We start from the raw sequence: 72,089 nt of genomic DNA on the forward strand, positions 1-72,089 counted from the left end.
TTTGATGTTGTTTGCATTGCTGAAGAAATATTTAAAGTGTCTTAATCAGTCCACTACAATAGATCTACAGTAAAACACAAAACCAAATAAGAAGAAGCTGAGTTAACCACTACTAAGTGGACTCCAACGTGATTCCAGTTCTTTTAGAAAAAATGTTGTGAGTGTGGGTGTCTATGTGTGTACACAGACACACTTGGGAAACAAGTGATGTACAAAAAAAAGTTACAAATATTACACAAAACAGAAATACAGGTTATATCTAAATAGTTGGCATACTAAGCCAACAGAATGGATTTCAGGCAAAAAGAATGAAAGAAGGCAGGAGAATAGCATCTTCCTTCTAAAACAGCTTGTTGTATATTAAATCAAAATATTCTAATTTGGGTTTTGGTACTAGAGAAGTTTGACAATGGACTCATGCAAAAAAAAAAAAAGTAGCTATCCACCATTCATTTATCTCTCATATATTTCTGTATGATGCCTCTTTTAGCGTCTCCTTTTAATAGGCTATTTTAATACTACTTTAATTTTGTTTGTTTGTCTTTCAATGGTTCTGCCAAGACAATACCCTGAGAGATATAAAGTAATTCAAGAATCTTAGAATAAAGATAAATAAAAACAGTTTCTATCAACTCCTGGTAGGGTATTTCATGGTCCAGTGGCCCTAAGTCATGGCAAATCTAAATTTAGCACAATTTCAGTGCCTCTGTAGCCCAACTCACTACCCCTAGATTGGAGCAGTATATAGATGTAAGTCCTTGGCAGCAAAAGTAAATAAATATGTAGATTAACTCTGTGTGTGTTTATGCATGAGAGTATGTACATTTTGTATGCATGCACACATATATAATACTACTAAATACTATAAACCACTACCTTAATTTAGAGATACTTTAAAATGGATTGAAATTATTAATATATAATTTCAATAAAACACATAGAGCAGAGGTTCTCACAATGTCTTGATTGTCCTGTGCCCTGAATGTCTCAAGAATTTTTTTCACAGCACCCCTAGGCCAAAACTATGTACTACCTCAAGCTAGTAGTTCACACGGGGCAAAATTTAAAATTCGCTGTGACATCCAAGTGAGTTTGCTGTGGCACCCTGGGGTGCCACAGCGCACACTTTGGGAACTGCAGATTTAAAGTTATTTTAAATTCAACCTTTAATATTGTTTTGGTGCCTTTTGAAGCTTTCCTTTTGCAATAGATAAAGCAGTTTTTTCTTCAGAGAAAAGCACAGTAAGGAGAGGAGAGATTCTGAATGTCTTCAAGCTTTGCAGTATGGATTCAGAAATATAACCAGTTGTGGGGTCCTTGGCACTCTCTCAGCTTGGTTGTTTTCTTGCAGACATTTCTTGCAAACTAGTAATATTTTCAATGCTAGTCAAGTTGTGTACTCTGGAAACCAGATGGCGAACCAAATGACCTTTGATGATATAAAGTCTGAGTTAAAGTACAGGTAGTACTTTTTATCTGAACCCTGCTCAAACTGAGAATACATATACACAAACACACACACGAATACATACTTATATATGCGCACTTCATAACATCAATACTTTTCTGGTTAGTTTAGACTGAGAAATAGCTGCTGTACAAGGGTTAAAATGGATTTGAACCGGGGTGAAATCTATTTACCTTCCTTACCGGTTTGGAAGTGCATGCACCCTGTGTGCGTGGTCGCTTCGCTCGTGCACACGCACGCATCACATGTGCACGCAGACCCTCTGTGCAATGCGCAAAACCTTCTGCGCATGTGCAGAGGGTAAAAAACATATTACTTCCAGATTAAAACCAGGTGAGTGGGCGGAGCCTCGCACCGCCATCGCTACCGGTTCTCCGAACCACCTGCCACAATCGCTACCGGATCGCCTCGTCCCGTCCAAACCGGGAGCATTTCACCCCCGATTTGAATTACATCCACTGCATCTTAATTTATAGGCAACGAGACTACAACTTGGTCTAGTTTTCCCAAATCTAGCACTCCCAGATGTGTTGGCATGGCAACTTCCAGAAGACCTATCACATCAGAAGTCTGAATACACCTAGAGGTACCCATTTCAGAGAGACCCGTGTAAGCCACATTCACACACAACCCAATACTCGGGAGAAATCCAGGATATTCATCCCATCAATAGAGCCTACCACAATTGCGGTTTGTGCTTGCAAAGACGTTGTGCACAACTTTGCTCAGATCTTGTATGAGGGTATAGCTGACTTCAGCAGTAGTCAAAAACACTGTTTTGTCATTAGTACTTTGGACTATCTGATGACAGCCAAGAAAATATTGCTGACAGAGACAACTGAGAAAGACAGTCAGGGATATCTTTAGAACTCTTAAAGGACGAAGAGTAGGAAGAGAGAAAGGCTGGAAGGCAGTGACACTCAAGTGAGACCAAAAGACAGAGACAATCAGAATCATGATTAATATCCTTGGTTAGTGCAGATTTCATAGCAGCTGAAAGCTCTGCAGGCCGAACTATATCTACTAATGTTAATAAAAACTAATGGTGTATGAAAAAACCACGGGCAAAAGTCTCCAAGGAAGAGAAAGAGAGGTGCATTAACAGCAGAAAGGAGTAAGGGGGAGGGATCACTAATTAGTTTAAGCTAATTTTCTTTAAGAGAAAAAAAAAAGATTTATTGAAAATTACATTGTTCCTGAAATGTAAATGCAGTTCTTCACAGAAATCCTGCTGGTCTCGTGAAAGAGATTGCTAGCAATGTCCCCTATCACTCCTGAAGTTGCAAACTCTGGACAAGGGTTTACACACACACTGCTATTCGGCAAGGTTAAGATCAAGCTTGTAACTAGGCAGTGCAATACCTTTACCAAGGAAGTTTCAGGATGCAAATACATTAAGCTTCCTTAGAAACCATTACACATTATGCATAATTTCAATATGGCAATGCTTGCTATCCTAAGGCCATGGAGTGGGGGGGGGGTGGACAGAAAACAGGCAAAGGGAAGGGTTCAGGGTTGCACTAATTTACTGCCAGAATGAAATGCATTAAAATATAAACAGGATGCGTATGTTTGAGTCTTCACAAATTAATTTACAATTCCTACCCTTCTGCTATAAAGGTATCTTCAACACTTTCACAAGGTCTGTAAATCTGCGGTTAGACACTAACCTGTGGAAAATTACCAAGCAAGTGTGTTTCATGCACTGTTTACTTCTCTTTAACAACTCAAATAACTTACATAGGTACATGTGGACTTTTCAAACAAATGCATAAGGACAGAGAGATAGGGATGAGATTCCAACTTTTGGAGCATCTTAAGACATTTGTCTAAGTAGATAGGCCAATGTAGAGTTTCTGATTATACAGCCTCCACACCATTTTGCACACTGTATAAAAGGCATAAGAAGGAAATTACTATCACTTTTTTACTTGGTGATATTAATATCCCTTGTTTTCTAACTGCTCGGAAGACATCTGTCTTTTGGATGGTGTGTAAATTAAACAGCCACTTGTGTTCTATAGAAGGCCCACCAGTCATTTAAGGAGGAACAAAATGAATGTACTATAAAACAAGCTCTAATAGTTTATGAGTAGATGGCTGGGCACAGGTGTCAACAGAACATTAGAGATTGGTAATATTTTTTTAATCAAATTCTACTCAGCTGTGGTGAAGAACAAGAATATCACCAGTGTGGTACCCTCAGGTGCCAATAAGGGTTTTTCTTTCTAACAAAATATCTTATCTTCTTTAGCTCCCAAGAAGTTGTCAGCAAACACATTCAGGGGACAGTGTTATTTGTTGGTAAATCATAACCATCAAAACTGCAGGTATTGGCTAGACCCGTGATGCCAAATCTATGGCGTGTGCCCGAAGTGGCATGCGGAACCATGTCGCCTGGCACGCGCGGTGTCACGCACTCCTCTTCCAGGTTTCTGGCACGTATGCATGTGCGATGATCAGCTGGCCTTTTTGCATACGGCAGTGCCAGAAAGGAGAAGATCTTCTAGCTGGTCTTCCGTTTTCCTGCGTGAGCATGTACGCTGGCCAGCTGATCGTCGTCTGTGCATGCGTGCCAGAAACCCAGAAAAGTAGCTGGCTGAAACCGGAAGTTTGTTAGCTGAAACCGGAAGTTCATTTTTGGCCATGCGCATGCGCCCTGGGCAGTTCCTCTTCTGGACTGCAGCCCAGTCGTGCGCGCATGCACTCCCTTTTCGGCACTCGATGCTGAAAAGATTCGCCATCACTGGGCTAGACTGTTCTCAAGGAATCTAGGAATTTGCAATAACTATCAACAAGGCTACAGACATCTAGATCCCTATAGGCAGAAAGTAAAATAGGAAAAAATAAATAAATAAATATTTATTCAATAAATAATCTTGTGCATAGTCTTGAGAAAGGAAATGGTGTAGAACTGGACCCCACTCTCAGATAAATTTAATTTCAATTTGACTTCAGGTCTCATGTCTTCACCCTGATGATGACCTATGCATGAAGAGAGAAGGGCTCTTGGTCTTTCTAATTTCCTTAGGTATTCAGCCATTTTCAACAGAATTAAAGATAGTTCCTGTCATGATGGTATTCTGGGTTGGGAATTGTAGGTACAATACTTCAATAGTTTTATCCCTACTTGAAGTTCCAAATGTTCGTCCCATGGACTGTATTAAGCTCTACTTCCACTTTTCATTTGAATCTTATAGAACTGAAATCTGATGGGATACTTGCAAATGCTATGAGAGAGAGAGGAGGGGAAATTGGTCTGGCATCAGCTTTTCTATTCTTCCAACAGCAGCCAAAAATATTATTTGCTTTCGGTTTGTCAACAGGTAGTTACCAAGTTTTTAATTTGCTTTGCTAAAGTTTTACGTGGCATTTTTTAAACCATATCACTCTCCTGCTATTGTTTTTTACTTCTGCTTTATCATTCTTATTAAATCATTTGGGGAGGGCTAACTATTTCTTAATATATTTTGAAAACACTCTTTTTAAGAAAGCAAGACATTTTCGATTCCCTGTATAATTCTATCCTTCATTCAGTAGATATTTTTATGGACGTGATGGCTCAGCACCCATAAAAATATGGGTGAGCTTGTCAAATGGAAAGCTGACAACCTGGGTTCAAGACCCAAGTGCCGCATGATGGGATGAGCTCTCGTTACTTGCCCCAGCTCTGGCTCACCTAGCAGTTTGAAAGCATGGTGGTGGCGCAGCACTGGTTAGAATGTAGTATTGCAGGCTAACTCTGCCCACTGCCAGCAGTCCGATGCTGACTGGCTCAAGGTTTTATCTTGCCTTTCATCTTTCGGAAGTTGGTAAAATGAGGACCCAGATTGTTGAGGATAATATGCTGACTTTATAAACTGCTTAGAGAGTGCTGCAAAGCACCGTGAAGCACTGTAGAAGTCTAAGTGCTATTGCTATACGCAAGAAGATAAAGAGGTACCACCATTCCGTGCATCTCAATGTATAGTCATGCTGACCACATGATCATGGAAATGTCTTCAGAAAATGCTGGCTCGCTCAGCTAAGAAACTATGATGAGCACCATCCCCTGGACTAAGACATGACTGGATAGGGATCTTTACCTTTACTGTTTTATGGACAAAAGGGAAAAGTTTCCTGCAATCCTCCTTGCCTTCTCAGTCAACATCCAATTTTAGTATTCTCTTCACAGATACTCTGTCCAATGAAGCAATTTCAGTTAAGTTAAATTACTTTACAAAAACTCTTCTTACCAATCTAGCATCAGTCTTCCCAAGTAGACCAGGCAAGAAACAGAACCAGATGAGCTAATTCTACTTTATTGTAAGGCTTCCTTAATAGAATCTTGCAAATCTGACGGTACAAATCTCCTGCAGTCTCTTATACAGTCTGGGAATGTAGGGAGGATCCTTTCTGAGTTTCGTTCTCTGCCTATTAGGCAGCTGCAGGCTATGCCCTCTCTTATCTGATCTTACCCTAAGCAACAACTCTTCACATACACCCAGCACACACAAATACATACACACACACCCAGACCGCCCAAGGTCATTCTCCCATCCCATTTCACACCGATTGCCAGATAACCAAGCTGAAATCATATAAAATCAGGATATATTAAGCTGGCCAACTTATTACAGAAATTAATTATAGCTGTTCCATGCAATGGTAAGACGTACACTATTATAAAATGCAAAGACATATAACCATACGATGTTATTACATATTAGAAAAGCAAAATTTCCTGTTCATCTAAGGAAAAGCTCCTGCATGGGGCTTTCCAAGTCTTATAAAGTTGAACCAACTAACTTTGCAAGTTGCTGTTGCCCCAGAAAAAAATTGCATTAGTAATTTTGCAATATGGAGTTGTTGGCAGGATTTGGAGACACTGTCTCATCTAGCCTTCTGCCCCAGAAACCAAGATGCCACAACATCATAGTGCTTCTCCCAGTAGTTCCTGGCTACTTTGAGGAGACATTGTGCCTTTCCCTCAAAAAACAAATCAATGAATTGAAGGTTGAAGATGGAAGGCATGCTATCATGTTGATGGTGAACATCTGGAGATGCACACATCATTGCAGAAACTGTGAGGTGAATTCGGGAAGAGTGGTAGGACAAACTCCATCTATGGAAATGTTCAAATAATGTCCTTTACTCATTTGCTACTCTGTTAATTTTTCCATGACCATAGTTGCTAAAATGACTCTATCATGATTTGTTAAGGAAATGATTTGATATTATAGTTAGGGCTGAGACCAGCACAGTGGAACCAGTGATTCCCAAATTAGAGAGAACTATTATGTAAACACTCTCAGCTGCCTCATAAGGCTGTCAAGGGACCAGCCAGGTTTTTGTTAACTCAAAAGGAAGGAAAGAAAATGTCTAGCGTTTAAATTCTGCATCAGAGACAGCTAGAAAAGTTCTGTTTCTTTGTACGACTATCAAATGTTTAAGGCTTCACTCTTGCCTGCAATAGTCTACCCAAGTCATGTCTCGATAGAGGAGATTTCAATAGACAAACTAGGCCAGGGTAATGAAATGTCTGCAAGAAAACAACCAAGCTCAGAGAGCACTGAGGACCCCAAAAGTCATGTCTGAAAGTATTCTGTCAGGTCAAGCCAAATGTGAGTGTCTGGAGAACTGCTATTTACTGAGCCACACAATTTCTATTATCATTACTACTACCACTACTAGCACCAGCACTACTATTACTGCTCTCACCATACTAAACAGATCTCGGAAATAAGACTCCTAGCTTTTGTGTATGTAAAATGTTTGTTTTAACACATTCCTGTGACTAACTTTTTATTTTCTGAGAGTCCTCTCTCTATTTAGGCTGGCAGATCTGAGCTATAAAAATCCAAGCGGTCATTAGATATAAATATATATATATAGATGTCTATATCTTTTTGCTGTCATCTAATGGTGTCCCAGATTTTTGCAGCAGAGAATTTATGGTCCCATTTAGCTAGCAGAATGACACATTAGGGAAGGCTATGAAAACATGCCTTAGAGAAATATTAAAACTTTGGTATAAAAAATTGGTATGAAGGAGAATAGAGTACCATATTTGGGTTCTATTTGCAGTGGGAGAAGGAGTTGGCCCCTTCCAAGTTCAAATGCATTTATTTATTTATTTATTTTCATTCATTCATTCAATACCTATGGCTGTTCATTTCAGCAAGTGATTCTGGGCAACGAACAATCTTAAAATAAATTAAAACAGATTTCCATCATAATAATCACTATACAAGAATTAAAATGCACACAGAGGTCAAGGAGGATGTTACAGTCCTTGGTTGTCAACCCACCAGAAAATGGGACTTCACACTGTTGGAGCTACAAGCACATAACCAGGATTTAGGGCCTTATGAAAGGCCAGCAGTCTTCAAGCCATCCTATCGTCTGGAGGAAGGATGTTCCACAGGGCAAGTGCAATGGCAGAAAAGGCAAGCTTCCTGGGCCCCACTGTCACACCCTGGCCAATAGAACATGGTGCATGCCCATCCTGCCAGATGTGATTGGAGAGGCAGAAGCAACTGGGAAAAGATAGTTCCTTGGATAACGGGTCCCAAAATCTTTAAAGGTGGCAGCCAGCACCTTACATCCAATCTTAGAAGCATGCTGGCAACTAATGTAGTTCATGGAATCATGGTGTTAAATGTGCCAAGTAAACAGCACCATTTACTACTTGTCCAGCTGCGTTCTGCACCAGTTGAAGCTTCCGAATGCTCTTCAAGGGCAGTCCTATGTAGGGCACATTGTAGTAACTCAAATTTATGTCATATATCTGAAAAAGCAAAAAATGAAACCAGCAAAACCAATAAACCAATAAAGGAATCTCTGTTCAATTGCAGTTGTATCACACCAGGATCAGGTTTCATTACTCCACGGAGTCAAATTTCTCATCCTTGCAAGAATCCGGAAACAGATAAAGATGAGTAAAAAGTCCAATGAGGCAAGAGTAAAACCCAAGCATGCCAAGTATAAGCGAAGGAGTAGCATGGAGTTGCCGACACTGCTGTGGAAATGGAAAAACAATAGAAAAGATTCTTTGCTGACTTCTGATTTCTTCACGAAACTGTCATTCGTGTTTCCATTAGCCTTCTGCCCATATCTTCAAATTGTACAGCAATTACAGACTGCAGTGCCAAAGAGCAACAATCTGCTTCCAATAAACCGGTGCTACTTGAACATGGCCTTGTCTGCTCGAGTTGTCTGTAAAGACCAATGGTATAAAATACTTCTGGCATTTGCAGCTCAAATCCCAAGAGCTTGGCCTCCGAGAACTGGAAAAGCTGCCAGTCCAAATTGGGAGAGGCATAACTGAGTGAGGCGCAGTTCATGAAGTCAATTGGTCTTGACTGGAGACAAATCAAAAAATCCCCAAGCTCTCTGCTTTGAACTGCTTTCACGTGTAGAAAAACAAATGGGACTTGAAACTTACATTTACTGCATGTTTTCCAGACAAATCTATTATTAAAACCCACCCAAGTCAACCATGCAAAGAAATATATTACAGAGGCAATATAAACTGAAATGTGTGTCAAGAAGTCTTTTTAATGGCAACCCCCGCCCCCTCAAGTATTCTCCATGTGAGGACAATTCAAACAACTCTGTTGATAGATTTACTTTACAGTAGTTTACACAGTGTTTACAGTTTACAGTAGTTTACACAGTGGTTAAAGTGCAATATTGCAGGCAAATGCTGCCCAAAGTCTGGAGTTCGATCCTGACAGAGGCTCGAGGTTGTCTCAGCCTTTCCTTCTTCCGAGATCAGTAAAATGAGAGCCAATATTGTCAGGGGCAATATGCAAATAATGTTTCTATATTGTAAACTGCTCAAAGAGCATAGTAAAGTACTATAGGCCAGTATATAAGCCTAAATGCTATTGCTATTGTGATTTACTAGGATTCCAAATTCCAACAGCCAGAATCATTCTGAACACACAAAATTGTTTCAAGAACCCAGCTCACAGGCCTTACACATAGAATTATATTGCTGCATAGTTCAGACTTCCTTTCTTTTACCAGTACAATGAGAAGTGAATCATGGTGGTGATTATTAAACTTTAACTGTGAAGCTTGGAAATCTGGAAAATCCATAGTTAATCAAACCTGAAACCTTGGGATCTTAAGACTACATCCTGGCCTATTTGTTGCCCAACCTGGTTCCATCATTCACTTTAAACATTTACAGGTAGTCCTTAACTTACAACAGTTCATTTAGTGACTGTTTGAACTTACAACAGGCACTGAAAAAAGTGACGTATGACAGTTTTTCACAGTTAAACCTTTGCAGCATCCCCAGGATATGATCAAAATTCAGATGCTTGGCAACTGGTTCATATTTATGACAGTTGCTGTGATCATGTGATCACCTTTTGCGACCTTCTGATAAGCAAAATCAACGGGGAAGCCAGATTCACTTACTAACTTATCAACTGCAGTGATTCACTTAACAACTGCGGCAAGAAGGTCGTAAAATGGGACAAAACTTACTTAACAAATGTCTCACTTAAGCAACAGAAATTTTGGGCTCAATTTTTTTTTTTATTTATTTATATGCCGCCCTTCTCCGAAGACTCAGGGTGGCTTACAATGCGTTAAGCAATAGCCTTCATACTTTTGTATATTTATACAAAGTCAGCTTATTGCCCCCACAATCTGGGTCCTCATTTTACCTACCTTAGAAAGGATGGAAGGCTGAGTCAACCTTGAGCCTGGTGAGATTTGAACTTGCAGTAATTGCAGGCAGCTGATGTTAATAACAGTGCTTTAGTCTGCTGTGCTACCAGGGCTCCTCTATTTCCTATGTTTGCAATGCACCATATATTTTCAACTCCTTTTCTCTTACATCAAGGGGCTCCAGTTGTGCAATTGTGGCTGCACTGAAAATAAATAAATTTGGACAGATTTACTCTTGTGCTAAGGCACATTTTTGTGACAGATCAAATTCCAATCCAGTGTGTGATACCTGGTGAAAAAAAGAAATCTTTACAACACAAAACAGATCAACTTTAACCAACTGTAAAAGAATGCTTCAAACAGGTTTTTCTTTTGAACCAATCTACAGTAAGGAAGGATTTCAACCAGCAAGCACACTGTGTCAGAAAAATAAATAAAATAAAATAAACACCGCTGCTAATAAATCAATAGTGCTGTGTTAAGCATCAGTGTCAATGCATTTTTCATTCTTATTTTTAAATGGGTAAACCCCAGCCAAAACTAAAAGCAGTGGCAGCAGAAAAAAGCAGTGAAAGCAAAATCTTGGTATGTGTAGCGTGCGTGGAACACATGCATCAAAAAGACACCTTTGTGCTAGCAACAAAAATGAAATGCTCAATTATTTGTACTGGACAAAGAAATTGTGCATAAACCAATCCATATTGTGCAGGGTGCTGTGGAAAACACAGGATTGCAAAACAGAACTTTCACACTAATCAATGACAGCAGTGCTGCGTACAGTATTTGCAGAATTACAAAGAAAAACAAACGATGCAGTTTAAAACTAAACCGCATAAAAATATTTTCCACCGCCTCTCATAAAATTTTACTTTTAGAGTAGTAACATTAGATTAGAATAAAGCTCTTCTTTGAACTGTCTATATCCCTGCATGTCATTTAACTAACCATTGGAAAGGGGACAATACAGGTAGTCCTCGACTTACAACAGTTCATTTGTGACCATTCAAAGTAACGACGTCACTGGAAAAAGTGACTTATGACCGTTTTTCACACTTACGACCGTGGCAGCATCCCCATGCTCGCATGATCAAAATTCTGATGCTTGGCAATTGTCTCATATTTATGATAGTTGCAGTGTCCCAAACAACTGCAGTAATTCACTTAACAACTGTGGCAAAAAAGGTCATAAAATGGGGCAAAACTCACTTAACAAATGTCTCACTTGGCAATGGAAATCTGGGGCTCAATTGTGGTCGTAAATTGAGGACTACCTGCATAACTGTTCATTACAGATGCAGATGAGTTTCCCTAAATGTAAATATTTGACCTCTGCAGCAGGATATAAGTGGAATTGTCCTTCATTACCAATTTTCAGAAGTTAATTCATGCTTCAAATTGCAGCTCAGCAATTCTATATTTCAGTTGAAATTGTCTGCCTCCTTAACTCATTTCAGTCTGCCTTATCTCTCAAGAGATAAAAGTTTATTCTCTTTTTAGAGAATAGCCTTGACCTTGAAGTCTTTAAGGTTCCCAGGCACTTCAGAGATCATGCAGTACCAATACATTTCAATGTGGTGCCAAGTCTCTTTAGTAGCCTATCTGGGCATCAAATCTCTAGTAGGAGGCAGCGTGCCCAAACCTAACAATACCAGTGGACTGAAAACAAAAATCAATCAATCTACAATTTTGTTTGCATTAGCATAAACACAATTCAATTCTTGAATGGCACAGTCTCATCTACACAAATCAGAATGAGTGCTGGAGAACCTATTCCTGATTAACTATTAAAACGGCATGCCATGCATTGATCTTCGCTCTTTAAAGTGCTGGCTATTTTTTTTTAAAGAAGCAATCCCCTAATAAAAACATATCATCAATTCTATTATTAAAAATTGAAAGAATTGAACAAGCACTTTTAAAGTATTAAACACGCTGAACGTTTTAGTATTGACTGATAATAGCCTAATATCCTTTCTTCTAACTTTAGAGTTAGAAAAGTCTTTTGACTACACTGAATGAATAAGCAATTTTTTTTTCAACTCCATTGCCTTTGAGTAGAACTACATTACCGTCTCTTCTTGTGAATATCATGGCAAACTGAGAAATTCTCAGAGGAGAGAGGTAAAAAAACCCAGAATCTTTTTAAATATGATTTAGTGACTCATAAATGTGACATCTGGATTAGATTTGTTAAGGTCCTCTTCAACCACATTAAGGCAGGATAGATTTGAAGTTAGCTTTCCCCTTGCTGCTAACCCACAAATATGTTGAGACACTTAACTTGAAATTTGGGAGTTTAATCTCAAGGCATCTGGAAGGTGCTAAATCTGAGAACAATTAGGACTTTTTCTAACACAGAAATCACCATTGCCATAAATCAATGATATAGTTTCAGCAATTATGATCATTCAGCAAATAATAATCATTTGAAAAGTAACAAATTTCAAGAAACTATTTGCAATCCATTTCGTATTCCCAATTATGCCATTGAGGTTGAATTTTTCAGTGACAGAATGCCATCTTACTATTAGATAAACTGGAATAGTTGTTATAAATCAGATATGTAAACAAATACAAACTGGATTATCAACAAAATCTGTTTCCAATCAATCAAATAAAGAAGTGTTGATATGCTGTGATATATTTCGTTCTCTTAAACTGCTACTACGTGCAACAAATTTAAATTTCCATCTCCAGAGGTGAACACTAACAAATCCATCAGTCCAAAAGAGTGGCTAAATCTAAATAATGTTTTTTTCAAAAATCTCTAATTCTGTCTGCGTAATTTGAATTGGAACAATCTGAGGAATGGTCATCACCTTCTTTTTCACAATCAATATTACCTCTTACATTACGTGTTGTGGCTAAACATTTTTCCTTCACTTTGAATTTATGGAACATTTCCTCTCTTTTTGTTATATTTCTATTTCAGTTCCATTCTCTTAATGTTATTTATTATACCGTGTGTGTGTGTGTGTTAATTCAAGAGAAGTTACATGGAATTTTGGATCTTAACCATTTTCAAGGTTATTATTTTAAATATGAAAGCTACCTATTAGCAATAACCCTCTGAGCTGCATGCATTCAGATTTAATTTCAGGTTTAATTTTCAACAACAACAAAATCTCTGAGAGAAAAGGTACAAGTAGTCATTGTTTAGCAAGCACAATTGGGACCAACAATTCAAGTCATTAAGCAAAGCAGTTGCTAAGTGAAACCATGACTGTGCCTACGAACTTACTTCAGTTTTGTTTTTTGCTTTAAAAACTTATGAAGGTTGTAAATGTGAGGATTGGTTGAAGAGTTACTTTATCATCACTGTCATAACTGTGAACAGTCACTAATTGACACAATCGCTAAACAAGGACTGACCATACTTGAGAATGACGGTTGAAATAGTGAAATGATGGATCATGCAAATGCAAAGGAAAGCAAAATCACAGGAGCGATTAGAAAGATTGTCAACAGATGCTTTTACGATATATACATGTATACATGGAAAGAAGAGATAGAAAACACACGGACATCAGAGGGCATGGTTGTATTTCCACGGTGTATGCAGCACTTGCAAACCTCATCAGAAGCTGCCATTAGTAATCTGCAGATTTTGAATTAGAGGTGTCCATAGAGCATAGACAAAAATGTCAAGATGGTAGTTACAGTATTTACATAGGAGGGGGGAGAAGTAAAATTATATATGTTCTCAACTTTGAGTTACTCATAAAGTAATAAAGGCAATGTCAACTGTCCCATTAGCATATGCAGCAAAATCATGATTTTACCAAGAGTATAACCTTACTGATAGATCCATACAGGCACAGAAGAAGCGAAGCTAGCTCTGAGGTTTTTGCACAAAAAACAGCGTAGTTAATTACCCCTATTTCCCCATGTGGCCCACCCACTGTCCATTGTCCACCAATCTAACATGTTCCTTTTATTTTGGGAAAACAGTCTGTGCCTATGGAAGGTTCCCATCACACGGCCTTGAAGTGTCAGGATTTTCTTTGGCAGCAAATGGCTCACATAAATTCGTCACCTCCCTCCCAGCTCCCAATACATTCCAAGCCTTCCCCTCTTCCCTTCCTCTTTTCTGTTGTCAAATTGTGAATAGAGATGCCTTATGAGTCAGCCTTGATAGGCAGGATAAAAATCTACAAAATAAATACATGTTTTTCTGAGACATTTTTCCCCAATTATCATATTTTAACCTAATTGAACAAATGTATTGTCCAAGAATGGTCACAATATAACAATGATTTTATGTTATAGTTTTGTTCAGAAAACTGCAGAACACAAAATGTTCCAATCATCTAAAAGCAGAAGGGCAGGTAAGTATCTGTATCTTTCACTGAGAGTCTGTCTTCAGTTCTCTACTTCACACACAATTATGAAACAGCACATACATATAGCAAGATATGTTCTAATTTGTAGTCAATTAAAATTGTATTAGTCAACTAAAGAAAACAGAATCATGTTATGATGCATTTCAAATTTCTTTATCAACAAGAAGAGATGCATGCATAATTAAAAAGGATTTGTGATAATTTCACATTTTAATTACTTTGCAAAAAGGTGATGTGCAGACCCTAAGGAACCCTTAAAATAAAGGTTTTATAGTTTTACATTTTTTACAGCTTTGCCTGGATTATATATTGTTAGCTTGAGAACATATTAACCATATGGATTGGAAATGTACATGTCAAGATATTTGACATGGAACATACTATCCAAGAGTAGATGACTGCAAAATTTATAACTAGAGCTCTTACACTTTAAGTCCAAAGATATTTCTAGGTCACAATCCTTACCTATTTTATATGTTGCATAGACACAGGGTTTTTAAACAGAATTCGGTGGAATCCTAAATTCTGTGAGAACTTTATGGGGTTCCGTAGGGGAAAAATGTTCCGTAAGGGCAAAATGTAAAAAAATCACTCAACACAGCCAATTTTTTTATCACTACAGGTCGACCTCTCTCTTCATGGCTTGGAAAAAGTCTGAAAATCCCTGATATCTGAAAACCCCATGGATTTTAATTTCTGCCTTCTTAACAGAGCATTTCCCAGGCACAAACCAATAATCAAAAGTCTATGCACAATACAAATTCATCTCACCATGAATATGGTGCAATTTTATATTATGAGTTTTATCTTTTTATAGCACATGCACTTTGTCAAACAGTTCCATACCAAATGTCATCGAAGTGTGAGTTCTTCCTCTTGTAGAGTAACTTAGAGTCTTTGTGGCACAGGGCCAAGTTATCTGCAGTATGACTACTCTTTGAGGATAAATGCTGCCCTGGTGTCACCAGGTCACTCCAGATACCTTTCCTAGCAGGATCTAGACAACATGCTTTCTCGGCAGCAGCCCCCTCATCTTTTCCCCTGAGCTCTGGCAGGCTGCTACCCTGTAGGCTTCTGGAAAGTCTCAAAGACAAGGTTTTTCTCATAAGCAATGGGTAGAGTGAGGATAGAGCCCATAGGCAACTAACTTTGCAGATGACATCATAATACCAAACGGTTTATCATATATTGCCATGATGGCGAACCTATGGCACGGGTGCCAGAGGTGGCACGCAGCGCCCTCTCTGATGGCACGTGAGCCGTCACCCCTGTTCAGTTCTGCCATGCATGCACACATGCCTCCCGCCGGCCAACTGGTCTTTGGGTCTCTGCCATGCATGCCTTGGGGGGGCAGGATGTGCATGCATGGGGGTGGGGGTGCATGCATGGGAGTGTGGGGGCATGCGGGAGGAACGTGTGCATGCACAGGGGGGCGCATGCACGGGGGCCACACACACATTGCATTTTGGGGATTCGGGAGCACACACGCGCACTTTGGGCACTCGGTCCAGAAAAGGTTAGCCATCCCTGATATATTGATATATCTCAACTAAGGGCAAGTAAAATAACTTTGGATGCTCTTATCTGGTCTCTCAGCTGACACTAATAATTAGGGCTCATCTACAGGAGTTTAAGAACAACTACAACTCTGCAATAATAAAATGCTGGTAGAGAATAAGACCTGAGCCAATTTATTATTGCTTTAGTTGTGAAGTGTTCTCTTTTGCAACACTTTGAAAGGCTGACTTGGTAGGCAATCCGGTTTCTCCACTGATAGAAACTCTTTGTCATGCCCTACCTCCCAGCTTCAGAAGTTCAAAATTATATAACATTCTCTTTTCCATCTCCCCATACAATTTCATATTAGAATTTGTCTCCAGAGTGACTGGAACTCACACAGCCTGGCACCTTGGAGTACAAGAAAAGAAAAATGCAAAGAAAGAACGATGGATTAAAAAGCCAATTTAATCCCTTTCTTTTTCTGAGCTATTGGGCATCCAGGAGTAGTCTGCTAACCATCAAAACCTGGATCAACCCTGGCTGCATTCTCCTATTTTGTCAACCCAGCAACAATGAACAGTGATTGTGAAAAGTATCTGGTTGCAAAAGGCCAGCTTCACAATGAATTTTAAGTGAAAACAGGAGGAATGGTGGTTTTGCAACAAGTAGGTTCTCCCGATAGCAACTGTTTAGATTTTTCTTGTACCCAACCAGATAAAATTTAGACATGAATTGAAAGCATGAATGGGATAGTGCTAAAAATTTGTTTTCATTCCAATCTATTGTGAAGTGGGGGCAAAGGATCTCTTATTGTTTAAGATCTTGCAATTGTTCAAAGATGACTCACTGGCTGACATTTTTTCCACACTCCTATTGGTCAGCTGGAGAGAATATTAAATGGTTCAAAATGTTTGCTGGCTGTTTTCAATACTAGTTGGTTGTACAATTTCACTGCCATGGAAATTTGCCCAATTCTGGCAAATCTCCCCCTAATACTTTCTTAAAGCATTTTATTCTGTGTCTTATATGATCCCACACCCCATTAAAATATAACAAAATGAGATACTATATTCTCAGCTTTGGGAAATGTTGTTAACGAATGTAATACATGTGCTTTAAATTTTAAGTTTTAAAATGTTACCCTTATTAAAATGGCACCTTACCATAAAATATCTGTGGTGTGCTAAACAGAAACTTCTGGAGCCCACTGTAAGGGCTGAATAAAGGTTTTAGGTTACCCAATCCACTTTCAATGTGACCCAACCCTGTTTTGAAGTAACATTATTGGTTTTCATGAAATAGTTTTTTAAAAAAAGAGCAGAAATGAGAAAACATGAACCACATGCATGAACATGGTTCCAAAAAGTTGCCCCAGAATGATGGCACATCACGTGCACTTCTCCAGACAGCAGAAATTTCCACTGGTGGTGAAATGCACTTATCTTTACTACCGGTTCAGGAATGTGAGTGTGCTTGCGTGCACCTCTTCTGTGCATGTGCAGAGGGCCAAAAATGAGACATAATGACGTCCAGGTGGGCGGAACCTCCACCTGCCGGCGCTACCAGTTTGCGCAAGCCAGATAGATCCGGCCAGATTTCATCCCTGATTTCCACACTACCCAACGCACAAGCACACGGTGTGATTACAACAAGCAAATTAGCACAGAACACAAATAAAGGTGAAAAAGCTCCTCCATCTTTTTCATCTCTCCCACTCCTCTTTCTTTAATTTAATGTAGTCCATTCTTTTGTCCAGAAGGTTCTCAAGCAATTTTATCATTGGGTAAGAAGAACATAATACAAATACGTCACAAATGGTTAGCAAGGATAGCACTTAACAGATGCATACAAAGAATTTGGGTAATTTATTAAAAAGTCTGTTAATTCAAAAATAAACTTTTACCCATGTGGCTTCTCTGGTGAACATCAGCCGAGAAAGGGTTTCCATGATTATACCGGATAATCATTCTTTTTGCCATAACCCTTTTGAGAAGATAATCTCAAGCACATGCTTTGCATCAAGAAAAATATTAGTAAAATACTGGAGTGCTAATCACTGACAACTATGCATACACAAAACCTAGCATTCTCAAAACTGAGCATTACATAGACTGCTGGGAAATTTCATCAATCTAGCTATTCCGGGGTAACCAGCAGTTTTCAGGAAATTTTACAAACAGAAAGAGTTTATAGTATCAGATGAAAAAACAGGATTTAACATCTGTTTGAAGTTACAAAGGCACTGAAGAAAGTCACTTATGACCGTTATTCAGATTTACGAGCATTGCAGCATCCCCCTGGTCATGTGATCAAAATTCAGACATTTGGCAACTGACTCATATTTATGACGGTTGCAGTGTCCCGGGGTCATGTGATCCGCTTTTGTGACCTTCTGACAAGCGAAGTCAATGGGGAAGCGAGTTTCACTTAACAACTATGTTACTAACTTAGCAATTGTGGAAAGAAAGGTCATAAAATGAGACAAAACTCACTTAACAAATGCTTCACTTAGCAACAGAAAGTTGGGCTGCATTGTGGTTGTAAGCCGAGGACTACCTGTAGACGGAACAGCATGATTGAGGGTGACAAAAAAAAATCTGTTTTGTAGATACTGACAACAATAGTAAACTAGACATTTTCAGATCAGGTGTTCTGAACAAGATCTAAGAAATTACCAGAACTAATGCCAAAGAATCTTAGATAACCATCAGGGAGGATTTGCTGACAAGTACATTCCTTTGCTTTCATTTTATACTGAATTTTTAAAAAGACCCCAGTGTAAAGAAAAACAAAAAACCCTCTACACATGTTAAGTGATAAAACTGAATGGAAATTGAGTTTAATAAGAATTCATTTATTCCAGAAAGCACTGAAATAAATTAATATTTTTCATTTCGTTCATTTCCTTATTTTTGCTGCAAAAAAGGCCTGAAACTTAGTTAACGAAAACCGTGGGAGAGAATTATGCAGAATTCTCTTTTATTATATCTTCTTTCACTCTTGCAGCAATAACAATAATGATCCTTTTGACCCAGAATGTACCGCACTTTTTAAACAAAAATTTAATAACAATATTTAAAAGTTGCACTATGTAGCCTAATTCATATAGGTCAATTGGAAAGCACTGAAATCCTTGTAAAGAAGTGTTAAACCACTTATAACATATAGCTACAGTACCAGTCATATAAAGTCGGTGGATAAGAATTATTAGGCTACAAAAAAAAAATTAACTAGCACACTTGTCACTCTTCCTTTTAGTCTTTTATGGCATGTCTGTGCTCTAAAGATGTTCATAGATGAGAAGTTTAGCTCCCAGATCATCTCTATATTCGTCTCATGTCATACTTTTATATTCTTTGGCAGCTGAGACAATGCTCTGTTGAAAAATTAATTTTCACTTGTAAATGTTGAAAATTTGCAAGTCTTAAGGCAAGCTTTCCTCAATGAAGCTTTGAAGGGATTTCCTGTCTCACTCCACCTGGTTCTTCAGCTTTGGCCGTTCTAATATATCACGGGTGGAAACTCGATTGCGTCACATGACGTATCGTGACTTTTTTTGTGGAGCCAGGGTGTGTGTGGCCTGCGCATGATGCATCTGGCCCGCGGGCCTCCCATTTGACAGACCTGCAATATATCTTCTACGAAGAATGCTGGCTTGATCTCTTTACATCAACATCTTGGTTGTCAGGTGAAGCAAAAGAATGAGAACGACAGGATTCTGTGGCTTTTCCCCCAACTTTTCATAGGGTACCTGCTGCTCATCCTCCCTTCTTGTCCATTTTGTTTCTGCTAGGGTTGAGAATGTTGTTGTTGAAGAAACAGTGGTCGCTTCTTGTTCTCAGCATTTTTAAGTCAGCGAATGTGAAGATGGTCAAGAGCAATTTTAAATCTGTTTTGGAGATATTTGGCAATAAAAATAGCATGTAAGAAATATAAAAGCAATTCTTCCCAATTTTAGGAGACAGCATGAAACCAATTGAAATAATGGCCAACATGTTGTAATCTACCATACTTTATATTCAGCCTTTAGTAAGATAAAAAGACTGAAGCTTTCTGATCCAAAACAAGGTTTATCTTCTTATTTCAAGTATTAGTGGAAATAAATGTATTTTAGACATCTAAGATACATATAGGCATTAAAAAAGCATATACTCCTTGCTTAAGAACTGAATCACAATTAGCGTAGCAGAGTAAGAGGGGAAAGGATATAAGTACACAGATTTTTTCCCTGTAGAAGTGCAATGAAATTCTCAAAACTGAGTGATGTTTCTTAAGTCAGATACCCATACCCCGATTGCCTCAGATTGTTTGTCTATGTGGGTTTATCCATATATTGGGGGATACACACATTATATTGCAAGTCATTCTTCTCTCCCTTACCCTCTGGGGTACAATTTGGTTTAATCTACTTTAAACCACTTTGATTCAAGAATCTAATTGTGGCTGATAATGCCTGGATCAGCTTCGTTTTGAAGTTCAGCCATAAGCTAGTGTGCAAGCAAAATAGGTTTTCCTACTGTTACAGTAAGCAATTATATAAACGCTGGGAAAAGATTAGCCTTCAAGTATACTCTCAACTGAGATGACCTAACCTAAATTACAAGAATCCTTTCTTTTTTAGCATAATTGCTTTATCTAGCTCTATCACATTAAAATATGTTCTTTATTCTTTGATAATAAACTATTATTACTACACTATGCATTAAGAACTACAGGTGAAACTCGAAAAATTAGAATATTGTGCAAAAGTTCATTTATTTCAGTAATGCAACTTAAAAGGTGAAACTAATATATGAAATAGACTCATTACATGCAAAGCAAGATAGTTCAAGCCTTGATTTGTCATAATTTTGATGATTATGGCTTACAGCTCATGAAAACCCCAAATTTACAATCTCAGAAAATTAGAATATTACATGAAATCAATAAAACAAAGATTGTACATAGAACAATATCGGACCTCTGAAAAGTATAAGCATGCGTATGTACTCAGTACTTGGTTTGGGCCCCTTTTGCATCAATTACTGCCTCAATGCGACATGGCATGGATACTATCAGCCTGTGGCACTGCTGAGGTGTTATGGAAGACCAGGATGCTTCAATAGCGGCCTTCAGCTCTTCTGCATTGTTCGATCTCATATCTCTCATCTTTCTCTTGGCAATGCCCCATAGATTCTCTATGGGTTCAGGTCAAGCGAGTTTGTTGGCCAATCAAGCACAGTAATCCCATGGTCATTGAACCAGATTTTGGTACTTTTGGCAATGTGGGCAGGTGCCAAGTCCTGCTGGAAAATGAAGTCAGCATCCCCATAAAGCTCGTCTGCGGAAGGAAGCATGAAGTGCTCCAAAATCTCCTGGTAGACGGCTGCGTTGACCCTGAACTTAATGAAGCACAGTGGACCAACACCAGCAGATGACATGGCTCCCCAAATCAACACAGACTGTGGAAACTTCACACTGGACTTCAAGCATCTTGCAGTGTGTGCCTCTCCATTCTTCCTCCAGACTCTGAGTCCTTGGTTTCCAAATGAGATGCAAAAGTTGCTCTCATCAGAAAAGGGGACTTTGGACCACTGAGCAACAGACCAGTTCTTTTTTTCTTTAGCCCAGGTAAGACGCTTCTGACATTGTTTGTTGTTCAGGAGTAGCTTGACAAAGAATACGACATTTGAAGCCCATGTCCAGGATCTGTCTGTGTGTGGTGGCTCTTGATGCACTGACTCCAGCCTCTGTCCACTCCTTGTGAAAGTTCCCAACACTTTTGAATGGCCTTTTCCTGACAATCCTCTCCAGGCTGCGGTCATCCCTGATGCTTGTGCACCTTTTTCTTCCACACTTTTCCCTTCCACATAACTTTCTATTAATGTGCTTTGATACAGCACTTTGGGAACATCCAACTTCTTTTGCAATTACCTTTTGAGCCTTTCCCTCCTTATGGAGGGTGTCAATGATGGTTTTCTGCACAACTGTCAGGTCAGCAGTCTTTCCCATGATTGTGATTCCTACTGAACCAGACTGAGAGACCATTTAAAGGCTCAGGAACCCTTTGCAGGTGTTATGGCTTAATTAGCTGGTTAGAGTGGGACACTTTGAGCCTAGTATATTGAACCTTTTCACAATATTCTAATTTTCTGAGATTGTGAATTTGGGGTTTCATGAGCTGTAAGCCATAATCATCAAAAGTATGACAAATCAAGGCTTGAACTATCTCACTTTGCATGTAATGAGTCTATCTCATATATTAGTTTCACCTTTAAGTTGCATTACTGAAATAAATGAACTTTTGCATGATATTCTAATTTTTCGAGTTTCACCTGTATATCAAAATAAGAACATATGGACTCTAAAACATATTTCTAAAAAGCAGAGAATTGGGATCCTTAAAAAAAACAGCATGTCATATGGTTAGGCAGTTACACCAAAGAATTTAATAACCTAAGCAGAATACTATTCAGAAAATAATTTCCACCAAATTGAAGGGAAAAATATCACTCTTAGGTTTAATAGAGTACTACACAACCCTGTAACACACTGGGTCATCCTTTGAGACAAAAGTAGTGCAGTCTGATGTGACCAGAATGAGTATTAAATTTTAGATTGATCACATCTTGTTTTACTCAAATGCTGGAACGGTGCCATGATCAACTAAGAATAGCATATATCATGAATAGAAAAGTAATTGTAATAGCAAATGAACTTCAATAAGAAGTCAATATTAAGTTACCTAAACTAATAAAACAGAATGACCATGGATGGGCAAAAGAGCGGTGGGAGGTGGAACAACTTTCTGCAGGCTTCCCCACTGACTTTGCTTGTGGGAAGCAAGCCAGAAGTGTTGTAAATCACAACCATGTAACTAGGGAATACTGTAACAGCGACAACTTTGCAAATAAAAGTGGTCTGAATATCATGGAAATTTCAATTCCATAGAAGTAATGGGTCCCAGATTTTTTACACATTCTTTAAAGTTAGTGGATGTTAGGTACTTGAGTCAAAAACTGTTGCAGTATAATGCATCATTTGGGCTATCTTGAGACTAAAAACAAATAAATACAATGAGTTTTAGTCAGGGTGGATTTGATTTAAATCGAGTTGATTTAAATCACAATTTAAATCATGATTTAAATCACTAGTAAAAAGGCTTGATTTAAATCAACTCAATTTAAATCATAATTTTTAAAGAGCAACTGTCATCCCTGCTACTCCTTTGACTCACTGTTGACTCACTGATAGTCCCAGTGTTGCAGAATATACAGCCTCATGCTACATAACTAAGCTCCATTTCATGCTGAATAAACTAAATTATTTATGTATCTTAAATAGAAAACTATCTTACGATAGATTTTTACCCCAAAAGTTTTTTATTAAAATACATTCGATAAAAATAAAAAAAATCCAATTTAAATCAAAAAAATCCAATTTAAATCAAAAAAATCTGATTTTTTTTAATTTTTTTAAAAAAATCATTGATTTTTATCCACCCTGGTTTTAGTAGATTATAGACCGATAATGTTGATTCTTTGCCAAAGTCATTCAAAATCCCTGAAAGTAACAAAGTACTAAAATCTCAGCTTCAGAAGTTTGCTTTGGAAAACTAATACAGTAGTGTATGACATGTATGTGAATATGGTATATGAACACAATGCCTATTATATGGAAATGTATAACCATCAATAGCTGATTTCAGAAAAATAGTGCAACTTGATCTTCCTGTTACTTTTCCAAATCACTGTTTTATTTGAACAAAACCTCAAATTCCAAAATATCACCACTACAATTCATAAACTGTGTTTCAAGAAAGTTATACAACAGTAGTATGTTTTTACAAATTGTAATTCGATTAGGATAAATACATACAAATCTTTACATTAAACATATTCACACGGAACTATGTTTTTGAGACATAATCTTACCCTTGTTTGTCCAGAAGTAAGTAACTGAATTCAATTGGTTGGGTTCACACATGTTGAGAAACAGAATATTTTAATCACAGTTCATATGACTAAACCAAAAACAACCCATAGTCAGACTTACGGACATGCAATGTAATTGGGGCGGGGAGGTGTTGGATAATTCCCGATTTGTTTTCTTGCTTTTTTAGCTGTTCTAGCATCTGCCTCTGTGAAATATTTAAAAGTCTAGATGTGATACAAAAACAAATGAAGAATGAACTAAGTCTCACAAATAAAGCATTCAGACATAATCCTAAACCGCATTTGCAATCAATTAATCAGAAAATTATGTTGGATATAAATTCTTGTTTAAACATCTAAACCAAGCCATACATTTCTTAATGACTCTTACTGCATATGATAATAAGCCAAAATAAAGGAGCTACTGTTGTGTTGTGGTACAGCAATTTTCTCCCTGGAAACTGTACATATTTATTCAAGATTGAATAAGCCAAAAAAAAAGGTGAAATGTAGGTGGAATATAAGCATGATTAACTTTCTTTAGTCTGGAATATGTGTTTTATTATACTCTTCCTAAATGGCATGTATATTATTTTACATATTCTGAACAGTGTTCACAGTGTTTCAACTTGTAGAGTGAAAACCAGTTGAACCAGATCAATGAAATTTTTTCTTTAATCTGAAGAAACCAAATCTTGATAAACAGATTACTTTCTAATACTATTTTAATTCTGATGGGGAGAGATAAAACAACCCTAGTAACACTCGAGGGAGATCTTTGTTTGGGTTGCACTGTAAATTCTAACTTCATGCAGAAAGGCAGCTACATGTTTTAATAATATGCAAATATATTTATATTTAATCACCTAATTTATCACTGATTAACCAATCAGACAAAGTCAGATTAGTCATTAATTAAGATTTGTAGCAGCCTCGTCCCAAATGGTGCAAACTCTGGGAAACAAATAGCCAACAGATTCAACATCTGAAAATGATATAAACACCGCCTACAGATAATCCATATACAGGCAGTCCTCAATTTACAACAGTTCACTTAGTGACCATTTGAAGTTACAACAGTACTGAAAAAAATGACTTATGACCATTTTTCATAAGTTGAAAAATGACAGTTGCAGCATCCCCGTGGTCACGTGATCAAAATTCAGATGCTTGGCAACTGAGTCATATTTATGATGGCTGCGGTGTCCCAGGGTCATGTGATCACCTTATGCAACCTTCTGACAAGGAAAGTCGATGGGGAAGCCGTTCACTTAACAACTGTATTACTAACTTAACAACGGCAATGATTCACTTAAATGTGGCAAGAAAGGTCATAAAATTGGCCAAAACTCACTTAACAAATGTTTCACTTAGCTACAGAAATTTTGGGCTCAATTATGGTCATAAATCGAGGACTACCTGTACTGTTTGTCTGTCCTAGAGTCAAATCAGTATAGGTAGTCCTCTATTTACGACAACTTTTAAAATCCAATATTTTTTCTCAGAGTAAGAAGTTGGTCTTTAAAGATACAGATGGATATTAAGAAAGGCCTAATGTTTATTTTCTGTTTTCTCATCTGCATCTTTAAAAACCTATTTCTTACTCTGAAAAAGTATATTGGATTTTAAAAGTCCTGGTGTCTTATATGGACTATCCATTTTTTTAAAAAAATTTGATTTATATGCCGCCCTTCTCCAGAGATTCAGGGCGGCTTACAATGCATTAAGCAATAGCCTTCATACTTTTGTATATTTATACAAAGTCAGCTTATTGCCCCCACAAACTGGGTCCTCAATTTACCTACCTTAGAAAGGATGGAAGGCTGAGTCAACCTTGATCCTGGTGAGATTCGAACTTACAGTAATTGCAGACAGCTGGTGTTAATCACAATGCTATCAGTCTGGTGAGCCACCAAGACCAGATTTAGATCTTTTGGTGACAAGATGGAAATGGTTTACCATTATCTTTCCCAAGATGGGTATGTATATGTGTGTGTTTATGTAGACTATAGCACAACTCCTCTGGGGCGACCTATTATTCAAGAACTAACCAAACTTGATCCTACTTGGTTTTCTAAATCAGCCAAAGCCAGCAGCTGTTGCTACCTGTTGAGGTAAACTTTAAACAACTGTGACCCAAATGACTATGATTAATCTTGTAGAGAAACTGAAGTTGTAGTACCTATACCTACATGATCCCCAAAAAGCAAAAGATCATGATCCTATTCCAGAAATAAAGAAAGTGGGCTCTCATTGGTCTAAAAATCTATTACTGAAAAAAAAATGTATATCATTTGGTAAACTACAGATGGAACAAGTATTGTTTTTTCCTTAAAGAAAACCAAATGTTTGGTGGGGGGGAGCATCTCAGAGTATTACAATTCATTAACATGAATTTGAATTATATTCCTATAGACCACAGAACTACTTTTGCTTAAATGAATGCCTCAGGAACACTTTTTCATTTTTACTTATCTCTAGCTTTAAGCTTTCAGGTAAGATTTCCTTTGGATCAAACTAGATTACTGGTGACTTCATAAAAATGTCTATGCAGGGTTTTTCTGCAATTGTTTATAAGTAGTTTGCCAGTTCCCCTTAGCATCTTAAATTTACATAAGGTTGTGTAACACTGTTGAAAGAAATATGGCTTCTTGTTTATTCTAGCCGGTTTGTTTAGTTCAAACTTTTATTCAAAATGAGTTTTCCAAGGTTTTGTAAAATTTTTCTTGAACTTGAAAATTGATTATCTCCTTATAATTACACCAATAATATGCATTATGGAACTGATACAAATGACGTGGAAGAAAGGCAACACTAGGAAAAAGCAAATCAGGCAATTGAAAGTAAACTGTTTTAAATAAGTTAAAGTAAAATAGTATACTATATACAATACTCATAAATAAATGCCTGAGCGCAAAACATGGTTCTGCCTTAAAAGAGTCAGAAAAAAAAGAGAAAATAGACATTTGTACTACCCGGATTTACTCAAAGTTAAATAAATACATAAAATAGTATAAGTCTTAACCACAGGAAGAATTGGTTGGCAGCGCTTACAGGAAGTAGGTGCGGTACATGTGGTGCATGTTAAGCCATCCAGAAGCGGAAGCTCAGCAAAGCAGGTTTCCTTGACCAAAAGAATAAACTCTCCAACAGTGCTCAGCTGCAGCATTAGCTAAAGAACCATGCCAGATTGATACACAAGAATCTTTGACTGTATAAGGAAGGAGAGAGGCACTAGCCTACATATCCATTTACTTAAGCAATAAGATGCCCGTAAACCAGGAGTGGGGAACGGAACGGAACGGAACGGAACGGAACGAAACAGAACAGAACAGAACAGAACACTTTATTGGCCAAGTGTGATTGGATACACAAGGAATTTGTCTCCAGTGCATAAGCTCTCAGTGTACATACAAACAACAAGGTAATATAATCAGTAAACATTCAAACAAGATAATATAATAATAAGATACCAATAGGATATGATAGTAGAAAAGATAAGGAGAATAATAATAATATTGCCATACACTACATGGGTAAATATCCTTAGACATAAGATGGTACTAGTAGTACTGTGTGCTGACATAAGAAAGTACTAGTAGTACCCTGGGAACAAGGTGCTTTCAGAATTAGGATATAGCCAGTGTATCCAGAAGTAACATCTAGAAAATTATAAGAAATAAAATATCAGTATAAACCAATTTCTGCTGAACAGACTAATGATAATTTAGCTTTGGATAGTACAATGGGGTACACACAAAATTCCTATTTTGTTCTTTATAAGCAATTCAGTGCAGGAAGAAAGAACTAATGCTGCACGTTGCATATGCTAATATATTACATTGCAAACATTATAATGCATGCCCATTGTACATACAGATAAAAACATGTAAATATATACATTTAAAGCAGATTTGCTGCTTTAATTAGGTACTCATTAGCATCAAGCCCAACAAACTAAAAACATTTCAAACTATGAGCTATAAAACATTTACAGGTTTTAACTAGTTCTTTGAATTAATTTTCATTAAACATTTCTCAGCTTTTCAAAGTAAATTAATTGATGGGCGAATGGATTTGGGCGAGTTGTCAATAGGAGCATTAATGCAAATGTGCTGCTTCTCCCAAGTTAGATGAAATCAACTCAATGTTTAGTTCATAGGGATGGGATATAAAAGCAGTGGGGCATTTTGGATACTGACTTAATTATACTGTATGTGACATGTTTATGATGCTGTTTGCATGTGTTCAAACCATGTCAACCACTATTAGAATAACTGCCATTAATAATTGCCATATATTTGAAAGGTGAAGAAGATGGGACTCTATACAGACCAAAAGGGCAGAATTTGTATCAGGTGTGCTTACACAGCATGTGAATGACTTCAAGGAAGGCACAACAAAGTATGCAAAGACATAGTTTTTCACAACGAAAGATGGCTCCACAAACATCAGAAAAGTCCCATAAGAACAAAATGGGGCAACAGTTATCTATAAAACAGTACCAGGAGATGTGAGAAAGACTTCCAAGATGGTACAAGCCATGCACTGATTGGTATGCATATAAATAAAGGTATGGCAAATGTAGCCAATCACACAGAACAATATACAATGCATAAAGGGTCTTCCAAACATAACTTGGCCATCCAGCCTTTAAGATAGTAGTTATGCATATATACATGAATGAGAGGTGCTTTTAGTTCCAAGAGTGAACAATTAAGGTTGTAATTGCATTTGTTTGGCCAGTTGCCTTTTGAACAGCATCTTTGGGACAACCATGATCTGGACGATTGAGAATCTCCATAGACACAAGGCATGGGGATGATCTCCAACTTGAATGTCTTTTAAAAAGGTGTGAATAAATTCACTTGGACAAGTCTATCAATGACCATTAATACTGAAGAATCAATGTTACCTCCATGCCTCCAAATACCAGTTGCAAAGCAACCATGGGGAAAGAGTAATAAGCTTCCATCTCCTGCCTGTGAACACTCCAGAGGCAATTTGTTGGTCGCTGTATAATTCGGTTAAAGATTAAGAGGTATGGGAAATCTGCATCTTTCCAGATACTACTGAACTATTACTTCCCACTTCCATTGCTCTGCTTGGCCTACCCATGTTTTGTGAACCCAGATACTATAGACCAGGTTTTACAATTAGTGCAAGAAATCACAAATTGCAGTCTAGCCAATACAGAAAGAAAAAATAAAATTGTTTTTTCTATAGATTTACTGATTTTAAAGCTCAGTTGTGCTCCAACCAAAATACCCCACAAATTCAGAATCTAACACTAGCCCACACCCTAAAAAGTGGCCATCATACCAAATATTTTTCTGTCTTCCCAGATTACATTAGAATCATGCCAACCATATGAAAAAAATAACTATTTAATTTAAAAGAGCTTGAACTCTACAAGCATGCCTCTCATAACTAGCCATTGCCAATACTTTCCTCCACAAAGCCTGCTTCCATTTTTTCCTCTTTCCAAAGAAGTTTTCCATTCTCCTAGTCAGTATTCATCACTATCTATGTACCTAGTCTTCAATGGATTGTTTTATCTACACCCACACACTCCTGCTGGTACCTCTGTCTCGTTCATTAATTGTGCCTTTTCTTGTATATATAGTAAACAAGGACATGCTTCCCCAAATATTGAAAATAAAAAAAAGTTATTTACATTTCACTTGCAGTAAAAAGAAGTTACTGTAAAAACTGTGAGCAAAAATAAATGAAAACATTTCCCACTGAGTTGTCTCTAACATGTTTCAATTTCATTCCCTTAGAATTTTTATCTTAAAATGTACATTCCTGACAGAATTTAAACCTCCCAAAATGAATCAACAGCCATAGATAGATTTCTTTCTAGAAATGGAGTATAGGTAGTCCTTGACTTACAACCACAATTGAGCCCAAAATTTCCACTGCTGAGGAAGACAGTTGTTAAGTGAGTTTTGTTCCATGTTACAACCTTTCTTGACACAGCTGTTAAGCGATTGACTGAAGCTGTTAAGTTGGTAACATGGCTGTTAAGTGAATCTGGCTTTCCCATTGACTTTGCTTGTCAAAAGATCACAAAAACTGATTGATCACGTGACACCAGGATGCAATACTTGCCCGTTGTCAAGCATCTGAATTTTGATCACGTGACTACAGGGTTGCTGCAACAGTCATAAGTGAAAAACTGTCGTATCACTTTTTTCAGTGCTGTTGTAACTTGGAACAGTCACTAAACAAATGGCTGTAAGTCGAGCACTACCTGTAGAATCAGCAGCAGCCAATCTGTTATCTTGCTCAGTCTTTCTGCCCTCTTAGCTCTGCAGGTTTTGAAGGAACAAAAATCCCCCTATCCTCAGCTTCATGCAATATATATATATACAAAACCTGCACAGCTAAGAGGGCAGAAAGACTGAGCATATATATATATATATATATATTGCATGAAGCTGAGGATAGGGGGATTTTTGTTCCTTCAAAACCTGCATATATATATTGTAAAAACCTGCTTGGCTGTTTGGAAAAAAAAAAAAAAAAAACCTGAACAGTTGCTGTAAAGTGGTAGCTACAAAAATACCAAGTCATCATTCGTTCGTCTGTAGCGCTGAAAAAAAATGTTCTCTTACATGAAAGGATAGCATGCTAATAATTTTGCAACTAGGAGGATTTATTTTTTTTCTGAAGGCTGCAATCAGCTCAGAAAACCAGCAGAGTGAAAGAGATGGTCAGTAGCAAAAAATAAATAAAAAATCGGTACACCAATCAGCTGTCCAAGATTTCACCACACGGCTTTGCTCCCTATAGAAGAGAAGAAACAAACAAACAGGCCCTTATACTATCTTCAGTCTAGGATACTAAGCAACTGCAATCAGTCAAAGTGGCCAAGATCAATCCATCAGGTATTTTAAGGTGGACTTCACAGAATGATGAACATTTACTCTGTCATATTCCACAAATTCAGGGCAATTATTATGAGCTGTTGTGCCACCTTTCCCCTTTAAGGACCTGTAAACAGCTCGAAACTTGGCTGGAGCCCAGAAGGCGGGCTGAGGCAACAATTCCTGCCAATCAGAAAACATATTTCCCAAATAGCCCTGCAAAGCTTCAGTATTAAATGTCTGTTTTCCAATTTAGCTTACACTATAGCTGAGCTAGAAAGAAAACAGCTCAGACACACTATGCCATAAGAACCCAGGGGACTGAAGCTTTTTTCCCTCCGGGGATGCAAAGACCTCAGGCTGCTTTAAATCAAATTTTAGCCCCAATGACTCTTTACCCAGCAAAAACAGCATTCATCTCCAGTGTAATTTTGCAGCCTAATACAAACCTACGTAAAATAATTGAGTGCAGACACTGTTCCAAAGATATGATTGAAATTGACTTGCTTTAAAATCTGCACAACTAGCAGGTTTGGAGTCTTCAAACTGGCCAAGCGTGCCACAAAAATGTCATATAGCAATTGCTTTTTTTTTTTTAATCGTTACTGTAATTTTATCCCTTTCTTCACAGACCTCAGGGGGCAGCAGCAACTGCTCCCTTGACCCATACAGGAATGGTTTGCAACAATGCTTATCAAAGACTAAGGGCTCATATGTTGCAGAAGCTGTTCCCAAACCTCCTCTTTGTTTCTCTGATTTCTTACTACTCCTAAGAATTAAAATTGTCACTCTTTCTCTTCTCACTTCTCTGCTTGCTGGCTGCTGCATCAGGCCACTGGGACGGCATCTCTACTTTAGAAGTATGACAGTCAGACAGCTCCTCGAAAATTCCTAAACAGATATTGGCCGTTGTGAAATTCTGCCCCGTTTCTACATGTTCATTCCTCCACACTTATTAGCGCTCCACAAAATGCCATCCTGACTTCAGTCCTGGAGACGGTTGGCACTCCAAGAAAATTATTGCACCATGTACCCAGCTCAACATCAAAGGATATTATTTGAAAGAAAGCAGTTCTGCAGTAAAGCCATAGCATCTAATCCTTGGACATCATTCATCCCTTAAAATCACGTTTACATAATTCAGAGGCTTTTATCAGGAAATTGTGAGCATTCTGCTTTATAGTGTAACTCTTGGGCATAAAACTCTCAGAGTAAACAAAATCCCCATCCACCCAATAATATTCATAGAAAATTAATATCAATGCAGCACTTCCAAAGCTGGAACAAAACAGATCTCAGAATGGAAGGGCTTTTTTGCAGTCTGAAGAGATGCATCTGTACTAAACTAACAAACGAACGAACGAAAAGCTCCAAGCTCACATCTAGCTTTTCAGTAATTGAAATAGCCTAAGGTAGACTTTTACACAGAAACTAAATTAATTTAACTCCATGGCAATGGCTAAATGAAGTGTGGTAGGTTTTAGAGCACAAACAGCCATAGGTGAGACAAAACTGGTCAAAATTGGACCCTGGATGTCTTCTAAGTTGTTATATGTCTCAATACTTTGCAAGCACATCACTGTATTTCAACAGCTAGAGTATCATGCTCCTCTTAACTGGAGAAGGGCTGAGAAATTGCTGGAAGGATACTAGCATGTCATCACAGAAATACCAAAGCACAAAGCTCAGTGCATTTTGCGCTGGTGATTTTAATTATTTAAAATTACAATCTTCTAAAGTACAGTGAAGTACAAGACAGACAAAGATGCTGGCAAACCCTTAATCATTACATAAAGCAACAAATGCTAAACAGGCAAAGTCCTAACAGAATAAAAATAAGTTGGTGAATGAAAGTTAGATATAACAGCTTTCATGTTCTACAGGGCAAAGTTCTAGAATGCTTTTGCAAACACTGAAAGGACCTTTTCTCTTGTTGTAGACTACTTATTTTTATTTATAAGATGCCTCAATCTGTAGGATTCTGGTTAGTGGACCACAATTACATCATACTATGAACTGAAAAAAGTCAATAGAAATAATAAACCACCCATGATAGCCACACAAATAATGAGCTGATATAACTTACTTCTAAAAACTGAGGAGAGTTGGTTGAAACTTACAGGACCAATGTTAATAAATGTCTCAATTGTTTTCTGACAAATAGCAACTCTGTCTTGTAAGGATTTAATTCATACAGCCTCTATGCACCGATTCAGAACTTCCACAACATTTCTGGTCTCGTCTAGGTGGCTATGTATAACCTCATCCGAACAGACCAATGATCTCCTCCAGCAGTTTCATGCAGATGTTCAATAACAGAGGAAAAAGTACCAAGCTCTGGGGAATACCACACTGGGCTCCAAAGAGCTCAATCATCCCCCTCCAACCACCGACTAGATCAACTGCTTTGGTAGGAACAAAACCATTATTTAATAGTGATCCCAATTTCCAACCATTTTAAGCCATCCAGACAAATACTAAGGAAAATTATCCCAAATGCTGCTAAGAGGTCTAAACAAATCAAGAGGAACATATTCTCTACAACTATGTCACTACCAGAACCGAAGCTGTTTCCATCTGACTGGGCCTGAATTCTAACTGAAACAGAAGCAACATATAACCATTAAAATAAAGAACACACAGAACTAAACAAATTACTGGCTACTTTTATTCCATAAGAACTTGTCAGGCTCTAGACATACTTTCATTCACTCCATGAGGCATTATGAAAATATGGTAGAGGGACAAGTTAAAAAAATACTGATGGCTTTTTCACTGGTTCCACCACTAATTGCACTCCCTAATGCGGAGTTGGTTTGGGGATGGTGAGAGGCATGTTTTGACTGGCAGGTTTGCCAATCTGTCAAAATGAAATCCGTGGTAGCAGATAGAAGTTTTCTACCTCTTCTCTGGGTGAATGAGAGATTCTCCAGGAATCGAGTACTGCAGTCCCCCCCTCCCCAAATTTCACTCACTTGCTTGTCACTGATGACATTTGCTTGGTCTTTCCTATTCACTCATCTCTTTCTCTTTCACTTATATTTCCTTCACTCACTCACTCACTCACTCACTCACCCATTCTTGATCTATTGCCTGATCCATTGGTCTCTTAGCCCATCACCTGACCATTGATGTCACTTGCTGTATTCCCAGTCCATTATCTATTACACACTCCTACTCTATTTTTCAACACTCCTGTCCTATTTTTCTCACCTTGTCTCTCTTGCATACTTGCTCGATCACTTTTGCTTGGCTGCCTTTCACTTGCCCTTCTTTGTCTCACTCACCCACTTCAACAGATTGTACTTGAAGGAATATTGTCAACAGAAACATAATTTGTCTCTAGCAAGTTTAAAACCATCTGAAGAGTTGTATTTGAACCTTCTGCTTGCCCAGTGGCCAACAACACTTCTATCCAGAAGCAGGATATGAATGGAAAAGCTAGCTATTTTGTCCTTCAGCATGCTTTTTCAAATAATGATCATGTTATTGATTTATCTATTTATTTATACCCTGCCTTTATTATTTTTACAAATATTAAGGCATTATGTGCTAATAATAATTTAATTTAATTTAATATTTAAATTTATATACCGCCCTTCTCCCGAAGGACTCAGGGCAGTGAACAGCCATAGATAAAAAACATAGAATACAAAATTTAAAAACAATTTAAAACTATATTAAGCAATTTGGCCCGACAGTTAAAATCCCCCATTTAAAATTCAAATTAAAATTACATCATTGGAGAGTTAGGCCAGCCCAACTTGATGAAATAAAAAAGTTTTAAGGGCCCGACGGAAAGTACATAGATCCAGAATCGTCCGTATCTCCGGGGGGAGCTCGTTCCAGAGGGCAGGTGCTCCCACAGAGAAAGCTCTCCCCCTGGGGGCCGCCAGTCGACATTGTTTGGCCGACGGCACCCGGAGGAGCCCCTCTCTGTGGGAGCATACTGGCCGATGGGAGGCTCTTGGTGGCAGAAGGCAGTCTCGTAAGTATCCAGATCCTAAGCCATGGAGCACTCTAAAGGTGGTCACCAACATCATGAATCGCACCCGGAGGACTACCGGGAGCCAGTGCAGCTCACTCAGGAGAGGTGTTACATGGAAGCGCCATGACGCTCCCGTAATCACCCGCGCGGCCACATTCTGGACCAGTTGGAGCCTCCGGGTGCTCTTCAAGGGGAGCCCCATGTAGAGAGTGTTACAGTAGTCCAGGCAGGAAGTGACGAGAGCATGAGTGACCATGCGCAAGGAGTCCCGATCCAGAAAGGGACGCAACTGACGGATCAGGCGAACCTGATAGGAAGTCCCCTGGCCACGGCCGTCACGTGTTCTTCTAAAGACAGCCGTGCATCCAGGAGGACACCCAAGTTGCGAGCCCTCTCCATGGGGGCCAGCGACTCACCCCCAATAGCCAGAGATGGCACCAACTGACTATATCGGGACGCCGGGAGCCACAGCCACTCGGTCTTGGATGGGTTGAGCTTGAGCCTGTTTCTCCCCATCCAGATCCGTACAGCCTCCAGACACCAGGACATCACGTCAAGGGCATCATTGGGGTGGTCCAGGGTCGAGATGTACAGCTGAGTGTCATCAGTGTACTGATGATACTTCACCCTGAAACCACGGATGATCTCACCAGTGGCTTCACATAAATGTTGAACAGAAGGGGCGAGAGGACTAACCCGAGGCACCCCACATACAAGGCGCCTTGGGGTCGACCTCTGGCCCCCCGTCAACACAAACTGCGACCGGTTAGAGAGGAAGGAGGAGAACCACCGTAACACGGTGCCCCCCACCCCTAACCCCTCCAACTGGCGCAGCATGATACCATAGTCGATGGTATCAAAAGCCGCTGAGAAATCTAATAGGACCAGGTCAGAGGAACAACCTCTGTCCCGAGCCCTCCAGAGATCATCAACCAATGCGACCAATGCCGTTTCCGTGCTATGCCTAGGTCTGAAGCCCAACTGAAACGGATCGAGATAGACCGCTTCATCCAGGTACTGGGGAAACTGTCGCACTACCACATTCTCAACAACCTTCGCCACCAAGCGGAGGTTGGAGACTTGACGAGAATTTACTAAAACAGCCGGGTCCAAGGAGGGCTTCTTAAGGAGGGGCCTCACCACTGCCTCTTTCAAGGCGGCAGGAAAGTAACCTTCTCTCAAAGAAGCGTTGACAATCCTTTGGAGCCAGCCTCGTGTAACCTCCCGGGAAGCCAGCACCAACCAGGAGGGATACGGGTTCAATAAACATGTGGCTGCGCTAAGTCTACCCAGAATCCTGTCCACGTCTTCAGGGGTCACTGTATCAAACTCCTCCCAGATAACACTCTCAAGACCTGTCTCCATCACCCCGCCTGCATCTACCCAGTCAGAGTCCATGACTGGGTAGATCCAGTATAATAGACAAATAATAGACAAATTCATGAAGGACTCAGCCAAATGCCATTTTGAAATTGATTATCTTGAAGTAATGAACCCATAACCTTCTGTATGTCATGAGTTACCAGTCACTTATCAATGTGCTTCATTGGATAATCAGTGGAATTATAAGAGAGGAAGAAATGTATTTCTATCCAATTTCTCTATACCATAAACAATGATTATGTCTTCCATTAATCACCTTTCTTATAAGCTTAAAAGTTCCAAATGTTGAAACCATTACTCTAAGGGAAGTTTATTATTTTATTATTTTATTACTTTCTGAACCTGTTCTGTATCTTTTTCTGAAGCAGAACAATTTTTGAACTCAATTCAGTATTCCCAGTGTGGTCACACACAAATTTTCTAATGATTCCTAACACAAAGCCTGTTTATTCTTATATGAATTCTTATTGTTATTATGACATACAAATGCAGTCTGGCATAATATTGGCATTTAGACAAACTATAAATTACAGTTTAAGTCGGCTTGTTTTCACAAACTGTGAGATCCTTTTTCATTTTAAATAACTTATATGTCGTTTAGGGTTACAAGTCTTAATTGCTTTCTGGCCACACCACAAAAAGAGAGGGAAAAGAATGGTAAGGGCACCCACATGAAACTAAGCCATGGTTTAGCATTATGTGCAAAACTTCATAATTTAATATATGAAAACATGTCCGCACTAAATCTTGCACATATACTGTATATCCTGAAAAAAGTTTATCGCTGTTTTCTTCCAGGCATTGACGAGAACCTAATCTTTATTAGCTTTAGGGAGCTTGCTAAGTTATTTATCTTGATATCCTTTAATCCTATTAAAGTTCATTTTATTAACTTGAAATGGAAGAACCGCACAAGACTTAAAGACAAAACACAGATCAGGTATCAACTTCATCAGAATTAGCAAAGCCGTTTATACATTACATGAATGCATTTTATGAAAGAGTTCTATGGATAACTTCCAAATAAAGGAGTGTCCAGAAATAGAGATACAACAAATCTAAATCAAATTGTTGACTTTTGTTGGTACGTTTTTTTTTTAAAGTTGCATTCACAACATTCTAAGAATGTTAACATGAACAAAGTGGTTTTTTTCTAAATATGGGGCTTGTGCGCTAATCTCTCACACTTTTTAATGAGCATATAGCAAGTAATCTGTGTAATTTTCTTCCAGCATTACCCAAATAAATTCCCATTTTAAGTCATTTTCCAATGAACCACAAGGATTTCTTAGGTGAGCCTTATGCACTTTAATACTAGCAGGGTAGGAGCAATAGTTGACAGATTGTACCCAAAGTTTTCTCTCTTTTGGCTTTACTTGACAGCTGTAGAAATGTCACCTTGGAAAAGCAGCAGCTGTTACAAATTATCCACTTAGCTGAGCAATCCCCTGAGTTTTTTAAAAAAATATTGTAAATGAAGGTACAAGACAGGAAAGGAGCCCCCCCCTTTTTTTGTTGCTATTTTGTTTCATATTAGTTCATGTTCTAGAGAGAGTTAAGAATAATAGTCTTATAAACAAGTTTCAGAACATTCTTTTCCTAGAAAGGTTCTCATTGCACAACAATAATTAAAGAAACCAAAACAAAGTCATCCTACGTATATCCTCAATGACAAGCTCAACACTTAAATGAAATCAGTGACAGATTTGATCAAAGTAGTATGTTATTTTTTATTCTCTCAAGGTTCTTCGGGCAAGCCTATTATCTCACCGGAGTTTAAAGATGGGGGGGGAGGGGGAGGGAGAGAGAGATAGCATATAGTTGGCACACTTGAATTTTTTTAAAAAAGCGAATTTTTTGGAGTACCTTTTTCTGTTTAATGACTAAAATTCTGTCATACAGAAGTGTCACTTTGAAAGAGGACAAGGACAAAATAAGAGACCATGGTTTGTAGATTCAATGAAACAGAAACTTGTGAGTGAAAAAAACTTAACAGCTTAATAGACAATGAAAAGACTATATATATATATATATATATATATATATATATATATATATATATATATATATACACACACACACATACACACACACACACACCCCTATCCTCTGCCACAAAATTAATTAAACACACCCCTTATGTTCTCCATCTCTACAACCTCAGCAACTGTAAACCACTGCGTTCGTATCTTTTACCAGTTTTCAAACATTTTCCAAATGGTGAATAGCTTCCAAAGTCACTGAATTGCATATTAGATCCACATACTGCAGCTATTGTGAACACTTGACATTTTATCCCTACTTGTTTTCCTAATAATCTGGTTTTTTTTAATCAGTCTGTAATAGTAACCAAAATTGGTTGTTATAAACAGATGAATCCTGGTACAAAAGATGCTTTTTCTTAGTTATTGTCCCCAAATTATTTTCAAAATCATTTCAAAAATTATTCTTCAAAAATTTTCCTCAAAAATTATAGCAGTCCAACATTGTTTTCCGAATGATCAAACATCTACCTCCTTCGGCAGGGATTTAAAATGAACAACCAACTAGTTTCTACTTCAGTTTCATTTGCTTTTGAATCAGTGTGTAAATCAACTCCAGGGCTCAGCACTTCTCACTTAAAAAAAAAAAAAAATCAAGCAACCACAGACGGAAAACAGAGCTCAACAAAGTGGCCATGCACAGACAATGCTCCAGCGACAGCAGCTTTCACACATCAACACATATCGAACGTATTTTTTGTGGCATTACCTGAATCTCTCATTGTGTCTCATCCATTCCTTTCTGCCTGATACCGAGCAGGAAACATTCAGCTGCTTGCAGACAGGAGGCGACAAGCATGAAGCACAGTTGTGACAGAGCTTTGTTCTGCCTGCAGTGTATTACAGGAAGCCAGGGTTAGACAGCAGCAGCAGCAGCAGCAGCAACCAACAAATTAGGCAATCTGAATGGCCTTTTCAGCCAGGATATGCCCATATTTGGGAGCCAGAGGGGCACAGGAATGAGGAATATTCTCTTGCTTACAAAGATACCTCAAATCTCCCTCACCAGCAGTCCCAGGAACAGGCAGGCTATGGCTATTACTAAGGATGTGGCCAGAATATAGTTACTTGTCTACATGCATGCATATTGTCATGGACCAACTTGCATAATCAGATGTTCTGCAATCATCACTACTCTCTAGCAACCTAAGCTACGTTTTCCCAAAAAAAAGAAGATGCAAACCGAGGGGGGGGTGAGGTTTCTGAAACAAAAGCCCTTGTCCCTCCCCAGCCTAAGGGACAAACACACAATGCTCCCCCTTTTGGGTTGACCCGCAATGCTCAGCCACCCCAGGCTCCCTGTTCTTTTGCCTTGCCCTTGCAGTGATCACTTCAAGCAGGATCGGCCAAACGAAAAAGACCTAGACATCTGTCTCTTCTCTTCCTATCTCCTCCTCCAGAAGAAAGGGGGGAGGAGAGGGAATTCTGGCTGGAGATAGAAAAGAGAAACAGACAGCCTCCCCATCTTCTCCCCCCCCCCTGCAAGCTGCAGCTGGGTCTTTTATAGGCAGCTTTGCTTGCTTTCCTTTCCTAACACACCTCCCCCCCAAAAAACAACAACAAGGAAAGCTTTCTCAAAAAGGGGGAAGAGATGCTTTAGCGTCTTCCCTGCCTGCTAAGAGACTAAGTGAAGGGAAAGGTTATCTTTTCGCAGCTCCAGGCTGCAACCGAGGCTTACGCAGAAATACGAAGCTTTTCTCCGCACCAAGTCCCTTCTCCGAGACCCCTCTGGGTAGTAATTCAGATTCCCACCCACCCCCGCCCACCCTAGTTTATAGACTCCTGCAAGCTTTATCGGCGTCCTTTTTATTCAATCGGCTGCATTTTAGCATTCCACCCTCCCCCCACCCTTCCTCTCCAGCCTATGAAACATTAAAAAACAAACAAACCCTGAACTACACAAATCAGGTTGAGTTTCTCTCCCTATTAAAAAATAAATAAAAATCTGATGATGATGATGATGATGATGACGACGACGACGGCGACCAATTCCCCCTACTACGCATATTTACAAAATCCTCCAGGGCATTCTCTAGCAGAAGTGAGTCCTTTAAACTTAAAGACCTTCCAAACCGCTTCCTCGACGCGCGTGCAACAGTTTGACTGCAGAGGGGAAGGGGTTAAACCTGAGGAGGGGGGGCAGTGTGCAAAAGAGTTCAAGACGCCACACTCTTGCCCCAGCATTACAGTATATATATATATCTACATATGTATTACACAAACAGACTCAGCGCGTGTGCGCAGACAGACGGCTCCCCGGGTGCGCCTGTCTGCCTGTCTGTGGAAATATTCCATCTCAGGTTAATTTCCCTGGCGTCCCACATAGAGCGGGTGCGCTCCCCCCCCCCCCCCAAAGCTATCCCACAACCCTGAGAGCCGAACCCAGCTCGGTGGGGAGAAGCGGCTTGCGGTCTTTTTATTTATTTTTATTTATTTATTTATTTAAAGAAAAATAAATAAGCCCCGCACGTTTTGCTTACATGGCTCCTCCCCATCCTCGCAGCCTGCAGCCTTGCGCGCCTTCCCTGCTCCACCGTCGGCGGCTAATTGAAGACCAAAGCGGTGGGTGGCGGGGTAGCAGGCGGGGGAGGAGAAATGAGCTCCAAATGTTAAAGACGAGCCACGGGGAGGCGTGGCGGGAAAGCTCCGCCCCTTCGGTGCCCCAGCTCCGCCCCCTTGAGGAGAGGGGCTTTGTATTATTTTTTTTTCCCACCTCTCGAGTGTGCAAAAATCCCTCTTCTCCGAATTCCCCTTTGCGCTCGATGCGTTTGCAAAAGCGAGGCCGACGGCGCTGTCGCTGCAAGTAAAATGTTAACCGAGCGAGGCAGGCGGGAATGTCAAAGCGTCTCGGGAGTGTCGGCTTCACACGACCCACATGGTGGTTTATAGCATATAGTGGTTTAGAGTCCACTTCTTCAGATGTGTGGGGTTATTCTGGGTTAGCCTCAGTGTGGGACGCCCGCCCGCTCAGGTAGGGGTGGGAGGGGAGTGAGACTGCTCCCGGAAAAAGACAAGCTTTTCATACTAAAAACAACAACAACAACTCTGTATTTTTCCAAGGAATACATTAGATGCGATCCGGGCCTAAGAGCGGAGCCCGGGAGGTCCACGGGAAATTAATGTCGCGATTCAATTGGATTCCATCTCCCAAATGCATAAACTGGGTTTTGCTGTTTCTTTTTTTTTTTTTTCTGTCCCGTTTGACGTGCCTTTTTACTGCTCGTCTGTCTGACAGCTAGAAATTCAACAGGTGATTTTTTTTTTTTTTTTTAACTGCAGAAGTAAGAGTCTAAAGCTGCATTCAGTGCTGGAACCGGAAAAATTTTTTTAAAAAAACCTTAAAAATAAAAATACTAGCCTGCATGTCTCCTGGGTATTTTTGTCTTGAGTGTTTTTCAGTGCTGGTTGAGCTGCAGTAAAGTTTATTGTAGTGCCAGCGTCCTTGCTCACCCTTCACGGAGTTCTCCTCTGGAAGTCACATACTTTTGATTTCCAGCTGGTTCTTGGCTCGAACTGATTTCTTGCTGTTTTCCTTTTAATCCCTAATTAGCTGCATTTGCAACAAGAAATGCAACAAGAGCCATTGATCTTCATTATCTCCATTCTAAAAAAAGCTGCTTCCTTTTGAATTTCAGGTAGCTTACACACCATCACAATATATATAGGATCTCCTTGGCCCTGCCAGAACCATTCCATCAGCCTGGAAATTCTCAGTAATTGGCGCATCATTTAATTTTAAACATCATAACTAGGTCCCTGAAAATCTCTTGTTATATCTTTGCCTTAAATTAAGCAAAGCACAATGCTTAATATCCAGAAAAATATATCCATTATTTAACTGTTTCAAGTAACTTTTTAAATTGGTGTTTCAAAATATTAAACTATGCAAGTGTATTAAAATTATGATTGTTAAACATGCAATCATTTTTGATGCTAGCAGAAGATGCTATGCACGTCTGTTGGGAAGTAAGGCTCACTATCTTCAGTGGGACTTATTCTATGTATATACACAGGTTCAGAGGGAGACAGACCAAGCAGACATAGGGAACATAAAACCAGATTGGATTTGTTTACATGAATGAGGAAAAAAAGCAGGACATCTGGAAAGATAACAGTTGCATCAACATACCATATGAAAGAGGCAACCGATATTGACGTATATGGACTGGAAATTAAGAAAAAAAGAGAACGGTTTAAAACAATTGCATTGGTGCCCTGATACTACCCACGCTTTGTAAATATGTTAAAGTACACCTATTTCAGAAAATAATATGAGATATGGTTCACTTCACATAATGGGTATTGCTTGCTTCAGTCCATACTGATGTGATGCGTGCTTGCAGTGACTTCACTGGGCCTGTTTGAGTCATTTATCATAGTTCACTCTGAACTCATACCTGATTTGTGTACTTGTCTAATCCATGTGATAAATTGCCTCTAAATTTATAACCCCCTTATTGCTGTACAGCAGGGTTTCCAGAAAAATTCATATACAGGCCATAGTATAAAAAAATAATCTTGGATTATATTTGCTATTTTCTTTATAAAGATAAGAATAGGCAACTTTTTAATTCCCAAGATTAACATGGACTAGGGATGGGGTGCTCAGTTGGTAAGTGACAAGATGTGAACCAACCTCCTAGTTAACTCCTGCAGATACTTTTACAGCCTTTCACATACTTACGTTACATAGACAACCATCAGGGATCACAATGTAAACTACTGATTATTACAGAGAGTCTTCTTCCCTCAACTTCACAAGTCTCTTACTATCACTCTTCTCCATAGATAGTGTACTATGATTACCTTACCATTAGCCCTGACTTTGAAGACAGGTAGTCCTTGAGTTATGACCACAATTGAGCCCAAAATTTATGTTGCAAAGTGAAACATTTGTTAAGTGAGTTCGCCCCATTTTACGACTTTTCTTGCCCCAGTTGTTAAGTGAATCACTGCATTTGTTAAGTGAGTAACACAGTTGTTAAGTGAATCTGGATTCCTCGTTGACTTTGCTTGTCAGAAGGTTGACAAAAGGTGATCACATGACCCCAGGAAACTCCCCGGGAAACTGCAACCTTCATAAATATGAATCATTTGCCAAGCATCTGAATTTTGATCATGGGGATGCTGCAACGGTCCTAAGTGTGAAAAATGTCGTAAGTCACTTTTTTCAGTGCTGTTGTAACTTTGGTCACTAAATGAACTGTTGTAGGTCGAGGCCTACCTATATTAGTACTATTGCAAGCAAGCATAGTGTCAAGCTGTTTTTCCTCTGTAGATATCCATTAACTAAAAAATTGAAGAATTAATGTAATCTAAAGCAGTGTTTCTCAACTCAACTCAACTTAAGATGTATGTATGGACTTCAACTCCCAGAATTCCCCAGCCAGCAATGCTGGGAATTGAGGTCCACACATCTTAAAGTTAATGAAGTTGAGAAACACTAGTCTAAAGCTTAGATGATTCTTTAGGGATTCAGCAACCCAGAGTCTCATCTCAACAATATTCCCCAATCTGGTATACTCTCCAGATATGATGAACTACAGCTAACCCAGTGGTGGGTTGCCCCCAGTTTGCACCTGTTCTATAGAATTGATAGTAAAACCGGCGGGAGGCTCCGCCCACCGACCCCAACGTCATCAAAACGCTTCTGCACTTGCGCGCAAGCCAAGCAAGCGTGCACACGCGGCCCCACTGCGAACTGGTAGTAAAGGTAAGTAGGACCCACCCCTGAGCTAACCTAATGTATTACGCTTTGGGTTACAGATGCTAAAGTATGACACATCTGGAAAGTACTCGATTGTACTGAAAGTACTGTGGGCTTATAACTAAGAAATGTAGATGGTAAAAGCCGTCCTGGATTGCTTTCTCAAGCAAGAATAGGAGGCAATCAGAGACCAAATATATATTTGTTTTCACATTTCGGACAGAAGTGCTGCAGATAAATATTAAACAAGTGATTTGTGCAGCATTCTAATTTCAGAAAGATAAGGAAAAGTTTTTGATACAATATTTGATCAATACCTATCCCTCCCCCAAATTCACAAATTTTCAATTAAAGTCATTCCTCCGACTGGTACCAGAGAGCAGATACTACTGAAAATATTGTATCTGTCTTTGGAATAGTGCAAAAAAATCCCTCTGTTGTTATAGATCTGAGATGAGTCATTTACATACTGTATGTGATGTTATAAGCAAATAGTGATAAACAAGTACTTGTGAATTTGCATTATAGTAAAATTAACTATGTGCCTATACATATTTTTGTTATGATGGGGTGATATTTTTCACTTATTTGATGTTAGTTTCTGAAAGGAAGGGCTAATGCTATTTTGTAAGATTTATCCATCAATTAACAGTTCAAGACAAGAACCTCTGATACATTATTCTGTATGACCCCTTCTTCTTAAATAAAATAAATTATACTGAAGTTTGGGTTGTATAGGAAATAATATTTTGCTTTTCATAATCAAATTTTAATTTGCTATCACAGGGGTTCTCCATTTTTTCTGCATTATTATTTTTAAAAGTATTGTTAATACATTGTATTGTTTTGATACAGTGATATTTGTGCAGTATTAATTGAAGATTATTAACAATTTAATCTTTAGATAAGTTAAACTATTGAGGATAAAAAAGAGTTATTATAACAATGTTAATTACAATTTTGGATGTCAGGATCGTATTTGGTGGGGTTTTTTATTATCCACAATTGAATACATCTGAAAGTATGCCGATTGCATCAAAATATGTGTTGTGCAATAAAGGTTTTGGTCTTCAGCCGATTAATTAATGTTAAGGTATCCATTGTATTGTTAATGTTTTATGAACATGTTGATAAAGGAAAAAAATAGATAAAAAATAAATTTAACTATTAAAATACCAAACATAAAGAAAGGAAAAGGACTATTAGGTTTCTAATTTCTCTGTTTTTGTGCATCTGCTAATTTACAATGTTTATAACTTTTGGGCTCCCTTGGAAATCTATGTTTATATTTGCCATGATTATAAATGATTACATTGATTATAAATATGATTACAAATTATTACATTTCATTATATCATGATTATAACTGATTACATTTGATATTAATCATGACTATAAATGATTATACCAGTATTTGCCATGCTGCATGATGTATTGTATATATGGAAAACCATTCTTGCTTAAATTTAGTTAAACTTCTATTATATAGAGAGTATACTGTTGAGAAAAAGATCAGTGGAGCTGGGTTTATATTTTTAATAATATTTTTGAAAATACTTGATCAAATTATAATGGAACCCAAATTTTTTTTATACTTGATGTAAGAAAAGTATCAGAAAGAGAGACTATATTTTAAAGAGGTACATATTAGGAAAAAAAATAACTGAACCCTGGTATGTTTATCTATATTTTTACAAGTCTAGAAGTGCCAATTTCTTAAATTTTTAGAGAATTTAAGAAAAAGCTTATTCGTCCTAACAATTTGTCATCACACTTCATAACTCAATATGTCTCTCATGAACATGAACTCCAGTAACTTCATTTGTAGCTGCTATAGGTTGGAACGAGGGAGTAACAATCCAGAAGTAATGGGCAACAACCTTTTCCTTATAGTATGATCTTTGGAACAGACAGACACATAAAGATAGTGGCTTTTCTTTTAAAAGATACCAGTTTCTAAAGTTGTATCAGTTGCACTGATCAGATATGATTGCGTGTCATAAAATCTGTTGAAGAAATCAACATGTATTATAGACTGACCAACAACGTCAGCAAAATGCTGCGATCTATTTCTGCTTTCCCCTGTCAAGAAGAAGTATTTCCTCTCACAGGTTTCCCACAGGTTGAGAAATAATTTGAGATTTTTAGTTAGAGGTCCCTTACTTATTAGATACCAATGGCGGTATGCCTGATTTCTTATTTTAAGTATAAACCGTCCTCACATGATAACATATTGGCTGACAGTGGAGCCATAAACAGCTACACATAGTACAGGCAATCCTCGACTTACAATCATTTGTTTAGTGACCAAAGTTTCAACAGCACTAAGAAAAGTGACTTATGACCATTTTTCACATTTATGATCATTGCAGCCTCCCCATGGTCATGTGATCAAAATTTGGACTCTTGACAACTGGTTCATATTTATGAGGGTTGCAGTCCCAGCCTCATGTGACCATCTTTTGTGATCTTCTGACAAGCAAAGTCAATGAGGAATCCAGATTTGCCCTATAGCCATGTTATTAACTTAATGGCAGTGATTCACTTAACAACTGTGGCAAGAAAGGTCATAAAATGGAGCAAAAGTCACTTAACTTTTGAGTTTAACTTTTAACAGTTTGAGAAAGTTCACACTGCCCAAGGAGCAGTGTGAAAACAACACGATAGAGCACTGCACATCAGAACAACTAGACACAAGAACAGTTTTTTCCCGAACACCATCACTCTGCTAAACAAATAATTCCCTCAACACTGTCAAACTAGTTACTAAGTCTGCATTACTATTAATCTTCTCATCATTCCTATCATCCATGTCCTCCCACTTATGACTGTATGACTGTAACCTTGTTGCTGGTATCCTTAAGATTTATATTGACTGTTTCCCTATGACTATCATTAAGTGTTGTACCTTATGATTCTTGACAAATTTATCTTTTCTTTTATGTACACCGAGAGCATATGCACCAAGACAAATTCCTTGTGTGTCCAATCACACTTGGCCAATAAAGAATTCTATTCTATTCTATTAACAATAGTCTCACCTAACTGTCTCACTTAGCAGTGGAAATTTGGGGCTCAATTGTTGTCGTAAACCGAGGACTACCAATAACATAAGTCCTTCCACCAAGGAGGATGTTTATGCTCCTATGATGCTTCCTTTCCAAATAAAGTACTGGGCAGGCTGATATTGCATGGTATGTCATAAAAATTCTTCCTTGCTTCCAGGTTTGTGTCTCAGGATAAGAAAGGTAAAATGGAGGTCTTTGGCTAGTTGCTACTACCATCATGCAATTGCCACATGCATTTCTACCCTTGGTTACTGCTTGTATAGCATCTATCCCGGCCATTTGCTTGATAGTTGAAGGTGAGTTATTTAAAGGAATTTGCTCTTACAAATTAATATTGCTCAGGTGGAGCAGCAAATGAACTTTCCTTCATGATCAAGGAGCCTAGCAGCCAAGGCCAGCCAATTTATTTTGGCACCAGATTGTACCATTGACCATATATACAGAAAGCATTTCCCCCTTTCCAGTAGTAAAATCCAGTTATATAGTTTGCCACCCTTTCAAACTACAAATACAAAAGCTTATATTAAAAACCAGCTGCCTGCAGAAGCTCATTCATTGTGTCAAGCAGCAGGAAACGCTTAAATAGATCACCTTCCTTGTAGATGATTCCAGCAGCTCCTTTCCCTCAGGAATATTATTTCAAGCTTTTACAAATTCCACAAGGGTGAATCAAAAACACATACGTAACTGTGTGTTAAGCAAAAGTTAAAAGACCATATTTGGGGATGGTAGCTTAGCACAACGGCAAGAATTTGCTGAGCTTTAATGAAGGAAAGTATGAGTCCCAAGAACATTCAAAAGGGCAAGAAAGCAAGAGAAATCTTAATACCACTTGTATTAAGAGCCATCTCAGAGCTGCCCAATATACATTATTTCCACACACCACATTTTAGCATTTTAACTAACTGCCTGGGTAAAGATCTCAGGCAGCTTCCAAAGTTTTAAAAGGCTAGGCACCACATCACAGCCTGACAGGGAGAATAAACATTTTAAGATAGTGAGGAAATATGCCAAGAATGTTCCTCCAGGCCATTTCCTTGACTTGTTTATGTTGCATATTCAAGGCTCTGAACAGTATGGGATGGTGTTGTGTTGTGCTATACTATACAATACAGTCCTATATGTGAGAAGGGAAGCAGCAGCCTTAAAGGCATTTCAGTTGTTTTCCTCCAAACTAATCACCAAGGAGGTGGTAGGTGAGGGGCAAGAATGTGGCAATAAACAACATCCCCTCACACCACCACTCCACAACAATAAGTCATGTAATTCCCCAAGCTGCTATTAGTTCCAGGGAAGGTGGAGGAAGCTTCTGTCAGTACTTACAGAATTTCCCTTTCAAGGAGTCTCAGGGAGCATTTCTAATTAGCAGGGGAGAAAACAATAAGACCATTTCTAATTTGATGCTCTCTCTGCAAGTTAATAAAAAGGGAAGACAAAAACAGCAGATGAGCCATTAGATAACCAGTTTTGGTAAAAGAGGACTAGGTAGCCATTTTTGCCTGCAAAAAAAATAGAAAGGGAAAAAAGGAATTTTGCAGAAGACTGGGATAATTATTTTTAATACAAGCAGATTATAATCCTAAAGGAAAATGGAGAATCGTCTTTAGATTTCTTGCTCCTGTTGTTTTGACTCCTGGCACAGTCTTCTCCTTTTTTATTAGTTTATTTTTTATGTTCCAGAAACAGCTGCCCTTGCAAGTTGCTGCTTGCTAGAGACCAATATTTCTTGGGCCTGTTCAGCCATACCAATCACCAGAAAGATTGCTGAGAGTAAGTCACTTCCTGCTTTCCTTTTGTTATAGAGATAAATTCACAGTTGACGGACCTCTTTGTATTTCAAGTGATTGTTCTGTCAATAAAGCTTTAGCTCGGTGTTTCTCAAACTCAACAACTTTAAGATGTGTGGACTCCAACTCCCAGAATTCCCCAGCAGGTAGTATGCTGGCTGAGAAATTCTGGGAGTTGGAGTCAACACATCTTAAAATTGCCAAGTTTGAGAAACACTGTAGAAGGTTGCCTATGCTCTTGAAGGTAAACTGACAGTCAAGTATCACAACTAAAACTTGGTCAAACTCTTAATGCTTAAAAAAAATTAACCTAACTTCTGCTTCTTGGTTTGGATCAGTGTTGTGCTTCTGACTGATACAGAAAAAAAAATAAGCACACTGCCAAAAATAGACTTCCATCTGTCCACCCTATTGCCCCAAGTAGGCAGCCAATAATAGTCATGGTAGTTTCAGATGCAATCTGCTCACCGTATTTCCTGCAGTCTCTGATTTGCTTTGTTGACAAAAGGGAATACAAAAAGTGTTTTTCCTAGCTTTACTTCAATGAAGAGCAATCAGATAGCCTTAATCCCCTCATGTTTCCATAACCATGAACAATAATCCACAAACAGACCCAATGTTTCTTTTGTTTTCCAATTTTCTCATCTGTTATGCCAGATAATAAATAACCTATGTGTGAAGAGATTCAATAATTCTCTTCAAAACAGGCTGATGCTTAGTCGTTTCTAGTCCCATAATCTCAGGATGCATGGCATACATTTGTTTACTATTTTATTTTAAATCCATGTATTTCTACGGTTTCTTAATTGGAAGCCACAGAAAAAATTAAGTATCCATAAAATAATGAGCATCATCAGTTATTAAAATAAAAATCTAGCAAAATTAAGGAAAAAAGTGAACAACCAAAGGCTATTTCCTTTGAGGGTTATGCTAATTTCTGTAGCAATAATGTTACATTTCTATTGGCAATAATAGAAATAATGTGGGATGTATCAGCCCTGTCTATCAAATTGTGTCTTTAATGGTATGGAATAGAGGAAAGCTCACCTGGTATCCTATTTCAGTCTCTGTTGTGCTGCCATTATGTACATAAAAGGGTTAAAAGTGGAGTAACAAAAGGCCGCACTAATTATCTATACTATTGTTTCCAGTGGCCCTGAAACTTGCCTTCTGATAGAAGATAGCTATACAGATAAGATAATGTAAATTCTTGCCTGTTTTTATGACTGCTTTTTGTCTCATTTTGCTAGTTAACTGTTTTTGATGTTTGTTGATATTTAATAAATAAACTTTTTTTCTTTTTTTGCTGATTTCAGTGGTGTTAGTGCTTGTTCTTGATCTGGATTTCATGATTGTTTGAAGGTATGCTAGATACAAACTCAACTGGAAATTACCCACAATAATTTTCCAGCTTTTTTCCTATTTATGCTAGCAATCATGCTTGAACAAACAAATTGCCTTTCCATTTAAATCAATAGAAAAAGAGAAAGAAATAGGAGCTTTACATTTTTTTAAAAAAAAATTCTCTAGATGCCGCTGTGAAGCTTGGGTTTATAACTAAGAAGACTACAGGAATTGATTCTAATTGTTCTTTTATCTAGGTCCAAGGGACTGCAAGGCGATCAAACTGGTCAGTCCTAGAGGGGATCAACCCTGACTGCTCTTTAGAAGGCCAGATCCTGAAGATGAAACTCAAATACTTTGGCTACCTAATGAGAAGGAAGGACTCACTGGAGAAGAGCCTAATGCTGGGAAAGATTGAGGGCAAAAGAAGAAGGGGACGACAGAGAACGAGGTGGCTGGATGTAGTCACTGAAGCAATAAGCCTAAATTTAATTGGACTCCAGAGGATGGTAGAGGACAGGAAGGCCTGGAGGAACGTTGTCCATGGGGTCATGATGGTGTTGTGGCCCGCCAGCAGCCTGCGCGGATTGTGGCTGATCCCAACGATGAGGAGGCTGGTGTGGTGTTGCCCCAGCAGCCGGCGCAGCCGGCACTCGCGTCAGTCAGCGAGGAGGCTGAAGAGGATGTGGTGCCAGAGGCAGAGACTCAGCCAGGGCCTTCAGAACCTCCAGAAGCTCCTTCAAGTGGAGATAGCAAAGTGGAGGAGCCTCTCCTCAATGCTCCAGCACGCAGGGCTGCCAAAAGGCAGTAGTGGCTACTCAGGAGGAGGAGGTCTCCTCAAGAGTAAAGCTTGAGGATAATTGGCCACTCCCTTAGCCTGTTTAAGTCACACGCCATTAGTAAGTTTCTTGCTAGAAACAACTTGTAATTATCATCAGAGCATTTTTGGAAAAGTCTTATATCTTGTTTTCTGGGCTGGTTACCAACCTTTGCCGGACTTTGGTTTATTCTTGCTACTTAATAAATTTGATAAGGACCGTTGGTGTGTGTCAATATCCTCGGGAATCTGGAGCTGGGGCAGAACAGATGGGTTGGACACAACTTCTCAACTAACAACAACAACAAAATAATCAGAAAATTTGGTTGTATCTCTCCTTTTTCCAAATTGCCCAAAGTGTATCTATGGGATTTTAAACAGAATTGGGTAATTTACAGTGCACTCAGTAAGCTCTGCATATCCCTGAGCTTCATCCACAGATTGTTTGTTCCTGGTGAACCCTTCAGAGGTTGTTGTTGGTTGTTGTTGTTTTAGATATCTGATTCGTATTATTTCTTCAGATTTCAGTAGATAGCAACTCCAAGATCAGCAGGGGTGTGGATAGACACGACTAACACAGCATCAAGTTTGTTTTAAAGATACTAATTTTTATTCTGTCTTCATTATTGCTACAGTGCTAAATAATAGGATTAAGTGAAAACACATTTTTGTATGAATATTAGTCATCCACCTATAAAACCAACAGAAGAAAAAAAATATTATTTCCCTTCTTTGTTTTGTTCAGGTACCTAGACCAATTAAAAAATATGGCGTCATTTTTTTTTCATTAAGAGAAAAACCCTCCACTTCAACCAACTATAATAATAGAAGGGTGGGGGGATGGATAGGTAGGTAGATAAAAATCCAGTAATGTAAATATCAACTGGAAAGCATGAGAGAATCAATGACTTAATTTTGGCTTTTGTTAGAAGCTGCTACGGGACATTGGCATTCCCATTCTGTGAAGCAGTACTTAATTTCATAGTTTAAAGCAGCACTGTCTCATTTATGAAACACACAAAGCAGTTATACATATGGTTTTATTATTTTTAGCACTGAGATTGCAATGAGTTACATCGTCAAGCTCACATTGCTAAAACAAATAAGATTTTTAATTCTTATGTGTTATGTTCAATGACTGCAAGTGCAAGCTATAGCTAATTATAAATTGATTGATTAGTTGCGGACATTAAAAGTCATAGAAATATAAATAGATAAAAACTCATTGCATGACTTCACTTTGTAATCAAAGCCCCCTTTTAAAATTATCCTCAGTCTTAAGTGTGTGTATGGGGAGGGGATGTTGCAGAATATACTGTATATACACTGGTGAGATCAGTACAGGTAGTCCTCAACTTACACAAGTTACAACGGCCATGAAAAAAGTGACTTTCGACCATTTTTCACACTTACGATGTTTGTAGCATCTCCATGGACACGTGATCAAACTTCAGACTCTTGGCAACTGACTCATATTTATGACGGTTGCAGTGTCCCGGGGTCATGTGATCCCCTTTTGCGACCAGATAAGCAAAGTCAATGAGGAAGCCAGATTCACTTAACAACTGTGTTACTAACTGAATAACTGCAGTGACTCATTTAACAACTGTGGCAAGAGAGGTTGTAAAATGAAACAAAACTCACTTAACCACTGTCTTGCTTAGCAACTGAAATTTGGGACTCAAGGGGTTTTAAATTGGGGAAGCCAAATTGATTTAATTATTTTTTAAATTATTTTAATTTTCATATTGTATGTATTTTAATCCTGGCTGTTCACCGCCCTGAGTCCTTCGGGAGAAGGGCGGTATAAAAATTTAATTAATAATAATAATAATAGTAGTAGTAGTAATAATAATAATAATAATAATAATAATAATAGCCATCATAAATCAAGAACTACCGTGTTTCCCCGCAAATAAGACCGTCTTATATTTTTTTGAACCCTGAAATAAGTGCTTGGCCTTATTGCCATGCGCTCAAAAGCCCGATTGCTTATTATCAGGGGATGTCTTATTTTGGGGAAAACAGGGTACCTGTATGTATCTTTATGGGAGAACCTCTGATGTATTAATACCTTCAATATGTGAGAACTTGTTTCAGCCATATTAACTTTGGGTAAAGTTAGTTCTACGTTTTCATACTGTTCTGTTTTTCATTGTTCCATCTCTCAGTATACCAAGCCCTAAAAATAGTTTCCAGGATTCCTCTTCTACAAGGTTCAGGCATGCTGGAAAATTATAGGAAAAAGCCAAGAAGGAAGATCAATGACATTTCCTATCACCACTGTTGCTACTCTAGGCTACATAAAATCACCCACAGCTTGGGGAGAAGATATCTTCAGATCAGACATGCTTCTGAAGATAACACCAGAAACAGGATAGGCTGTGTATTCAGTAGAATAAGTCAGGCTCTTTTCTGTGGAATGGAGAGAGCTAGGTTCCTTCTTTTGCTTAACCAACCCAAAATTAAAAAAGAGATAAGCTACTCCTTATAACCATTTGTCTGAAGTGGTGTAAGGTTTCCCGCCTAAGCAGGGGGTTGGACTAGAAGACCTCTAAGGTCCCTTCCAACTCTGTTATTCTATTCTATTCTATTCTATTCTATTCTATTCTATTCTATTCTATTCTATTCTATTCTATTTTATTCTATTCTATTCTATTCTATTCTATTCTACTCTACTCTACTCTATTCTATGTGATCAGCATGCAATTGTTTGGGAGCCGATTTGATCACAATTCTGGGATTGCCCATTTAATCATTCCTTCTACTCGTCCCTTCCTTCTTTTTTCTGACAAGAGTTCATTGGCCAACTTATAGATAATGCTAGCCAAAGAAAGAAGGCAAAAACAGCAACCGGTTTGTGTGGAATTTTCATAATGAACTTATTTGAAGATATATACATTCAGAAACAATTACTGTAATTTCCACAGACGTAAAAGTGGAGTTAGATTGGGACTATCTACCTAGACTATTTTCAGGTAACAAATCATTGGTGGGCAGTATCAAGGAACATAGTTTCTTTTCACAAGGTTATTTATGTTTAAGTAAGACTCAGGCAGTCTGGTTTAAAGTCCTCCAACAGAAGATGTCTTCAGATAGACAACTGGGCAGAATTCACTCTGATAAATTTGTTTCCAAAATATTGTACAGTTGTAAATAAGGAAATATTTCAGAGACATTTAAAATCTCCAGGTATCTCTCTCCAAACAGCAGAATACCTCTCAGCCCAGTCAATGAATTTCATAAAAGAGGGGACTGCATAACAGTTTTTTGAATGCCTGCGGAGGTATATATTTATGAAAGAAGTAGCATGAAATGTAAACTTGTCTTAATGCATTATGAAATTTTGCGGAGTTGTGATTATAAATTCTGACTCCAAACTCTCAGTGGCCTTGAATAAGTCATTAATCTATTCCTGTTCTATTTTTTCATCCATGAACAAGATAACTTAATGCCTGCCTTACTTACAGGTGCAGTGTGGATTCATTAATGTACTGATTTTTCCCCCTTCAAACTAATATCAAAGTTGCCTCATATAGAATAGAATAGAATAGAATAGAAAAGAATAGAATAGAATAGAATAGAATAGAATAGAATAGAATAGAATAGAATAGAATAGAATAGAATAGAATAGAATAGAATAGAATAGAATAGAATTTTTTATTGGCCAAGTGTGATTGGACACAAGGAATTTGTCTTGGTGCATACGCTCTCAGGGTACATGAATGAAAAGATACATTCATCAAGAATCATAAGGTACAACACTTAACGATAGTCATAGGGTACAAATAAGCAATCAGGAAACAATATCAATATAAATCATAAGGATACAAGCAACAAAGTTACAGTCATACAGTCATAAGTGGAAGGAGATGGGTGGTGGGAACGATGAGAAGATTAATAGTAATACAGTGTTGAGAGAATTATTTGTTTAGCAGAGTGATGGTGTTCGGGAAAAAACTGTTCTTGTGTCTAGTTGTTCTGGTGTGCAGTGCTCTATAGCGTCGTTTTGAGGGTAGGAGTTGAAACAGTTTATGTCCAGGATGTGAGGGGTCTGTAAATATTTTCACAGCCCTCTTTTTGACTCGTGCAGTATACAGGTCCTCAATGGAAGGCAGGTTGGTAGCAATTGTTTTTTCTGCAGTTCTAATTATCCTCTGAAGTCTGTGTCTGTCTTGTTGGGTTGCAGAACCAAACAAGACAGTTATAGAGGTGCAGATGACAGACTCAGTAATTCCTCTGTAGAACTGTATCAGCAGTTTCTTGGGCAGTTTGATCTTTCTGAGTTGGCACATATATATTCCTTCCTTTCCTCCCCAGGATGAGCCTATTTAAATTTTCTCTTTTTAGTATTTTTATAATTAACAATACATCTGTAACAAGTTTGGGCAACAGCACTGGTTAGTTTAATTAGTTTTTAAAAATGTTTTTACACCACAAATTAATGCTGTTTAACTCAATGTCAAACTATATACCTTGCATGAACTTTATCTGTTTGTCACTGCTTGTACTGAACAAAAGGGGGTTATCAAGAGCATAATATATGCTATGCTTTTTTTCCTGGACAGAAAAGGATAGATTAAGCCCCCTCCCTACATGTACTGGTTCTGATTTAAATTAAGAATAAGTGCCACTGTATTCAATAGAGCTATTTCTTTAGTGAATAAACATAGGACTACAGTTTTAATACACCAAATACACTTGAAAGTATTACTGATTCATTTTAAATGTAGATTCCTGCAAGCTTATATTTCAGACCTGAAGAACTGAGGGAATATAACTGCTACCTACAAGACGACAAAAAGAGAAGATGTAGTACAGGTAATCTTTGACTTACAATCATTTGTTTAGTGGCCGTTTGAAGTTTACAATGGCACTGGAAAAAAAGTGACTTATGACTGGTTTTCACATGTACAAAAATTGCAGCATTCCCATGGTCTTCCGGTGCTGCCGGGGCGGCGCAGAAGAAAAAGCATGAGTCGGCTTCTGAGAAGCAAAGTCAGTGGGGGAAACTGGATTCACTTAATAACTGCAAACGTAATAAAATTCACTTAACTGGGGCAAAAAGGTTGTAAAATGGGGCAAAACTCACTTAACAACTGCCTTGCTTAGCAACAGAAATTTTGGGCTCAATTGTGGTTGTAAGTCAAGGACTACTGGTACTTGATGAGTCCAGAAGTCAAGACACTAATGAATATTAACCAGATTAACCTGCTAGTCATAAAATGTACCATCTTCTGAAAGCAGCTGTCCCAATACATGGAAAGTGACTGGAAAAGAGGGGGGGGATTGTCTATTTATGCAAATAATATTAGAAGATGAGATCTGGGATCATAGTCTACATTACCTAGATCAGTATCCCCCAGCCTTTTGGGCACCAGGGACTGGTTCCATGGAGGAAGGTTTTTAGTGGATCGGAGGGGGCGTGGTTTTATGTGTTTCCTGCAACCCACGGATGGGGCTTAACTTGTGGTCCAGTTGGTGGCATGCCGTGGCCCGGTGCTCGTCCATGGACAGATGGTTGGGGACCCCTGACCTAGATGATAGGTTGCTGGCAGAAGGTCAGTTGCACTTAAAGGCTAGGAATAATGCGTTTGGCTGAAGTATGTTGAATTTAAGCGAATTTTACTTTGAAGCCTATGGAGGCCAAGAGATGAAAAGCTTAAACTAAAAAATTTACTTAAGAATTTATGCACTGCATGAATAAATGAGGTGCTATTAACAATAGTGGAATCTATTAAACAACTCATTGATAAAGTTCTTGGCTTTCATTGTTTCTGTTAGAATGGTCAGAATATGGGAAATATACAAGTTGGAACCTGAACTCTTGAAACAAGATAGCAAATGTTATACAATAGACACAGCTGAGACTTGATAGGGTGATTCTTATTACTGAAATGCAGCAATTGAAGGATGCTTTTGGGCCGTGAAGTAGAAGCAACAGAAAAGATGAACTGCATTTATGTTCAATACTCATGCCCACATGGAAGTTCAAGAGAATACATTTAGCGGTGAGAACGTCTCTATTTAAAATAATTGGAAAAAATAATAGGTTGTAGTAGTCATTGTCTGTTGAACTAAGGAGAACTATGGATGATGTTTTCTAAAAACGAACTGAAGATCTTTTGAAGTAGCATGTAGTAGCAATGGGAAATGTAATTACTCCAGCATCTGTTGAGAGACAAACTCTGCCAAGCATAGTTCTTCTAGGAAAAAATACTGACTTGTCTTGCTGATCACTTTCTCCTTCAAATGGCAGAAGAAGGCACAAGAGAATTATCTATCCTTGATTTGATCTAAACCAGTAGAGCAAGTAGCAGGAACTTTCAAGGACAGTGACTATGTGAGACTGGAACGTGACTGTAGAATGTGAAGGCAGAATTATTCCCCTCCATTTTGCTTCGGTCTCTTCAGGGAAAGAATGTATTCTACCAAGTAATTGTGAACTGCTAGTTGAAGGAGCAGGATTCTTCAAAATCAAGCTTTTTTGCATCTTGGAAGTCCAAGCTGATTAAACTCAAGTTGATTGTCATGGCACCTGTTTTAGAGGAAAAGTTTGGGAATTTTGCAACATTTTCTCTACAGCTGCAGGACCTCCTATTTCCAGAATTCCTCCTCCTTCCAGAAGACAAGGCAGTGTGTTACCTCAGCTTTTTTCACTCAGCCCTCCATGCATTGATGCTCATCTAGCCGCCATTGGCTTTCTGCCTTTTCTTCACTCACTGTGAAAAGGGAACAAAGAAGAAGGTGCAGCTTCCTTCTGTTTTTGGCACACACCCCAGCTGAATGGATAGAGACAGCCTGAGGGAGAGACAATGGGGACAACTGCTGTTATATAGTGTACAGTGCATTGTTGTACAATTACACAAATATACTGTGTTTCCCCGAAAATAAGACTGGGTCTTATATTAATTTTTGCTCCAAAAGACGCATTAGGGCTTATTTTCTGGTTAGGTCTTATTTTGGGGGAAATGTGGTACTAAATGCATCCATCTGGCTGACAATCTTAACAGGGGCTTATTTTGGAGGTAGGGCTTATATTATGAGTATCCTGAAAAATCATGCTAGGACTTATTTTCTGGTTGGGTCTTATTTTCGGGAAAACAGAGTAAGTATAATGAAGGAGATGAATCGGTGTCCATGTGGAATGAGCCATAGTTAGACAAAAGTTACTGATTCAGAATAAGTGCAGATCTCCAAAGCTAGATGAATTTTATTCTAGAGTACTACAGGAGTTTGTTGATGCCAAATCTCTATTTTTGCCTTTGAGAACTCTGCACAATACATCAGTAGAGAACAGATATGGTCCTTGACTTCATTAAAGGGGGAAAAGGGGAATCTAGATAGATATGGATCAATCTGACATTAATACCTGAAAAGATTCTACAGTTTATAAAGAGCTTGATCAGTAAGCAATTTGGAAATGATGCAGTGATTGCTAGGAGTATGGGTTCTCTTATTTCATTTTTTTTTATCCAGGAACACCCTTAGAATATTGTGAAAATGCCCTGGACATAATGCAACTTAACTGCAACAAAGCATTTGCCAAAGTACTCAATGACATTTTTATGAGTAAGCTAGTTAAATTTTGATTTGATGACATCACAATTCAGTGAATTCACAGCTGGTCGGAAACTGGTACTCAAAGAAAGCTCATCCAAGTGAAATGAAGTATTAAGTGGGGTACCACAGAGTACAAACTCAGACACAATATTTCTCTTTAAAACCGTGGAGTTGGAAAAGACCATTTAGGTCAGGGGTCAGCAACCTGCGGCTCTGGAGCCGCATGTGGCTCTTTCATCATTCTGCTGCAGCTCCCTGTTGCTGGTTGGCTCCACAATTGATAGGGCTTTTGGTTAGGACAGGTAGAGGAAAAAGGATGCCGTGTTAGGAGGAAACTCTATGGTGGGGGAACCGGATTTCCGGACGGCTCCAGAATTGAACGGGGGCTTCTGGTTAGGACCTTTGTGGCTCTTTAAGTATTTAAGGTTGCTGACCCCTGGTTTAGGTAATTGAATCTGAACACTCAACCTACTCAGAGTGGGCATCTGAATTAAATTTTCCTCAACTTTGAGTTGTCTGACTCTTCTTAGATACCTTTTCTCATTAATTGGATAAAGCAATTGGAGGGAATGTTTACTTTCTAGGGGCACAAAACCTGACAGGATCAGTAATATTCTAAAGGAGAAACAAAATGGCACTGAAAAGTTAAAAAAAAATTAGTTTCATCAACAGAACCACAAGAAGTTACCATAAATCCAGGAAGGAAGAGCGCTCATGTATTCTGCTTTGGTCACACCCCATATACATATACTGTATACTCAGTTCTGGGCACCTCACTTCCAGTTTAGTTGAAAGATTCAGGTAAATTGGAACAAGTACAAATGAGAAGAGCAAAAGATTATCAGAGGAATGTAAGAATTATCAGAGGAATGTAATTTTAAGGGGAGAGACTGAGATATTTCTAGCTTTGAGAAAATATGGCTAAGGAAGGAACTAATAGTATTTTCCAAGTACTTGATAAAATGTCAGGCCAATGAAAGTCAAGACCTGTTCTCCATCATTGTGGAGTGCAGAACACAAAATCATGATTTTAAGGCAGATTTCAGTTGAATGTTAGGAAAAGAACAGATCCAGGGATAGGACCAACCAGGAATGACAAAGATAATTTCCTTTCCTTTTCAAGCAGAAACTGGATGACCATTTCTCGGGGATGCTTTAATTGGAATTCCAGCACTGAGCCCTTGATCAGACTTCATAAACTAAATGGTCCTTCCTAATCCAATTAAATGCTGTAATCTAATTGTGTAGCAGCCCTAATTTATTTCCATAAAGCATGCAATAGTCTAGATTGGTCAAATGAAAATGGGCTATTGGGTATCATGTTTCTGTCTTCATCTGAATCTACTAACAAGGAAAGGAAAGGAAGGCAGAATCATTCTGCCTTGTGATTATTGTTCACATTATATTGACAAAGTCCTTTCCATGCAGACAAACCTTATACAACAATACTTGGTCTATTTATGAAACTTTAAGAAAAAATGCTCCTAAATAAGTGATGGGTTGCTACTGGTTCACCCCGGATCGAGCAAACCGGTAGGGGCAGCGGCAGGAGACTCCGCCCACCTGCCCGGATGCTTCTGCGCATGTGCAGAAGTGGTGCGCGCACGCACAAGCAAACTAGTAGCAAATGTAATTGAAACCCCCTACTATCCTATATCATGGATAGGATTAACATGCACCCAATTTATATGTACATTAATTCTTTCAAAATTTTATAAACATCAGGAGCATAATGAGGATCTCATTCCTTTCATGCAACATGAAAGGAATGTATATTGCAAATCTGTATGCAATTTGACAAAGGTGGCAGAATCAGTACACTTCAAATTTGGTGTTTTCTTTTGTTTTCCTTATTGAAAGGATACTTCCAGATAGCTCTTCGTGGCCTTACTGGAATTGCCATCTCATCCCAAATTTCAGAAAAGCTTTGTCTCTCACAGTTACCCTCTGAAATTCAGCTAGATGGACAAACCAGCCCAATCTTATCGCTGGGTTTTAATTATCTTGGTTTTTTTTTTAATTGATGTTTTGTATTCTACTTTGTACTTTATTGGCATGATCTGCCTAAACCATTGATGCCTAATAATGAAGATGACAAATTTATCAAATAAATACAATGATTCCATTCAAAGGGAATTCAAAGTATACTTGTCCAGCAAGATGCAAAACTTTATATCAATTTTAAAATGTAATAAAATTAATTTTGAGTTGGCTTGGACACTAATACATTTTTCAATCATACTGTCCTTGTATGGAACTGACAGGCGGAACCAACAGTAGTTAGAATGCAGTATTGCAGGCTAACTCTGCCAACTGCCAGTTCGATTCTCACCGGCTCAAGGTTGACTCAGCCTTCCATCCTTCCAAGGTCAATAAAATGAGGACCCAGATTGTTAGGGCAATATGATGATTCTGTAAACCACTTACAGAGTTGTAAAGCTGTAAAGTGGTATATTAGTCTTAAGTGCTAGTGCAAATGCTATCTTATCTGACAGTGGTAGTCATGGCAGTCCTACACTATCAGTTTTGCCTTAACTTCTTCTAAGGGTTACTGCCCTCACTTCCATAATATCCTGATTGATACCTCTGCTGTTTTAAGATGTGAGGCTTCAAATATGGGAATATATTTGCTTTGTGCTGTCTCCTTCATGCTCTTGCCATATGCATTGGGTTGACCTCTGTCAGATGAAAAATGTTGAATTTTATGGTCTGACCCAGCAAAATTCCTTCAATGATCTTATATTGAGGTAGCAATTTATGGCTCTTTCTTAGTAAGACACTGGCATTTTAATGTTGACTTTTGCCACTGGCATAGAATCTGCGTACCTGTCCTACGAAGATCTGTGTCTCCTTGAATTGTAATAGGAGAATATAGTATAGTTTTCACGATCAGTTAAAAACTACCACATTGCTTCATGAGCTAAGATAAGCTGATCTTTACAGCAATTTATAACATACAAAGCAGACAAATATTTTATGCGCATAAACAAAAGATAATGTGTTTTTATTATATTTACAATAAATATGGGCCTTGAAGGAAGAGAACATTCATATTTTATTTTTAGAAAATGAAGGATGACACACCTATAATACAGTTGCTAAGCCTATAAACATCCTCAGTATGCCTCTTGTCTATTTGTGATATATAAAGGATGCACAGATTGCTTTTGGGATTTTTGTTTGCTTGTTTGTTTTGTTTTTGTTTTAAGGCCATTTTAAGAGCTGTTGAATTTCTCAGCTATTGTCTGGTGAATTTATGTCTCACTTGTATGTTGGATTGTAAACCCTTCAAGATCCAGATCTGGTGAGCATCTATAAATGGGATTTTCTCATCTTGCCTTGAAGTTCATTGACTTGAAATTGTGTAGGAGAAGTTGCACCTAAAATACCTGCCTTTTTTAATAAAAATAAATTGTGTCACTGTTTAAAGCTTCATTGGGAAGGGGGGTTTGCATCAAAGCAGCTAGTAGGGTCATACAAGTGCAGAGAGTTAAATGCCAAAATACAGTTTACTGTACTCACTGTGGAATATACAGTGATGTTCAGTCTGTAAAAAACTAGGTAGCCCTAAGGCATAAGGCTTTTGGTTTGAGATGAGCAAAATATTAGATAAAACAGATTTGTACTGTACCTTAAAGCAGGATTTTGTGTTTAAATTGCTAAATTTGCAAACAGCAAATTTAAGTGGAAACATATAATACAATATAAAGTAATGATAAAGTAATTACAGATAGTCCTCCAGTTACGACTACAATTGAGCCCAAAATGTCTGTTGCTAAGTGAGACAGTTGTTAAGTGAATTTTGCCTCATTTTATGACCTTTCCTGCCACAGTTGTTAAGTGAATCACTGCAGTTGTTAAGTTAGTAACACAATTGTTATGTGAATCCGGCTTCCCCCTGACTTTACTTGTCGAAGGTCACAAAAAGTGATCACATGACCCTGGGACACTGCAACCGCCATAAATATGAGTCAACCAATTGAATTTTGATCATGTGATCACAGGGATACTGTCATAAGTCATTTTTTCATTGCCGTTGTAACTTTGAATGGTCACTAAATGAACTGTTGTAAGTCAAGGACTACCTCTAATAGGAATGCTCAAACAAAAACCCTGAAGTTTATTTTAGTGCCGATTTATTTGATTAATGAATTGTCAGTGTACATCGCTATATGGAATACAAATATTAAAACTTGAACTACTAGATTTCAGTAACACACACAAATACTCCATCTGTTTGTTTGTTTTACTGAATATTTATTTTATATAATTAACAGTCAAAACACTACTTTCATTAGTTTAAAGTTTTCAGTGTGCATGTGAAATATTAAGAGAAAATATTTAACTTTTCAACAAACTTGTAGTAGAACAGGGGTGTCAAACTTGATTTCATTAAGGCCCACATCAGGATTGTGTTTGACCTCAGGGGGGCCGAGGGGGGCATGGCCGGGGTGGGTGTGGCCAGCTCAATGTCACTCGTTCGGGGGCACTTGTAGTGGCCAAGTGCTAAGGCAGGACTTCCTTCAGACCTTCCCTCCCTCTCATTATAATCTTCCTTCCTTCCTTCCTTCCTTCCTTCCTTCCTTCCTTCCTTCCTTCCTTCCTTCCTTCCTTCCTTCCTTCCTTCCTTCCTTCCTTCCTTCCTTCCTTGGTCCCCCTGAGCTCCATTTTCGCTAGCAGAGGCAACGCAGGCAGGTTGTTTGCTGTTTCCAGGGTGGCCCCTGTGGGCCAGATCTAAGAACCCCGCAGGTCTTGAGTTTGACACCCCTGTAGTAGAATATCGCTAATCTGCAATAGCAAGTCAGGTATTGATGATACATGGCCTCACGCATTATGCCATTCACCTATCAATATACACATTCTGCTGCAATTCATTATGATTCCGAGTAAGTCCTTTACATTATAAATTAATGAACATCTGTTATGTTTTGTATAAATCTAAGTATAAAATGATGCCATGAGGGTAAAGCTGAGACAACAGACGAAACCACAAACTTGGAATTGGAACAGAAATTGAAATTGAAAGAAGGGATTTTAGGAAACTCAATGCAAAACACCATGCAAAGAGAAACAATAATATGCTTTGAAATGACTGAATAATAATATAAAGTAATATATCACTTTGTGTTATTATATTGGGAATGTGTCCAACATTCCCGTTCTGACTTCTGTGGATTAGAGTGGAGACAGTAAAGCTGAGAGAGAGGTAAGCATAGAATTTTCACTCTTTCTATTTAATGAAATTTTTAAAGAGGTAAACATGGGTTTAGTGTAGTGGTTAAGGCACCAGACCAGAAACTGGAATACCGTGAGTTCTAGTCCTGTTTTAGGCACAAAGCCAGCTGAGTGACCTTGAGCCGGTCACTAAGAAGGAAGCAATGGCAAACTACTTTTGAAACATTGCCAAGAAAACTGCAGAAACCCATCTAAGCAGTTGCCAGGGGTTAACACTGATTCAAAGACACACATGCACAACCCAACTCAAAACCATGACTATTATCCCTGTAAGTTTTCCAATGTTTTTCAGTGGACTTATAAACACATTTCATTTCGCTATTGTGTAGAAATGCCATAAATGGGAACCCAAATGATCCCCCCCCCACACACACACAATTCTCTTTATCAGATAAGATCCTTTCCTTCCTTTGTGGAAACTAACAAGGCCTATCTTACTTAACACAGCCCAGGTCTCACACATGTAGCTTCTATGACTCAGGAAAAGACATAGTAACTGGCCTTTCATGTGGAGAAAGATTACACAGAAGCAAATATTTCCTTCCCTGTTCTCCAACTTGGCTTATCACGCAGCTCTGAAGTTTGCTGCATCCAACAGTTTTTTAGTTCCAACAAGGTAGGGTAAGAGCAGTTCAAATAAACTTAAATTAAAAGAGCACTATCTTTTCAAGAGTGAAATTCGTATTTGGCTGAAATGTTATAGATCAGAGACTATACTCAGAAAAGTACAGGTAATCCTCAACTTACAACAGTTTGTTTAGTGACCATTCTGAAAAATGTGACTTATGGCCATTTTTCACACTTATGACTGCTGCAGAATCCCCATGGTTATGTGATCAAAATTCAAACGCTTGGCAATCGATTCATATTTATGATGGTTGCAGTATCCTAGGGTCATGAAGTCACCTTTTGCAACCTTCTGAGAAGCAAATTTAATGGAGAAGCCAGATTCACTTAACAACCATTTGACTAACTTAACAACTGCAGTGATTCACTTAACAACTGTGACAAAGGTCACGAAATGGGGAAAAACTCACTTAACAACCATCTTGCTTAGCAATAGAAATTTTGGACTCAACTGTGGTCATAAGTCAAGGACTACCTGTAGGCCAAATCAGGAAAATGTCTCATTTAAATTAATTTCAATTGAAAAATACATAAATGTATTTTTAAATGCAAATGAAAATCATTACATTGTACATGTGTTCAATAATTTTCTGTTTCCCAGTAGAAATCACAATTCCAGGTCAATTTTTGCATACGTTCTGGGAGTACTGCGTCGAAGCTTGGAGAATATGGACACTAGGATTGCCAATAAGGATGTAGCCTTATGGAACTTCTTTTTTAAATCAAACTAGTGTGTGTGTGTGTGTGTGTGTGTGTGTGTGTGTGTGTGTGTGTGTTCTTTTTACACACTCCCTTGAAATTTTTGAGGAAAAGTTGGGGAGGAGGAAGAAGCTATTGAGTTATGTCCAACTCTTGGTGATTCTATGGGCCAGGTCTCTCCTCATCTTCTGATCTTACACTACTTCTTTAAGTTGTTCTATGATCTGGCTGGTATTAGATTTGATGGTGTCCAGTCATCGTGTTCTTACACTAAATATGTCGTATGTTGTATACATGACCAGACTTCTACATCATTGCCTACATCATTTCTAACCAATCTAGAACACCCTGTTGAGAGCTGAAGAAGCTTCTTGGATGAGAAGCGAAATGTCTTCAAAGAAAAACCAGAAAGTCCAGTTGCCTCTTGAAAAAAGCACTTTTGGGACACCATGACCTGGATGACTGAGACACCCTAATCAGAAAATAATATAAATACTAAATTCAGTGGGAATTACATTTGGGTAAAGATTGCATTCTAGTGCATCTGCTTTTTTGTTTGTTTGTTTGTTTGTTTACTTTTCAGTAGATTTAGGCTGCTGCGTTTGCAAATTTTGCAAAATGAAGCAGTGGCCTTTGAAGCATCCTAATATTAGCCGTTGGGTTCAGCTTGTATACCACTCTTTATTGGCAATTTTCCAACAGCCCTCAACCTGCCTGAGTACCAAAACCATCAATTAAAAAACAGCAGGAAGTAGAATATTTATCTTCACTTGTGCTCATCAGCCAAGTACAAGTCAGCAGAAATGATGGGAAGCAGCAGGTGAGATATTTTCTTTCCTGTTTGGCCAGGTTGATGCAGCTACTTGACAGGGCTGCTAATTCCCTGGGTGTAGTTTCTATCCCAAAGGATTCCCATCTTGTTATTAGTCTCTGATTAATTTGCCCGATTTGTTATTAATGCACAAGGAAGCATCATTTGACCCAGAGAGGATTGGGTTGTCGTCATAATAAAAGTCACCTTCTCTCAAAAAAAATATATCATGCTTGGGAAATATCTTGTTTGAAAGAAAGCTCCAGTGGAATGAGTGCTTCGTACCACTGGCAAGGGAGAAAAGCATCTATCCATAGTCTCCCATAGTAATGCATTTAGGGGCAGTGGTGGGATTCAGCCGGTTCAGGCAAACCAGTTGTTAAATTGCTGGCTGGCCCTGCCCCACCCTGCCCCTTCCAGGAGTCCCCCCACAGCCGATTTTTGCTCCTAGGAGGCTGCATGGAGGCCTACTAGGCCCAAAATGGGGGGCAGGGGACACTCTCCCCCTGGGCTGTTTTTGCTCTCAGGGAGTGCAGGACGCTGAGTGCTGCCTGTCACACCCCCTGGCCACGCCCCCCCTGGCCATGCCCACCCAGCCGGTCATTAGGGCAGAGAACCAGTTGTTAAAATTATTTGAATTATTTGGTGGGATTAAAATAGGGGATTGTTCTTTCTCTGCAATCTCTGGCTGAATCTTGGACATTATTTTGCTATCTTTACCTACCAATATCATTGCCACCCTTGTGCTCATCAATTTTAGTCCTGTTCTGGTCAGTTTTCGAAGAGTTCTTCTGCCACCAGATAGGCAGGTGGCAGAAGAACTCCAATGTCAGAATTCCAGTGTCAGCCCCACTGCGCCGCGCCTCGCAGCTTGGGGCTGTCATTCAGGCAGGACTGGGGAGCTGATCTGGCGATGCTCAGAAGTATGTTGTCAGTGCTGGGTCTAGGACAATTCGCTGTGGCCAACTCGCCATGGAAAAAAGAGTTACACTAATATTGAAGAAATGGTGGAATAGAATCATTAAAGAAAAGATGCAGAAGGAGGGACAAAATGAAATGAAAAGAGCCTTGGTGGCGCAGCAGACTAAAGTGCTGTTAAGTAGCACCAGCTGCCTGCAATTACTGCAAGTTCAAATCTCACCAGGCTCAAGGTTGACTCAGTCTTCCATCCTTTCGAGGTAGGTAAAATGAGGACCCGGATTGTGGGGGCAATAAGCTGACTTTGTATAAAAAGAACACCACTTAGGGGGCCTGAAAGCCCTACTAAGCAGGTATATACAACAGTATGAAGGCTATTGCTTAACGCATTGTAAGCCGCCCTGAGTCTCCGGAGAAGGGCGGCATATAAACCGAACCAATAAATAAATAAATAAATAAATAAATAAATAAATAAATAAATAAATAAATAAATATGACAAAAATTAAAATATTTTTTAAAAATTATTTTAAATAATTAAATTGAATTGCGGATTTGTCCCGTGGTAAATTGGCCATGGCAAGTTGGCAATGGCACGTTGGCCACAGTGAATTGTTCCATTCCATTTTTAAAATGGGTATATGGGAATCATGTAGCTCATGACCTGTAGCCAGCATAGCCATTGGTTACAAATTCTAGGAATTGTAATATAAACCATCTAGAAAGAACCAGATAGCTTATCTCTGGTCTTAGCAAAAGGATGTTAAGCATTTTCTGAATCTAGTTCCTCAGGGAAGTTGCCCTCAACTAAATTTCACACTGCTGTTCTTAAAATGCACTTAGATTTAGACTCAGAATAACTTTATTGTCACTTTGAAAGTACATTAATAGCCATACATTAAAATGAAATTTCGTTGCATACGGCTCTCAAAGGGTCTCCATCTCTAATATACACTACATAAACATGACAAAATAAATAAATACAAAATTATGCATATACCCACATATATTATATGACACGAAGAAACAACATATAGTCTATGTATGTATGTACATGGGATGTATACATGTACTTTGCGAGAGAAACAAATCTTGCGAGTTTACCAGACGGATGGCATAGTGAACGAAGCTGTTACAGAATCTGGTAGTTCTGCTAGAAATACTTCGAAGCCTCCTCCCAGAGGGGAGCAACAGAAACAGACTGTGAAGTGGGTGTGTGGGGTCTCTAACAATGCTTTGAGCTTTAAGCACATAGCATTTATATGCATTATCCTGAATGACAGGAAGCGAGCTTCCTATAATCTTCTCGGCTGTCCTTGTGGCACAAGGACGATTGCGCACTCCGGCCCCCGATGCGTGACTCGTGTCCTGGGTTGTGTAGAGTCTCAGGCCCTGGGTCCGCGGCTGATGTTGTGTAATGCCAGGTCGGTGGTTAATAAAGCCCCCCTCATTTGTGACCTTATTTCGGAGGGGGGTGCGGACCTGGCAGGTATTACGGAGACCTGGTTGGGCCAGGAGGGGGGGTCCCCCTCGTTGAGATGTGCCCGCCAGGTTTCCGTGCATTTCATCAGCCAAGGGCCCAGGGGAGGGGTGGGGGAGTGGCGGTGATTGTTAGGGAAAGTCTTTGTCCGAGGGAGACCACTGTTCCTCAGATAGCCGGATGTGAGTCCCTCTGTGTAAAGTGGGGCCGTGGGGTGCAGATGGGTTTGCTGACTGCGTACCTGGCTCCCTGCCACGTGGCAGCGACCCTGCCCGAGCTACTCGACGTGATTGCCGGGGTGGCGGTTGATACCCCCAGACTTATCGTCATGGGGGATTTCAACCTTCCATCCGCGGGTGAGGCGTCAGAGGCGGCTCGGGAGTTCATGGCTTCCATGACGGCCATGGACCTGACCCAGTTAGTTCAAGGCCCCACTCACATAGGGGGACACACTCTGGACCTGATTTTTGTCTCTGGTCAGTGGTTGAATGATCTTGGTAGAGGGGACCTAGACATTAAACCCTTGTCATGGACAGATCATTCGCTCCTCCAACTAGACTTTCCTACCGCCGCCCCCCGCCGCAGGGAGACGGAGCCAATTAGATGGTTCCGTCCCAGGCGCCTGATGGAACCCGAAAGGTTCCTGACGGAGCTTGGGCCGTGCCCTGAGACCCTAACACACGACTCGACTGAAGAGCTGGTGGCCGCCTGGGAAAGGGCGGCCACTGGAGCTTTGGACCGCGTCGTGCCTTTGCGGCCTCTGACCCGATGCCAATCTCAACTGGCTCCTTGGTTTTCTGAGGAGCTGAGAGAGATGAAGCGTCGGAAAAGACGCCTAGAGAGCATTTGGAGGACTAGCCAATCCGACTCCGACCGGACACAGGTGAGGTCTTATATCAAGACCTACCTTGTGGCGATAAAAGCGGCAAAGTCTAACCACTTTTCCGCTCTTATCGCACCTGCAGAGAACCGCCCAGCCGCCTTGTTTAGGGTGACCCACTCCCTCCTCCGGGGGGGAGTGCGGGAAGATCCCTTGCAGGGTCGCGCTGAGGATTTTGTGCAATTCCTGCACGATAAAGTCGCTCGGATTCGGGATGGCTTGGACTCCGACTGGATGAGTCCACGGGAGGAGACAAGGGCAGGTCTTGAGAATGTTACCTGGGAGGAGTTTGATCCTGTGACTCCCGAGGATGTGGACAGGGTTCTGGGTAAGATTAGTGCCGCCACGTGTTTATTGGACCCGTGTCCCTCCTGGTTGGTGCTGGCCTCCCGGGAGGTTACACGAGGCTGGCTCCAGGGGATTATAAGTGCTTCTCTGAGTGAGGGTGCCTTTCCTGCCGCCTTGAAAGAGGCGGTAGTGAGGCCCCTCCTCAAGAAGCCTTCCCTGGACCTGGCTGAATTAGCCAACTATCGTCCAGTCTCCAACCTTCGTTTTGTGGCGAAGGTTGTTGAGAGCGTGGTGGCACGACAACTTCCCCGGCACCTGGATGAAGCTATCTATCTAGACCCGTACCAGTCGGGCTTCAGGCAGGGGTACAGCACTGAAACGGCATTGGTCGCGTTGGTGGATGATCTCTGGAGGGCTCGGGACAGGGGTTGCTCCTCTGTCCTAGTCCTATTAGACCTCTCGGCGGCTTTTGATACCATCGACCATGGTATCATGCTGCAGCGGTTGAGGGGGTTAGGAATAGGGGGCACCGTTTTGCGGTGGTTCTCCTCCTTCCTCTCCGACCGCTCGCAGTTTGTGTTGGCAGGGGGACAGAGGTCGACCTCGAGGCATCTCGCATGGGGAGTGCCGCAAGGGTCGGTCCTCTCGCCTCTCCTGTTCAACATTTATGTGAAGCCGCTGGGTGAGATCATCCGTGGTTTTGGGGTGAAGTGTCATCTGTACGCTGATGATACTCAGCTGTACATCTCCACCCCAGACCACCCCAACGATGCCCTTGATGTGATGTCCCGCTGCCTGGAGGCTGTGCGGGCCTGGATGGGGAGGAACAGGCTCAGACTCAACCCCTCCAAGACCGAGTGGCTGTGGCTTCCGGCGCCCCGATATAGTCAGCAGGTGCCATCGCTGACTATTGGGGGTGAATCTTTGCCCCCCACAGAGAGGGCTCGCAATCTGGGTGTCCTCCTGGATGCACGGCTGTCTTTAGAAGAGCACATGACGGCCGTGGCCAGGGGGGCCTTTTATCAGGTTCGCCTGATTCGCCAGTTGCAGCCCTTTCTGGATCGGGACGCCTTGCGCACGGTCACTCACGCCCTTGTCACCTCCCGGTTGGACTATTGTAATGCTCTCTACATGGGGCTCCCCTTGAAGAGCACTCGGAGGCTCCAACTGGTCCAGAATGCGGCCGCGCGGGTGGTTATGGGTGCAACCCGTTGCGCCCACGTGACACCCCTCCTGCGCGAGCTGCACTGGCTCCCAGTGGTCTTCCGGGTGCGATTCAAGGTGTTGGTTACCACCTTTAAAGCGCTCCATGGCATAGGACCCGGGTACCTTCGGGACCGACTTCTGCCACCAATAGCCTCCCACCAACCAGTCCGCTCCCACAGAGAGGGTCTCCTCCGGGTGCCATCAGCCAAGTTATGTCGGCTGGTGACACCCAGGGGGAGGGCCTTCTCTGTGGGAGCTCCAGCCCTGTGGAATGAACTGCCCCCCGAAATACGAAAGATTTCCGACCTCCGGGTGTTTCGCTGCGCTCTGAAGACCCTGTTGTTCCGCCAGGCAGGGTTACTAACATAACGTTTTAAATTGGGGTATTTTAAATTTCTGGGATTTTAATTGGAGCCTAATTATTTAATGATTTTAAATTTTAAATTGTTGTCGTGTTTTTTGTGTTTTTAAATAGGCTGTACACCGCCCTGAGTCCTTCGGGAGAAGGGCGGTATAGAAATAAAATTATTATTATTATTATTATTATTACAAGTAAGTAATAGCATTCCATGTGCTTCATTCAAGATAACTAAAGCTGAACCCTCAAACTATCATCTATTGGAAGAGGTTATTAAGCTTCAAGCTTGCCCAAATTCATATGGGTAGCAGTTCCTGCCCTGACATCATTAGACAGATCTATTAATCACTCAGTAATTTATTTAATAAGTTTACAACACCTCTTTCTGGTCATTCTATCCATAGAGAAAATCATTCTGGAACTGTAGATGGCACTTGAACTGGAGCCTTTCCACAACTATATGATTGGATTTGTACATCACCCCGTACAAGTCTAAAGCAGAGGTGGTATTTAGCAGGTTCTGACCAGTTCTGGAGAACCAGTAGCAGAAATTTTGAGTAGTTTGGAGAACTGGTAAATACCACGTCTGACTGGCCCAGTCCCCATCTATTCTCTGCCTCCCGAGTCCCAGCTGATCGGGAGGAAATGGGGATTTTGCAGTAACCTTCCCCTGGAGTGGGGAGGGAATGGAGATTTTACAGTATCCTTCCTCTGCCACGCCCGCCACGCCACGCCCACCAAGCCACGCCACGCCCAGAGAACCAGTAGTAAAAAAAATTGAATCCCACCACTGGTCTAAAGTAGCTACTTGGATAAGCAATGAAATGTTTTGAATCAACAAGAAAAGAAGTCCAGGTGCCATGACTCAATTTCCAGACAAGGTTAAGAACATAGAAAGAGCTTTCCTGGATCAGACCACTGGCTCATCTAATCCCATATGAACATGACAGGAGAGCAGTGGTGGGTTGCCCCGGTTCGGACCGGTTCACAAGAACCAGTAGTAAAACCGACGGGAGGTCCCACCCACCGCCCTGGATGTCATCATCAGCGATCTGCACATGCGCAGAAGCAAGGTGCATGCATGAGCGAAGCGAGCGCGTGTGCGCAATCCTGTTGCGTACCGGTAG

At 39.4% G+C, this 72,089-nt stretch overlaps 1 non-coding gene across 1 annotated transcript; it reads right to left on the bottom strand.

Moving 5' to 3' along the window:
- Positions 1 to 10,222: 10,222 nt before the first annotated feature.
- On the bottom strand, positions 10,223 to 40,776 carry LOC117674769 (uncharacterized). Its single transcript, XR_015733259.1, has 3 exons — positions 40,657 to 40,776; positions 38,886 to 39,006; positions 10,223 to 10,338 (listed from the first exon to the last, which is right to left on the bottom strand). It is a non-coding gene; the product is annotated as an uncharacterized LOC117674769 (transcript).
- Between the last annotated feature and the right edge of the window lie 31,313 nt (positions 40,777 to 72,089).

The sequence above is a fragment of the Pantherophis guttatus genome, chromosome 3, assembly GCF_059756535.1.
Source record: "Pantherophis guttatus breed Tessera chromosome 3, ASM5975653v1, whole genome shotgun sequence".
Lineage (NCBI taxonomy): Eukaryota > Metazoa > Chordata > Lepidosauria > Squamata > Colubridae > Pantherophis > Pantherophis guttatus.